The sequence below is a fragment of the Neomonachus schauinslandi genome, chromosome 1 (genome assembly GCF_002201575.2).
Source record: "Neomonachus schauinslandi chromosome 1, ASM220157v2, whole genome shotgun sequence".
NCBI classification, from domain to species: domain Eukaryota; kingdom Metazoa; phylum Chordata; class Mammalia; order Carnivora; family Phocidae; genus Neomonachus; species Neomonachus schauinslandi.
In genome coordinates, this window is record NC_058403.1 from 133,279,950 (window position 1) to 133,352,038 (window position 72,089).

Consider the following 72,089-nt stretch of genomic DNA (forward strand, 5'->3'; position numbering starts at 1 on the left):
AATCCTTTCATATATAATTCAAAATATTTCTCATCACTTATGGTACAACATTATCTTAACTTCTCCAAAGACCTTTTCCCAAAGGGAAAGTGTGGTTCTATTTCTAATTACTTCTTAGTGATCACATGATGTTCTTATCTTTATGATGTCAGTACTTAAGGTCAGCACCCAGAGACAGAGCAGCTGACAAGAGTCTGTGCACAATTTCAGCCCTTCCCTGGATCTTAGCTGTGTTAAACGCCCACTGCTCTTGGCTCGCTTTTCTCCTGCATCTTCTTTTCTGGTCTTTTTTTTTTATCTCCTTCTAAAAGACTGCACCTCTTTGTATAGCTGCTCCTGAGGTTACTGACACAGCTCATTTTATTTCTAATAACTGTGACCGTTCCCCTTTCTCTTAACAATGGAGTCTTCTGACTCTGCCCCGTTTTTTTCCAAAAGTCCCAACTTAATATTTTCCTTTTAAATACAGTTTCAAGTTTTTAATATCACTTGGTCCTTGGAAGTATCTAATGGACAAATGTAAGATGAAGATTTGGAAAAGATTTGGAAGAGACATTAGGATAACTATTTTTAAGAAGTATAAAATGTTATAATAAAGCCAGGATTATCTTGGGAAAGATTCATAAAATACAGGATGTCTAGAAATTCTGGAAACACAAGTATGTCAATAAGCATACCTTCAATCTGTAATAGAAATTAGTATTATCAATGTTCCAAGATTTAATGGACACTGTGTATTTTAAAATATTGGTTAATGTGTTAATATTTTCTTGAATTGATCATCTAGGTTTAACTGCCTATGGGAGAAAAATAAAACCCAATATCTTAAACTAAGGATGTGTTTCTTTCTTATATAAGGTAAACCTGGAGAGAGGCATTATAGGGGATGGGAGGTTGTCTCTACAGAATTTTGGGGGCAGGTTTCCATCTTTTGCATCATAATAATGCATGGCCTTCAAATCACTTCATGATAAAAAAGGCTTCTGAAAGAAGGCAGAAAGGCAGAAAAACAAAAAGCCCCTCACCAGCTGAACCAGCATACCTGGGAGTCCAGTATAGTACTTCTGTCTGCATATGAGTCCGTAGGTTTGGGCTCAGGCAAGAGAAACTGGGAAAGACAGTCTGTTAATACGCTGGTGATGTACCCAGCTAAAAATGGGTTATTCTAAGGAGGAAGAGGAGAATGGATCTTTGGTGGTGGGGGGGGGGGGCAACAAGAACTCTGCATACAGATGAAATCACACATTGTGTAATTGAGTCCTGGTGGTATTAAGTGATTTACTGAGGATCACTTGACAATTAGTGATACGGAAATTGAAATATACCATATGCTAGGTTCCAGGGTCTACGGAAGATTGGCCACGTAGGTCCCTCCTAAAAGGTGGCATTTATCTTGATAAATAGTTCTTAACTCCTAATAGCTGGACGAACATCACCTGAGAACTTGTTAGAAATACAAACTCTCAGGCCCCACCCCAGACCTACTGAATTAGAAACCCAGAGTATGGGCCCCAGCCATCTGTGGCAACAAGCCCTTCAGGCATTCTTATACCCATTAAAGTTTGAAAATCACAGTCCTTGGTGATTTTATTGTAGCCCATGATCTTGACTTTAACCCCACAAGCTCATAAAGTCTATCTCATGTTGGCAGAGTTAATTCAGAGATGCTGACTCATGCTAACAAATCTCAAAGTACTGACCAAAAAGGGTTATTTCATTGACTTATGATCTAAACCAGAAATGGTCAGGCAGATCAAAAACTCATGTCATTGTTACCAGCACATTCTTTCCCTGTGGGCACTTTTATGGGAAACCAAATTATCAAATGAAACTTGGAAAGCATTTCCTACTTTCATGCTTCTGGACTCTAAGTCTAAATGTTATACTGTTGAGGCTACTAAAGTTTCAGTAAATTTGCAATCCTTTAATGCCAAGGAAACTGGGGGAGGGGGTGGATAGTATCCGTATTATCCAGATGAGCATTGTCTAATAGAAATACTGGCATGGGGAGGCATGACAACATTATTTTTATTAGAATAAATTAAAATAGAATAATAGGGTTAAGCAAAATTCAACTAAGTAAACTTGAAGTTCTAAATGACATTAAACAGTTCATGAGTTAGGCAGCATCCCATGAAGAAAGTAGAGGGGAGCTCTGAGGAGTTGTACCACATGGAAGGTTTTTATAGGAAGGAGAGTAGGGCAAGAAAGTTATTAGCAAAAGAAAAAGGATAATTTCAGGCAAGATCACCTTTCCTTATGGGGAAGGGGAGGGGCCTTATGCAGATTAGCTCATCTTCCTTTGGGAAATGGAGCAGGCCCACTGACAGATTACCGCATGGGTGCTTGTCAGAAAATCCCTGACTGCTTACAACGACATTTCTAGAGGAGGTCGAAACTGCAGCCAGGTTAGGTGTTAAGCTCTGGTTTGGTGTCTTGGACTGGCCCAACTGATGCCATTTTGGGCCTGTGGTTTTCTTTTTAACAATAGAATGAAAAATACAAAGATGTGTTTGTCCAGGAGTGCATGTGTGTTGTAGGTCATGTAAAATGTTTCCTACTGTAAATCATATTTAAAAAATTTGAAAGCCTTCTCTCTATATTGATCTAATTGACTGCCTTGACAAGTTATTCCAAAGACATGCTATATTCTACTTATCCGTTTCCTTACTGACAACTATTTACGTTGTTTTCCCTTTTTTTTTTCTTTTTTACAGAATATACTGCAACAAGTATGTCTCCTTGCATACTTGTCCTAAAGATTTTTTTTTTTGAGTAAATACTTAAAAAGTAATTGTTATATTAAATGTCAGAATAGGTGGTTTTCAGTTTTGATTTAATATCACCAAAACAGTCTCCAATGTGTCTGTATTTATACTTAAAACAGCAGTTTATAGAATGTTTTCATATATTTCTACCAGCACTTGATAATTTCAAGGCTCTTAATTTAAAAAATCTTACTGAATCTGATTGCTGGACTAGTATCTTGTTTTAATTGACATTTATTTCATTTCTACTGAGGGAAAAACCAACTTTTTTTTATTCTTTAAGCATTTTTATTAAACTATACATGATAATAGTTATATAAGAAGTGTTACAATATCCTTATGTGTAATCTTTTTTTTTTTTTTTAATGATTTAGAGAGAGAGGATGAGCTAGTGCAAGCAGGGGGAAGAGCAGAGTGGGAGGGAGAGGGAGAGGGAAAGAATCTCAAGCAGACTCCACACTGAACATGGAGCCTGACTTCACGACCCTGAGATCAGGGACCTGAGTGGAAACCAAGAGCCTGATGCTTAACACGCTGAGCCACCCAGATGCCCCATCCTCATGTGTAATCTTAAGGAAATCTGCCACTTTCCTTCCCTCATTTTCCCTTCCCTGACAGTAACCACGCCCTGCTCTTTTGTCTGCTTTAGAATTTACCTTCATATGTCTAAATAACATGTTTGAATTAGCCTCTTAAAATAATGAGGATTTAGCTATCCTCCTCCCCACCTTCACTCCCGTGTCATACTTAACATTCTTCATATTTTTCCATTCTCCAAAATCATAATTTTGAACAGATAAAAATTCAGTGCTTATATTTTTTCCTACTATGTAAGGCTGAATAGTGTAATATTAATACTTTCTTTTCCCTGGACACATTCCTTTGTTGTGCAGGTTAAATATTGGCTTGTTCACCGATTTTATATTTCCTTATTCATCATTAATTCAGCCTAAACTCCAAAAGTTGTCTAGATAGCAAGACTTTTGGATGCATCAGGGTGTTTATCAAATTCATTTCCTGAGAAGTCTTTCTGAAAGTCTTTTGACCTGCTCTGTTATCAGATGTCTTTCCCCTAGGTCAGGTAAATCAGCCCTCCTACTGGGGGATTTCTTTTGCTTTGTTACTCTGTGGAAATTTCCTTTTCCTTGTTCCTTCCTCTTTCTTGCTTAATTCTTTACTTTTCATTGAGCACAATAGTTTGCTAAGAAATGGCCAATGGAAAGAAACATTGTAGAGTACTTGAGGATAGAAAATATCTTGATATTGACATAGGATAATTTGGTTCACTATAGAATTCCTGGTGGGAAAGTATTTTCCTTCAGTAATTGGAAGACATTACCTCATAGTCTTCAAGCTTTCATTCTGTTTATTTCTGTTGAGAATTCCAAGGCTGTTTTGATCCGTGATGGTTTGTTTGTAATTTGTTTTATTTTTAATTTCTTCCCATTTGGTTTTCAATGTTCTCCATTTCTAGAGCTCTTAGTGATTAGATATTTGTCAGTTTGCTTGTTGTTTCTCTTCAGTATTCCATCTCTCTGCTTTTTGCTTTACTTTCTTGACTTTCTCATCTTCATTTTCAAGATTTCTATTGAGTTTTCATTTCTTTGATCACATTTCAATATCCAACAGATCTTTGTCCTCTAGATTTTTTTTTTCCCCCCTAACATCTCGCATCTTGTCCCTGTCTCATGGTTAAAATACCTCTCTCATGCACATGCATGCACACACGGTTAGGTTTCCATTAGGCTGAATAGTCTGACCACTCACTTGTTCGGATCTTTCATGATATAAGCATTTTCTTAGAAATCTTGTGTTCTTTGGTTTCCTACATATATTTGAGAATGTCAGTGAAAAAGGCTACTGTAAAGCCTGAGTTCACTGAGAGGCAGGGGCTTGCCAACTCAGCCTTTTCTGGCTCTTTCGTGGTACATTCCCCCACCAGCAGCATCCTTGGCTCTTTCTTCCTGGGCTTCTCAGACTGTGTAGAGAACAGTTCCTGTGTTTTGCAGAGTATTGTAAGGCCTGGTTTCTAGCATTCTGGTAGCTGTGTAAGGGAAGACTCTAGGAATCTTCTGTCACTTACAAACATGTTTACCTAATGCCCTTATTGTCAGTATACACCATCACCTTAACAGTACACAGTGTCTTCTAGCCCAGACACCTTCTGATTTTATCATCTTCAGAGATACACCTTCCTGTCAGGGTATGGGGCCAGCTATGGCTTGGCTGCTGGAGCAGAGAAGATGTGGGGGACAAAAGATCTCTTAAAGAGCTTGCAACTAGCCTTTATTCTAGCAACCAACCCTTCATCTCCACTTCTAGAGGTCCATGTTACCACTAATTCCTGAGCATTTGGGGGATTCTGAAAAGTAGATTGGTCTATTTTCAGTTTTCACAGTTGAGCTGATAGAGCTGGGTTACATGTATCATTCCAGCTCATCTTTTTCATTCAAGAATACATTTCTAAGAGCGCTTTATGTTCCTGTGTGTTCATCTACGTGGCATCACATAAATGCTTCACTGTCCATCTACCATAATTTTCCCCAGTAGGCTGAAAATAGTGTACAAATCATCATTTACCCTGCAATTTTATTGTATTTAGGAATTTCAAATTTCATGTCGTGAAATTTAACTTTCCTTCCCTTTTTACATTTTATTAAAAAACAAATACCTTGTTTAAGAAAATACTGGCAACATAAAGTAACAATGTATTCACCTCTAATTTTTTTTTTCTAATGCACCTCCAGGTGATCTCTGATCTATCTGGAATTTGTCGTATGAGGCAGAGATTTGAATAGTCCTCACATGCATAATATTGTTCCAGTACCATTTATGGAATAGGCTGTCTTTTCCCCAGTGATTTAGAATGCCACTTATTATACACCAGGTTCCCACAGATGCATCGGTTTTTTTATATGAATGTTTTCTCTTGGCTATTGATCTATTTGCTTATTTATCAAAGCCATGCTATTTTATGTAGAGCTTTCACAGTATCTATTAGGATGATCATGTGCTTTATCTACTTTAGCAGTTAAAAATGATCTTAATATTCTAATTTAAACACTTAAAATTTTTATTACATTATATGTATATATTTTCTTAAGTATTATGTCATTAATGTTAATCATTGCTTAATTCATTTGCTTATAATTTACTTTGGGTTTTTGCTTTTATGTTCAGAAATGACATTAGCTTATTAATTTCCTTTATTGGGTTAGAATTGTCCAGCTAGTGTGTGTGTCTCTTCTGCTTGGACATAATAGCATCTCTTCTAATTTTATGGAGGAGTTTATATACTTTAAAATGTTTTTACTGAAATTTGTTATATATTACCCATAAAGTCATCTGAGCATGATAGCTTTATTTGGTTGTGGGTATTTGAATATCTTTACAAGATTATTTGTCTAACCAACTTTATTACCATGATTTGAGCCAATTTTGGTAATTGTTTTTGCAGTCAATTTCTCGGTTACATAAGTCATCAAAATTATATAGCATTGTGTATAGTATTTGTTAACTTAAAAAATCTTGATACCTGTTATTCATGCTTTCTCTGTGCTTTCTTGTTTAAATCTGACAAAGATTGTTACAGTTCTTAGTTTATTAAACTTTTGATTTTATTCAATTTTTTATATTTCCAATTTTATTTCTTTCTAAAATTTTGTATCTTTTAATCTTTTTTCTTTTAAATTCTTGGTTTGAAACCTTAGTTTATTTTGATTAAAAATAGAAACATTTAAGACTAAATTTTTCTCTGAGAACAGAGGTATATTGCTGTATCATGTAGCCTTTTGCATTTTGTTTTTCCAATATTCATTATTTCTAAATAGTGTAAGATAGTATTTTTTTCCTTCTTTGACCTAAGTTATTTGGAAATGAGGTATATCATTTAAAGGTATTCAGATTTTGTTGGGGTAGGTGGAGGGCTTTTTCTTTATCTTAGAAGAGTTTTATTTACAGGTAAGTTTCAAAGGTAATACAGATGATTCCTATATACCTATATACTCCCATCCAGTTTCCCCTATTACTAACATCTTTCATTAGTGTGATACATTGTCACAACTAAAGAAAAAACAGTGATACGGAAGTATAAACTAGAGTCTGTACTTCATTGGAATTTCTTTAGCCAGGGGCACTGCCAAGCTCCTCCGAATCAAGTTTCTACCCTCAGATTCAGATGCACCTGCCTGGAGGCATCTCCTGCTAGCGGTTGGGCTGACCAAGGTGGGGAATGACAGTGAGGGGTTGAGCACCTGGCTACTCCTGCTTAGATACCTAAATTAATCCCTCCCACTTGCTCCTGGGCCACCTTCAGGCCTGAAACCATCTGGATGCTGCATTCATCTTTTATAGCATTCATCTTCTGAACAGTACTTTCTTCTAAGAGGATTTTTTTCTATTTTTTTTTTTTTTTTCCTTCAGAGCTGCTTCTCTCTAGTTTACTGGGGACTCTCATTTTTCAGTGCAGTTATAGATGTAATAATTTTTCTTTAAATGTTTTCTGCCATTTCTGGACATTTGAACTGGGAATGGAGCAACTAAAAATTCTCTCTTCAGCCTGCCACATATTTTAAATATTTTAATTTGTGTTTGTCTGTAATATGCCAGTTATTTAAAGATTATTTTTAAGAGGTTTCTACCTCTTAGGAAACCCACAATATCACTAAACACAAGCTGTTAAGTACATTTTATGTAAACCATCATAAGTCTGTTTTTATTAGAAAAATGCATTGTATAGAATATGACTATTTTTATTTCATTTTCTTCACTTCTGTTATTCTCCCAAACAGCTGCATGTTACGGTTTGACTGATTTTCCAAAAGTGAAACTTTTAAAAGGATTAAATGTCCGAGATTTTAGATGTCCTAAACCAGTAAAATTTCCAAAACAAATCTAAGGAATCGTGAGCAATTATAAGAAATTGTCTGGCATCAGAGTTATTTTATCAAGTAAGGGCAATTAAACACCAAATACACAAAGGATACAATATTGGAATATAGGACACTTGTCCGAGGGTCCCTGATAGCTTCATCACAGACTGGTCCTCATTCAGGGCAGTTGGGAACTCTTGGGTTAATACACGTGGCAGAGACCTTTTTCAGAGGTAAGTTGCAGCTATACGTGGTTCTCATTTGGAAATCTCCCACTCCTTTTCCCATTCTCTTTACCACAGGCCCTAACCTGGCTTTCCTAGGAGGTAAAAATTCTGCCCTATTCCATTCTGTGCCCGCCCCCCCCCCCAAATTAGCCTTTGCTCATAGTGTGACTAGATCTCATTCAGATTTGCACTTGGGAGGAAGGTGTCTTTGAACTTCAACTTAGGCAAAAGTTCAGGTATCTCGGGCTTCTATTCTCACTGGGGACAAGATGGTCATTGTGGTTCTTGAAGAAGGATTTTCAGATCTTCCATCTCTTCACTTTTCATGTCTCATCTAGAAAGAAATTTGTTTTCTGCCAGTAGGATGACCAGCCCTCCTAATATGCCTGGGACTGAGGTTCCCTGGACCCATTGTTCACCCTACCCAGGTGTCCCACCGTAACCTAACTAATGTGAGTTTGCTCCTTGGTGCGTTACAGATTGAGATTATATCAGGTGGAGTTGCCACACAAAAGAAACTTTATTTGTAGCAAATAAGGAAATCACTGGGGATAATTTCCCCAAAATTGTGAGTTGCCAAATAGAGGTGAGTGGGTTTCTTATATTTAGGGTTAGGATGACTAGTCAGGAAGATGAGCTTTGTCATCACATGTAAAGATGGGCATAAGGTTGCGAGAGTACTTAGGAAACTTGCCCATACCTGCATCTTGTGTTATGTTAATGAAGCTTGTGCTCCTCCTAGGGTGGAGACTAACATTATCATGAAGCAGAGGTAATTGCCGGGGGAGGGGTAAGCTCTGAGAGCGGGTATAAAATGGATGGTGACTAGGGCTCTTTATCATGGGGAAGGAGTCCAGGGCCTTGCTTACCTTTGAAATAGCCCTGGGAGTTTTACCACTGATTTATTGTCTCTGATTAGGCTTTTTCCAGGCCTGGTGGAGATAGTTGTTGTTACATTCGTTTTTTTTTCCCTTTAAAATCCTTAACTACTGAGACTTTTGCATTTCTTTAATCTTGACACCTCCTAAGAAGCTCAGCAAAAAATGTGCTTGAGCAACTAAGGCAAAGATCTCTGAAAATAGCTGGGGGCCTAAGATGACTTCTCTTGTGTCATGAAAGCTGTCTCTTTCTTTTTCTGGGAACCCCTACCTCTTTCGGTTTACACACCAGGTTCTGTAGAGAGGACATAGCTTGCCTCACCACCTCCTCCCCCCATTCCCTGATTTGAGCCTTCATTTTTGTCCCATCTCGGTAATCCCTATGCATAGGGTGGGGAAAGGCAAATAGAAATCGTGGCAAAAGTATTTATGCACTAAGACTGTTGAATCTCAGATCTGTACCTCTGAAACAAATAATGCAATATATGTTAAGAAAAAAAAAAAAAAGAAGAAGAAGAAGGTAGCGGGAGGGGAAGAATGAAGCGGGGGAAATCGGAGGGGTAGACGAACCATGAGAGACGATGGACTCTGAAAAACAAACTGAGGGTTCTAGAGGGGAGGGGGGTGGGAGGATGGGTTAAGCCTGGTGGTGGGTATTGAGGAGGGCACGTTCTGCATGGAGCACTGGGTGTTATGCACAAACAATGAATCATGGAACACTTCATCTAAAACTAATGATGTAATGTATGGGGATTAACATAAGAATAAAAAAAAAAGTATTTATGCACTAAATACTACTTTCATGATTTTTATTAGCTTTTCATTTCTGGAATTCTTAGGGACCACTAAAAATCTAAGGTGCTTCTGAAACAGCTATATTGGGTGAAGACATGAGTTATGTGTCCTGAGCTGAATACAGTCAGCTATGCAGTGAAATCTGGAAGGTCATTGTTGCTGTATTTCTTGGGGCTTATTATACACTGACAAGCCTCTCTCCCCTTCTGCCTCTCTCTCTCTCCTTTCCTTCTAGAACTTCTTTCCTTCATGTCTCTCCTTTCTATTTTCTTCCATGTCTTCCCTTCCTCTTGGTTTCTCTGATGCTGTTTGTCTTTCTCATTCTAAGGGTCCACAGAGAAGAAAAATTCCCTGAGAAGCTGTCATTCTTGTGGGCTTATTAACATCCTTGAAGAATACTGAAGGATCTCTTTCATAGAAAGAGTCCCATAGACCATATCTTTTGAACTAAGTACTTAGTGCTGTCTTCTGCATTTCTGATTCTACAGAGGAAGGCTTTGTGCATTCTTTCCTCAAGGCCCTCTCCAGAACTGAGTGCCAACCTGGCTCACCACAGATGCAGGGTTTGTGTGGCCTGCCCCACCCCATACCCCTTATTCCAGTTTTTCAATGTAGCTGGCTTATTTCTTTTCAGATCCGTTTGGGGGTGTGGGTATGAAAGAGGTGCAACTATTTTCAGAATTGCCTGAATATCGTATTTTATAAGAAACTAATAACTGAGTATTCAATAGAATTCCCAAAATCTGCTCTGAGGAGTAGGCTTCTGAGCCTTTGATCATGGACGAAAACAAAACTAAAAGTAGAACTGAAAGAGACTGTCATCAAAAGTAAAAAAGTCATCTTGGAAGAAGGCAAAGGAGCTAGATCAGGTTTACATCATCAGGTTTTTTAGTTTAGATGTGAGCTAGAATCCTAACCCAATGAAAAGCATTTCTTGGACTGTCCTCCCATTTTGGGCTAAGTGATTTGGAGGATGCTTTATTATCTGAGGTTGATCTCTCTAAGCATGCTGCTTTTGTCTTCATCCCTTTCGGCATTTCAGATTTTCTTCATGATTTTCTAATTATTGACACTCTTAGAGGGAATAGAAAGATGATGTACACCTGTGTGCCCAGCCAAAAGCAGATGGCACATTCACAAAGGGTGATTAATGAAGAGCCTCTTTAATAAGTGGACCGTTGACAAGTTGTGGGCAAGGTGAGGGCAAACCATCTCAATACAATGAAATAATCCAGGGTGGGCAATAGCAGGAGGCTATTACCACCCCAGTGAGTGGCGGCTAAGGAGAGTAATCTTTCCAGGACTAATGAAAGCTATAGCTGTAGGGCAGATTTGTCTGTCAGGAGCCGTGACCTTTGGTAGAACATAGCCACTGCCAACTTGTGGAACTGGCAGGAAGGATTCAGGGGAATAAAAACCACCTTAAAACTTCTTTCTGCTCTGACTTCCCGTGTCTCCAATTGGCCGAATATCGAGCAGAGGTTAGGAGACCTGGAAGCATCACAGATGCCATTAACAGAGATCCACTTTCTAGGGCACAGAGCAAGGTAGAGAAGATTGGAGAGTGGTTCATACTGTTCAGTACACAACCCAGAAAAGTTTACAAAAACATCTTGTTCCTTCATCAGAAGCATTTTGTTAGATTTATAGCTCAGTGTTCACTTACAAAGAAAACATTTTGGTTAGGCCTAGAATTAAATGTGATACATTGAACAATTCTCTGCTTACTTCTAGGAGCATAGGAAAAGGTTCTTCTTCTTTTTTTTTCTTAATTTAATGTGAAAAAGTTTACAATAGAAACCAATACAGAAGGGAGTGAATGCTGGATTAGAGAAATAAAGCAACAACTTCAGGGTTGGGTCAAGATGATACATTAGAGCTGGCTGCTTTCTCTCTCCTCTACAATTAGCCCAGGGGAAGCACTGAAGGAGTGTGCAATGGGCACATGGAACCAGCAATAACCATAAGGAGACTGAAGGCTGCCTTGAACTGGAGAGAGAGAGAGAGAGAGAACTGGGGGGCTGTGAATAGGTGAAGCCTGGAATACAGGATGGCCAGAGCTGGCTGGGAGAACGTAGAGTGGAAGAAAGCTTTATATATTCTGCTCTTGACATTTTCCTTGCATTTCCTTGAACAACTTTGCTTGTCCCTTTACTGATAAAAGTGGTTGCAACAGACAAGGTCGGGAGTAACATTGATCCACAACATCCTGCAGTGGTGAGGACATGAAGAAAACAGATTTGAATTGACAAGCCACCCTCAAGCATTTATTTCTCCATTATTTTTTCCTTTTTAGCTTCAAATGAGATTCCACCTTCTTTCAATGCTGCTACTTATGCATTTAAAAGGTAAAACTTGTAAGATTGCTGGGGGACAGCAAATGTAAGGAATCACCAAGGGTTTTGTGGTATCTGCACTCTCTTCCCATCCCTTTCTCTTCCCTTAAACACACAGGGACTGATGTAGACTGGAGCCTTTCTCCATCTTATAATGCCTATCACCAAACTAAGAACCAGATAACTCCCTATGAGGATGAGCTCACAGGCTGAACTAATTACACCTCTCGGGAGAACAATAACTCTACAAAGAAAGACAACATATGGAATGACATATTTAATCAGAAGCACAATTGTTTGAACAGACTGGCAGAGGATTTAAAATAATTAGAGGTAAGGAAATAATATAAGAATGTCGGAGAAAAAAATAGACACTTTAGGTATTCAAATGTAAAAGGAGAAATGACGCTATAATTAAAATATAGAATGGGTACAGCCAAAGAATAAGTTAATGAATTAGAAGGTAACATTGAGAAATATCCCAGAAAACAGGAAAAAAAAATAAGTCCTAGAAAACATAACAGAAATGCTAAAAATATGGAGGATTTACATAGATACTCAACATCTGTATAATAGAATTCTAGAAGGAATCTTAAAAAATGGAAAGTGGGAAAATTTTCTAAAAGTAAAAATGAAGACCATGGAAGGACTTATAGAATACCCAGTGGGGATATGATTAAAAACATGTACTTAGGCTCAGACTGAAATTCAGGCATACTAAAGATAAAGAGGAAATTCTAAAACTTTCCCAGGGAAGAACATTGTTGACAAAAATCAAGAATTCTCTGGCTATTCAACATTTCAACAATAGCCTTGGATGCAAGAAGATGATTATGTTGCTGAAGTACTGAAGGAAAGAACGTTGATGGAGATTTTATAACAAGTCAAATTTTCACTTAATTCTGAGGATATAATAAAAACATTCTTAAATGTACTATGCCTCAGGATGCTTGCTACTTTAAATCTTACTGAAAGCACTCTAGGAAGAAAAACTTCCCATAAAAAAGGAAAAAAGTCTGAGATAATGCAGGAGATATGGCCAGCAAAGATGATTAAATCACACACACACACACACACACGCACACATGTTATAAGGGCAAGGAGAAAAGGACAGAAATAGACACACAATTAAATCTAGACATGATCAGCATGTACACAGTGATCAAATGTGCATTAGATATTAACATCTATGTTTTATTAGGGAAAAGATCTATATTGATAGGTTTATGTACCCCTACAGAATTCCTAAACTTGTGTGAGCATTAAGTGCAACCCCCATAAGAACAAATAATGTGTAACTTTTTAGTAAGTGACATAACAGATCTCTCCAATATAAGAAGGAGATACAAGAGAAAGTACAGTAAATGGTAAATGTGAGGTAAGATAGCAAAATTATTTTTATGTCCTAATAAAGCAGCAATTCAATAAATGGATTGAATTCCTTGATTCTATGCTAGGAATGTTTTTTATTGGATTAAAAAAAAAACCCACGACCCCAGAATATGTTGTCAATATGAGGTAAATTTAATTTAAAAAATAATAGAAAAGTTGAAAATAAAAGATTACTGGGAAGTAAGGAATGAAAATAACACTAATGATAATTTATTAGTTGAGGTTGGGGAAATAATCCTTTTGGTGGTGAGATGTTTATAATTTGATATTCTAGGTGAGGGCCATCCATGCCCCAGGGCAGAAGATTTTCATGTTTCTCACCATCCACTTCATGATACTCAATTCCTCAAAGGCTTAGATATTTTATTGAAATGCATTTAGGTTAACCTTCTGGTAGTTTGTGTTCTTTATGAAATACTTTCTAAAAATAACATTCCATGAAGCAGATCAACTTAAAGACCTTTTGGATTCTTATATTACCATTACATTTCTTTTTGATTCTTTTAATTGGCATTGTCTCTCACATGTAGGCACTCACACGATGCTATCCTAAAGTCTAATAACCCAGCTACTCAGCCACTGGACAGTTCTATTGATTCATTTCTTTATGGATTAATTCAGACAACATCTGAGTATCTAAAATGTGTCAGGAAATAGGTTAAGAACAGAGATCACAGTTGTCAGTAAAATAATCACTATCTCTGCCTTCGTACTGTTTACAGTTTTAAGAAGGAGAAAATCACAGACAATCGAAAATTATACAGTGTGATAGAACTAGAAGGAAAATGAGGTGTGTGGTGCACGTTCCTGCACAGGGCATTGAATAATGTGTGTGTGTGGTGGTGGGTCGGGAGGTGGTCCTAGAAAGTACTTCTGAGCAATTGGTACTTGAGTTCAGAAGGCTGGGTAGGGTCTGTCCAGGTGAAGAAATGTAGAGAAGAGCATTTCGCACAGATGGGCCAGCATGGGCAAAGGCTCTGAGGTGGGAAAGTTTTTTCAAGAAACAAAGTGTTTGATTATGTCTGGAGCAGAGATAGTGGAACCCAGAAAGTAAGAGTGGTGCTGAGTTGTGGTGGGAAAGCTACGTCAAAGACAATTCAGACATCCATAAAAAGATGGTAAATACTTGCAATTTGATCCTCAATAAAGTAGAAAATTGTGGCATGGCTTTAAAATTGGAGGTAGAGTCAGCTTTGTATTTTAAGGAGAACATTCTGGCTGCAAGAGATTCTGGGAGTTCAAGAATGAAAGCACAAATCTAGCTAAGGAGGTATTTAAGATGTCCAGGTGAGAAGATTGGTGGCTGGGATTGGGAAGGAGCGGTGGAGTTGGACACAGGTTGATGGGTTGAGCTGGATTTTAGAGGTAGATTTACAAATACTGGTAGTAGGTTGAATGTGGGTGATGAGGACTGGGAAGTGTTGGGAATGATTTTTGGGATTCTAACATGAACAACAACTAGAGTGAAATCAGAATCCCTGCACTAAGTACAATTTGGGAAAGGATAAGACTGAAGTTTTAGTTTAGTTTGTGTTCAGTTTGAAATAACATTGCCAAATGGAAATTTCAGTTAGCTAGAATGTAGGAGACTGGAGCTCTGGAAATTAGGCTTGGCTGGAAACCTCACTTTGTAAGTCACTGGAATATACAGGATTCAAAGAAACATAAAGAGTCTTTAGAAGGAGGGATTAGAGTAACAGAAGGCATTTATCCATAGGGAACTCAAACATCTATAAAAACTTGTTAAAGAAGGAAGAGGCAGCATAGAAACCTTGAAGGAAGGGCAAGAGAAAGAGAGAACTTGGAGAATTTAGTTTTCCACAGGTCAAGCAAAGGAAATCTTGGGGCGCCTGGGTGGCTCAATTGGTTAAGCGTCTGCCTTCGGCTCAGGTCATGATCCCAGGGTCCTGGGATCGAGTCCCACATCGGGCTCCCTGCTCAGCGGGAAGCCTGCTTCTCCCTCCCTGACTCCTCCTGCTTGTGTTCCTCCTTTCACTATCTCTTTCTCTCTGTCAAATAAATAAATAAAATATTAAAAAAAGAGAGAGAAGGAAATCTTCCAAAAGGAAGGGAAGGGGTTAGCCCTGTGGGATATTACTGAGAGGTCAAGTGAAGATGGGGACTGAAAAAATGTCCTTAAAATTTAGAGACATGGAGGTCACTGGTGTTTGTTCCAGTCATTGCATAAACCCACCATGTTCTTATGCCCTTGGATTCTTTGGGCTAGGAATTCAGAGGGCACGATGGAGATGCTTGCTTCTGCTCCACCATGTCTGAGGCTCCACTGGGAAGGCTAGGAGTGACTCCGTGGCTGGAGTCCTGAATCTCTGCAGGTTCATAGGCTAGCATCTGTTGCTTGAACAGCTAACCCCAGGATGGCACATGGATTTTCCATGCAGTTTGGCTTGGTTTCCTCACTGTGGTGTGTTCAAGATTAATAAATATTTTACATGGTGGCTCATGGTTCCAAGTTTTCGGAGGGCAAGGCAGAAGCTGCACCTTTTCTGACATAGTCTTGGAAGTCATCACATTCTCTTGGTTACAAGTAAGTCACAAGCCTGTTCGGATTCAAAAGGAGAGGACATAGACCTCACCTCACTACCAGAGGACTCTTCGTATTTGTGGGCACAGTTTAAGACCATCGTCGGAACTTCAGTAACAGTCTCAGGGGAGAGGAGGATGCAGACTAAAGGGGCTTGCAAGTGAACAGAAAGTAAGATGTGCCACTTGAGCACAGATCAGTTTTCCAATTGAAACCTTAAGGGGCGCCTGGGTGGCTCAGTCGTTAAGCGTCTGCCTTCGGCTCAGGTCATGATCCCGGGGTCCTGGGATCGAGTCCCGCATCGGGCTCCCTGCTCAGCGGGAAGCCTGCTTCTCCCTCTCCCGCGCCCCCTGCTTGTGTTCCCTCTCTCGCTGTGTCTCTCTCTGTAAAATAAATAAATAAAATCTTTAAAAAAAAAAAAAAAAGAAACCTTAAAATTTAGTTTGTGATACAAAAAGGATGTGGAGAATAGTAAGGGTTATTAATATTCCTCAAAATTGGGACAGCTGACTTGAGTCTGCATTTGGAAACCATAACTACACACTCAGCTACTCAGCCACTTTGAATCAAACATCTTAAAATGTCTTCCAGGTAGTTCTTTAAAAAAATCAAACTATAATAAAAAACAACTATAAGCCTTTGCTATAGCAAGTGGAAGCAACTATCATACCCGTTGAACAGAAAGGGTGCAGAAAGGGTAACTATTTCTTTGGCTTCTTACTAAGGCTCTGGCAATGTCAGAAATGAAAGCAACACTTGTGATTAGCCTGTGTGGTCCTTCTATGTGAACAGATGTGCACAGGGAAGGCAATCATCCTGCTCTAAGTGAGGGTATTGTTCTAACTTCCTCAACAACTTTGAGTCCCTTTTCCAACTTTGAATTTTGTTTTTGCATATATAAAACATACACAACACATGTACTTATATCACGGAATCTGTATGGATATAGCTATAAATATTCAGCTAATATCGCATCTTGAAAGGATAAGCAGAAATTTGCAACATAATAACTCTATCCACATTTTTAAAAGCTCAGCAATTATTTTTCCTTCCATTGTTTAAAGTTTCCAAAGCTCAGTTAAAATTAGCAAACTCTTTTTATTTGCCATAATATTGATCACAAAGTGGTTTTAAACTACTGGTAAGTGGTGACATTAGCTAAAATTTTGCTCTGGCCATTATTCACTGATTTTTTTTTTTCATTTATTTGTTCATTCACTTAATAGCATGTTTGTTTTGTGTTACCTTTTCCTCCCTACTTTTCAAAAAAAATTCAAATTTGGAATAGTTGGAAAAATTTAGAAGAGTTGATATAATACTCCTATCTCCACCTAGTTCCCTCATTAACATTTTACATTATTAAGATTCATTTGTCACCACTAATGAACAATATTTATGCATTATTAACTAAAGTCCCTATTTGATTGGAATGTTCTTAGTTTTTACCTGAGGTCCATATTATTTTTTTTTGTAAAGCTATCACATTACATTTAATCGGTTATGTCCTCTGAAGCATCTCTAAACTCTGACAGTGTCTCAGACTTCCCTTCTATTTGATGACCTTGACACTTTGAGGAGTCCTGGTCCGGTGTTTTGTAGAATGGCCCTCACTTTGGGCTTATCTGATGTTTTTCACGTGACTAGTCTGGTTTAATGGGCTCCTGGGGGAAGCCGACCACAGAGGTAAAGGGCTGTTTTTTACCAAGGGAGCACACCGTCAGTGTGACTTATCACTGATGAAACTAAACGTGATCACATGGCTGGGGTATTGCTTTTTGGTTTTCTCCTCTGTAAAGGTACTCTAGTGTCCACCTTTCTATACTGACCTCTTGGGATGGAAGTATGTGGCCCACACTTAGGGTGTGGGGAGGAGTTACACTCCACTTCCCTTAGGGGGCAGTATCTGCCTCAGTCTTTGCCCTGCCTGGATGTCCCGCTTTTGGAGTCAACCATTGGTTCCTTAGCACAATTTATATAAAGCACTTAATACGGGTGGCTGTCATATAGTGGGTGCTCAACACAGTTTAGTTTATGCTTCACCCAAGAAGCTTACAAAATAATTCATTTAGAAAAATAGGTATAATGTCAAAGCCCAGAGTTATTTTTCACTTCTGTGAACTGTTTCAAGATACAGATAATTCTAAAAACTTAGTGCCCAGACCCAACAGTAGAGCTTCACATCTTGCTATATATTCTCAAGATCTTTTATTAGAAGTAAATGTTACCATTCTGGAACCTCCAGCATCTCTTTCCCAACTCCTGGCTATCACTGCTCTTTGTATAAATAATCACTATAACAAAGCTGGTGATTTAAATTTCCATACTTCTACATTGTCCTTGTGGATTAAGAGAATTTTACCTCTTCCTTTCCCATTTACAGGACTTTTAATTTTTATTTTGTAAAGAAGTGTTAACTTGATGGGAAAGAGGAGAAAGTTGTTAAGAAACAATACTAAAATCTGGGCTCTAAATATACAAAGCCATAATTCAGTTTTTCACCCTGGAAAAAAGACCACAGATGTGCTTTAAAGTTCATAATTCTTTAGGCTAAGATACAAAAGATAATTGAAATAAGATGGCTACAGAAAGGAGGAGGAGATGCGGCTGGACGTTGATGGATGTCTGATTAGCAGCTGTTTCCTAAAGGCCATGCTGCAGGGATGGGGAAATACACAGGTCAGCTGTCATCCAGGTAAGATCTTGCCCCACTGAGAAGCTGAGTTAGGGCCATCCCACTGGCCTCATAGAATGGGGCTGACATTGTTTTTCCTGAAGAATTTATACTCACAGTTTAGGTGAGTGGGTCTCAAATTGTGGTGTGCTTGAGAATCATGGAGAGAGGCAGGTAGGGACTTGGAAAACTTCAGATTCCTGAGTCTTTCCCCTCAGAGAATCTGGCAGTGTGGTGTGTTGCTCCAAGTCCTATATTCATCTGATTCTAATTCATGGGTTCTGAGGACCACACAAATCCAGGGGCTACTACCTGAGAGTAATGTTTACATTCATCATGGGTAACTAGTTCTTGAACTAAACTTAGTAGACGCAAGACCACATTCTTAGTTTGAAGGCGAAACCAATCTTTGTCCTGCCGTTTTGGGACAATAGCTCTGTTTTTAGTGTTCATTTTCATAGAAAGCCTGTGTCTCTTCAAGGTGTTAGAAATTAGGAGCTGAATAAGGGCAGTGGGGCTAGAAAGAAAGACTAAACAAAAGGACAGATGTGTGGAGGCAAAGTCTATGGGCCATCAAGAGAATGAGAAGACAGGCCACCGACTGAGAGACAATATTTGCAAAAGACATCTGATAAAAGACTGTTATCCAAAATATGAAAAGAACACTTAAAAGTCAAGAAAGCAAACAACCCAATTAAAAAATAGGCTAAAGCCCCAAGAGACACATCACTAAAAAAAAGAACACTGACAACACCAAATATATGTGGAGCCACAGAGACTGTCACTCATTGGTGGTGGGAATGCAAAATAGTATGGCTACTTTGGAAGACAGTTTGGCAGTTTCTTACAAAACGGAACATTTTCATGATCCAGTGAGCGTGCTCCTTGGTATTTTCCCAAAGGAGTTGAAAACTTACATCTACACAAAAACCTGCACATAGATGTTTACAGCCGAGTTATAAATAGTTGCCAAAACTCGAAAGCAACCGAGATGTCCTTCAGTAGGTGAGTGGATAAATGAACTGTGGTACACCCAGGCAATGGAATATTATTCAGCACTCAAAAGAAATGAGCTATGAAGCCATGAAAAGACATGAAGAAAACTTAAATGCGTATTAATAAATGAAAGAAGCCGATCTGGAAAGGCTTCACACTGCGTGATTCAACTACATGGCAATGTGGGAAAGGTGAAACTATGGAGACTGGAAAAAGGTTTGTGGTTGCCAGAGGTTTGGGGAAGGAGGGAATGAATAGGCAGAGCACAGAGTAATTTTACAGCAGGGAAACTATGATACCATAAGGCTGGTTACAGGTCGTTATACATCTTAAAACCTACAGGTCATGACAAGTTGGCAGCTGACTGTCAAGATAGACTTCAGAGATGTGACTGCATTTGCTGGCCTTGCACCTGGGAGGGTGGTAACCCACCAAAAGTAAAAAAAACAGCTAACCAGACAAACAAAAAACGCTGTATATTTTGTAAATTTTAAAATGCTCTGCAGTTGGAAGGTCTTATATATAGCTGTAAGACCTGGAACTGTAAAACCCACTGCTCTTGCCATGAGATGAAATTTCCCAGAAGAGCAGTTGCTTGTCCCATAATTTGTTTTGAAGGGTTTTCTGAGTCTCTTAGGGTGAAAACAATATTTGATAGAGGTGAAATAGAGGAGATGAACTGAATTATAACTTAATATGCATGATTTTAAGTTCACATTTTTTCTTTTTTTAAGATTTTATTTATTTGAGAGAGTGCACAAGCGGGGTGGGGGAGAGGGAGAAGCAGACTCCCTGCCGAGCAGGGAGCCCCGATGCGGGGCTCGATCCCAGGATCCTGGGATCGTGACCTGAGCTGAAGGCAGACACTTAACCGACTGAGCCACCCAGGTACCCCCCTTAAATTCACATCTTGAAACATGACCCATATCCTTTTATTTAACCAAGTGACAAAAGCAGACTTAGCATTTTCTTATGCTACTGTGTGTGTGTATATATATATATATATATGTATATATATATATACACTTTTTTTTTTTTTTCAAATAGTGGATTTAGAACTTAAGGAGGAAGAGAGAGACAGCTAAAATAGCAAAATACACTCTGGTTTCCATTGTTAATATTCACTCCTTGTGTTTTTCCTCCTGGATTTCTTGATTAAGAGAAAAGCTATTTAGAATGTTGAAGAACCTTAGAAACTCAGTTCTACCAGTAACACAAGATGGTGGTTAAGGTGACATGCAGCACAGACAAGAATGGCTAATTATGTCAAATTATAGCTTTTAAAATGCCAGATGGGATCTCGTTTCAGTGTAAGTCCTGTTCAGGCCTCAGCTGGATTTCTAGTAGAAAACCCACTCTTTTGTATTAGGTTTGAACTCTTAACTGGGAAGGGAAGGAAATCGACCGTGCTGCCGAAGGACATGGATTCATGTTAGCTGTACGGCAGAAGGCGTCCAGGCCCCATCCCCTATTTAAACACTGGTCAACACCAAGAGATAAGTGCAGAATTATTAGGTAAGAAGGGTGCGTTTTGTTCCTGTACCCCAGGGGTCTAGTTTTTCTCAAAAATCTGCCTACGGTGGGGTTGAGTGTTTTATAAATAGTTAATGTTTCAGTTAGTGTTGCCGTGAAATGAAATAACCCCAAAACTCAGTGCCTTAAAATCCCAACTATTTCTCAAAGTCTGTGGTACAACCGGGCCATTGCGATCTAGCCTGGGCCTGGCTGGAATGAACAGACCTCTGTCCTGTGCCTGTAGTTCCTTGGCTGGGAGCTGGCTAGCCTGTGATGGGGCCTTGGCTGGGCTGACTCGGTTTTGTTCGGTGCCATCCTGCAGCAGCTTAAGCTTTTTCTGATGCCAGCAGAAGGATTCCAAGAGAGGCGGTGAAAATGCATGAGGTCTCTTGAGGCCTGAATTGGCATACGATCTCTACTGCTTCTGTTGGCCAAAGCAAGTCACAGAGCCAGCCCGATTGAAGGCGTAGGGCAAAAGGACTCCACGTCTTTCTTGATGGGAAGAGCTTTTAAGGGATGTGCAGACAGGGAGGGGTAGAGAATCGGGGTAACTTCCACCCTCCCCCAATTTTCCAAAAATGCTTTCCTTCCAAAATCAAACTGCACAATATCAGGTAAGGCCTTTGCCTGCCTGCCTTATTATTTTTTTATAGGCTGTTGGTTTTCCCAGCAAGAAGCATATCTATTCTCTTCACAATTTCTTCCACAAATTATATTTTTCACAAATAACTTCAAGTGCTCGCATTCTTTCTCAGAAATCTTTTTTTTTAACTATGATTATCAACATAAGCCCTCCACTTTCCATTGCCATCATTTTCATATTGCACAAATGCTCTCTAGAATATGATGAATCTTCGTTTGACATTCCTAAGCAGGCTTACGTTAATTTTAGTTCCCCATTGAATTTCAAACAGGAGCCTCCACACTGACATTAAAAAATATTAACATTTGCCGTGGCAGGGCAATGTGCTGAGGCGTGGATTGTGGCTCTGACTTGCCACATCTTTCCCCTTATTCTTTTTTTAGAAAGAGCAAAGCAGAGGGATTTGGCAGGGCAATTCAAGCTGCCACTCAGAGCAGCTCCAGAGACGGAAGGCTAGCCCAGACCGTATTGCGTCCTAACTGGCAGCAAATCCTTCAGTCAAGGTCTTCTGCAGAAAGGCGGCGTGAGCTAGGCCCCTCACCCTTCGTGATGTCTGTCCTGGGTGTTAGGGATAACTTCCCCGCCAGAAAACCACTGCTACTTTCAATTTTTCTGGATGTGTCTAAAAATGCTGCTTTTTAATCCGTTCTTTTGCCCCAAATAATAGTTCTTCCCTTTGTTGTTTTCAATAATGCAGTCAGTGAAAAGAAGCCAACCTTCTGATAGAGGTGTGGTGGGATAAGTTTGTTCATAACCAGCTGCTGCTTCTGCTGCTTTTTTAAATTGAAGCTTTTGTGCACTTTATGGACAAGGCAACGTGCAATAGGGAGAATTTCCTTCTGCAGCTCTTTCCACCCCTTCAGCCTTGCTTATTTTTATCATGTCCCATCACCATTATTACCCATTATATTTATATCTGCATTTAGCAGGCAGACTTGCTTCATGTCTATAAAGGTGTAATGAGCAATTTGGGTTAATGATTTTCTGCAGCTGCTCAAACAGTTGGTACTAACGTCATCGTTTACGCCTTCCAAAGACATCTGAATGAGGCATCAGATGTAGACCAAATTGGTTTTGCCTGTTGGAGGAAGTGGAAGCATGGATGGGGGTGGGGGGTGTATGTGTGTGTGTGTGTGTGTGTGTGTGTGTGGAATAACTGTTCATGCATCTTTCATTCCCCAATTCTATGGATACTAGCAGTGGAGTCTCTCTCATAAGACAGTCTTTGGCATTGGGAGAAAAAAAAAAATGATCCACGACAAACAAACACACTTGTGTTGCCATCTTGATTAAAGGATATTGCCTTAACAGAATTCAGAATTTTTACACAGTTGTGCAATTTATAGGTGAACTTTGAAAATACATAAAATCAATGACTTTTCATCCCTCTTTAGGGAGTAAAGAAGCTGGCACAGAGAAAAGAACATTGGATTGGAACTAGAATAACTAGGTTCAGTGTTTCTACTTGGCAGAATTTCAGCTGTGACCTTGAGCGATTCGTTTCACTTCTCTGGAACTCATTTCCCTTCTCTGTGAAACTGGGGATACTGAATTCCTCACAGAATGGTCTCGGGCAAAAGGGAGAGCAAGCACATGAATGTAGTATATGGCCTATAGCACAGATACTGGGTGTTACTAGGGTACACTTTTAGAGGGCTTTTTGTTCAATTAATGTGCCCAAATATATATCAGGGAGTTTCTCCCCCTACACAGAAGGGTGTTTGACCTCTCTCGGCTTTCTCGGCACATTACCTATCTGAAGGTGTCTCCTGCCAATGTCAGTTCACACTTCTAGTCTTCCGCTTTCTCAATTCCTGGCTCTTCTCAGTAGTATGGAAATGGTGTAATGGAGTGACTATTTTACATTGTGTTATTTTCATGCTTTAGGAATTCAGAACTTGACAGGAAAGTAATTTAAATTTGGCAGCCTGTGGGCTCATGTAGGGACAAAATTTTGAAAGAGAAACTTGTTTTGAATTTCCTCCCAGCCCTGTCTGCCTCTCTCAAATATACCTGTGACGAGTGTGGATTCCTTAATACTCGTTCTATATCAGCTCCCCTCCCTTTTATGATATTCCGTCTTCCTTGCACCATAACTCGATCTGTGTTCTCCCCAGTGGTGGAAACCATGCTCCATCTCTAACTGACATCTGTAGCCCAGAGCCAGGCGTATATTGAGCTTGTTAAATGAATAGACGTGACCATGAGGAGATAGCCAATCTGGTCAGATAATTGGAGCTAAAGGGTTAATTGGCGTAAATGATTTCATGGATTGTGTCTCCCAGACTTCAAATTTGCCTTCTGGCTGGCACCTTACAAAGTCATAATCTGTGGAAGTGGCAGGTGGTGAGAGAGCTTTATAATCCTGGGGCAGGCCTTGAGGGCAGGGAAGGTGGGCAGATGTTTCTGGACATGTAAACTTGATACGATGTTCTCACAGTTTTGTTAGGGCTGGAGGCATACTCTTTTTTGGTTGAGATGGAAAATTTTGCCCCCTCCCCCCACCATCACCCCAAAAGTTGCTTGGAACACCTTGGTTCAGTTTTATGAGTGCTCTGAAACAGAACAACTCATATTGATTAAGCCCTAATTTTCTCAGACACTGGTAAAAGGCTTTGGCATATACTAATAATTTTCTTAAATCCTAATAAATGATTCTACCTCTAGGTACTATTTTAAATTTCACCTTTATGGATGGGGAAACCAATCTACAAAGAGATTAATAAATTATTTATTTTTAAGTAGGCTTCATGCCCAATGTGGGGCTTGAACTCATGACCCTGAGATTAAGAGTCTCATGCTCTGCCAGCTGAGCCAGCCAGGTGCCCCAAGAAATTACGAAATTATATAAAGTTACAGGCAGTAAATGGAAGAACCAGGAATCGAACTCTGGATGTTTTGGCTCCACATTCTTTGTTGTTAACACCACAGGATAATGGATAAGAGCACAGAAAAGTCTGTATGTTTTTCACACAATGCTGAGATAGACATTTCCTGGAGACTTGGAGGGAGCAATGACGTGATGATAAACAAATTGCTGTGGATCTTTCTTGACACTGTGAGAAATATAGTTAGGCTGTGAGAATGGGGAGTGCTCAGGGATACTTCAGTGGAGAAAGGAGCTCAGAATTCCTAAGAGCAGGTCCCTAGGGGCAATGCCTCTGTGTTCTGTATGACAAGAATGCTAGGATGTACCTAAAACTGTCTTTGGAGTGCAATACAGCTATTACAGATACGCAATTGAGAGGAGTTTTGCTATCAGGCAAACTGGTGATACCCTCATGAAAAAGAACAAGGCAAGGATGTCTACTTGCATTAAAGACCCACTCTAGACCCCATGGAAGTAGGCTGAGGGAATGTTCTCAGGATCAAGAGTCCTTGCAAGAAGTAATTCTTGTTCTAACCTGGCTCACACATGAATGATCAACAGGGCTGCCAGGTTCCTTTCCATTGGCTATTGACTGTCTTCATTTACCTCCAAGACTTCTAGTTACTGTGGCTGCTATCAATCATCCCCAAACTCATTGGCTTAAAACAACTAATCATGAATTATCTCTTACATTGTCTTTGGGTTAGGAATTCTGGAGCAGCTCAGACGTTGTAGTATGGAGTTTCTAATGAGGTTGCATTCTGACCATGGCCAGGATTGAGGTCATTTCACTTCTTCACTCAGGTCTGGCGTTGGGGTTGGGAAGAACAACAACGGGACGTGAGGCAGGGGCCTGTTAGGAGCAATTGTTACACGCTCAGGATTTTGGTGAGCCAGCTTTTAAACTTTTGGTCGCTTGAAATAGATCATAGTGGAAATCACCGTGGAAATCAATAAATACTATACAACGGGGCTTTTTCAGAATGCTGTTTTACCTGCTCACCACTGTGAACACTGGGGGCTCCTTGGCATCTCTCTCTCTTGATGTGGTGGCTTCAGGGTCGCTGGACCTCTTTTCCATCAACTCTGGGCTCCCAAGGTGCAAGTCCTGAGAGAGGGAGGCAGGCGCAAGGGTGCAGCTTGTTATGACCCAGCCTTGGAAGTCTTGCAGCGCTGATTCCACTGTAGTGCCAGGACCTCCCAGATTCAGGAAGAGGGAACATAGACCCCATCTCGTGATGGAGGAGTGTTAATAGCACAGTGTAAGAACAGTGTGTAGATGGGAGGCCTTTGTGTAGTTATCCTTGGAAAAGACAACTCTCACAAAGACTTTTCTTTCTTCCTCTTTCTCTTCTCTCTCTCTCTCTCTTTCTTTCCAAGTACATGAGTGGGGGGGAAGGGCAGAGGGAGAGAATCTTTTTTTTTTTTTTTTAAAGATTTTATTTATTTATTTGACAGAGAGAGAGACAGCTAGAGAGGGAACACAAGCAGGGGGAGTGGGAGAGAGAGAAGCAGACTTCCCGCGGAGCAGGGAGCCCGATGCGGGGCTCGATCCCAGCACCCTGGGATCATGATCCGAGCCGAAGGCAGACGCCCAACGACTGAGCCACCCAGGCGCCCCAGAGAAAGAGAATCTTAAGCAGGCTCCCCATGGAGCTTAGGGTCCGATGCAGGGCTCGATTTCACAACATTGAAATCATGACCTGAGCTGAAATCAAGAGTTGGCTGTTTCACCAACTGAGCCACCTAGGTGTCCCAAGATTTTTCTTTTTTAAAAAACTTTTTATGATCATAAAACTAATGTTCATTGTAATAAATTATATAAGAAAAAAGTAAAAAATCACCTGATATTCCTTCCACCTTCAGATAAGCAGAATTGTTGTTTTGGTAACAGTCCATTTATCAGTTTCTTAAATCTTTTTATTTTTTTAGAGAGAGCAGGCGTGCACACATGTGCAGGGGTGGAGAGCAGAGAGAGAGAGAAACTTAAGCAGACTCTGTGCTGAGCACAGAGCCTGAGGCCAGGCTTGATCCCAGGACCCTGGGATCATGACCTGAACGGTAGTCAAGAGTCAAAAGCTTAAATGACTGAGCTACCCAGGTGCCCAACAGTCCATTTATAAATCTCTGTATGCATACCTACATATATAATTTTGAAGGAATGGGTTTATATCATATACATCATTTTAGTTTTAAAGTGTTCTCTTTGTTTTACCTTTCTCCTTTTCTCACTTATTTGTATCTTGTTTATCACACTTATAAAAAGTTTCTAATATATCATCTCCAGGTCAAATGATAACACTTCTACTTTCCTGAAGCTCCTGTAACAAATTATCACAAATGTCACAAACAACACAAATTTATTCACTCACAGCTACAGAGGTCAGAAGTTTGAAATCAGTATCACTGGGCTGAAACCAAGGTGTTAGCCGGGCTGCACTCCTTCTAAAGGCTCTCGGGGAGAATCTGTTCCCTGCGTCTTCCCGCTTCTGGTCTCTGGTTGCATTCATTGACTTGTGACTGCATCACCTCAGTCTCTGCCTTCATGGTCACATGGCTGCCTCCTTGTCTATAAATCTCCCTCTGCCTCTCTCTTACAAGGATACACGTGATTGCATTTAGGGCCCATCTGGATAATCCCGGATAATCTCCCCATCTCAAGATCCTTAACTATACCTGTAAAGACTTTTTTCCCCACATAAAGTAAGATGTATAGTTTCTGGCTATTAGGACCTGATATGTGTGGGTAGCTATCATTCATCTTAAAGCTCTAAATTATTCTTTTTATTGATTTAATAATATTCCACACAAATCACAGTTAATTCATCTATTCCCCAACTAAAGGCCATCTATTGTCGAAAAATTCAAAAAAACTTTTTAAATTATAACAACAAATGCTCATAGAAATTTACCCTTCACTTCTATACCCCTTTGAAAGATACAGCTACTTACGTATCCATTTATAATTTCCATGTATATACAAGTATGTGTGTATATTTTTTATGCAAAGCTGTGCATGTGTATGATAGTTTTATAATTTATTTTTACTAAATAATCTTGGAAATCTTTTCATATCTACACGTATAAATCATACAGATCTACCAGAACCTATTAATTAGTTTCCTATTAATGACTATTTAGGTGGTTTTTGTTTTTTTCCAATTCTAAACTTCGATGTAATGGATACTGTTACCCTTATAAATTTCTAGTATGGTGTTTTATGACTGACAAAGTGAACTAAATATTGAAGGTCCCTGCCTTTTACGAGCTTCTAGGTATAAAATATTGACATAAACAGAAAGTTTATGGAAAATAACTGAAGGAACACAAAAGCATCTGTGTTTTGTTTTTTCCTCTTTCATCCTCAGGAGTGAGTCCTGTGCTGGGCGTATTGAGAGACTGCTCATGGTGTGGGCCTCCTCCAGTCATTTTGACGTGCCCTTAGGAAATTGTACTGAAGGTGGAATCACGGTATTCCAGAGGCTAGGAAGGAAAATTTCTCCCAAAAGACCAATGTAAATATACGGATTAGTATACCCTTCTCTTATAGGATATATGTATCTTTGTGTTTATTCCCAATGGAATATTAAAATGATTTTTAAATTCGTATGTATTCTAAACTTCAGGCAAAATAGAAAAGCAATGTCATGAATTAAGTAAATGATAGACCATTATGAGTGTCATAGTCTCAAAAGCAAACGTGTGTGTGGAAACTATTCCATGGTTTGAATATAAAGATCGGTAAAAGCAAAAGGATAGTGATTTTTTTTTTTTAATTTTTATTTTTTGGTGGTATGGGTCAGCTACTCTTGACTCATTTGTATCGTATATCTTCTATGGCTTATGACTTCTTATTTTATTTATTTTTATTATGTTAATCACCATACATTACATCATTAGTTTTTGATGTAGTGTTCCATAATTCATTGTTTGCATATAACACCCAGTGCTCCATTCAATACGTGCCCTCTTTAATACCCATCACCAGGCTAACCCATCCCTCAACCCACCTCCCCTCTAGAACCCTCAGTTTGTTTCTCAGAGTCCGTAGTCTCTCATGGTTTGTCTCCCCCTCCAGTCTCTCCCATTATGACTTCTTTTTTTTTTTCCCCGTTTTTTTTTTTTATTCTTATGTTAATCCCCATACATTACATCATTAGTTTTAGATGAAGTGTTCCATGATTCATTGTTTGTGCATAACACCCAGTGCTCCATGCAGAATGTGCCCTCCTCAATACCCACCACCAGGCTAACCCATCCTCCCACCCCCCTCCCCTCTAGAACCCTGTTTGTTTTTCAGAGTCCATCGTCTCTCATGGTTCGTCTACCCCTCCCCGCTTCATTCTTCCCCTCCCGCTACCTTCTTCTTCTTCCCCTTCATTTGCCCCATTTGCCCCGCTTCATTCTTCCCCTCCCGCTACCTTCTTCTTCTTCTTTTTTTTTTTTCTTAACATATATTGCATTATTTGTTTCAGAGGTACAGATCTGAGATTCAACAGTCTTGCACAATTCACAGCGCTTACCAGAGCACATACCCTCCCCAGTGTCTATCACCCAGTCACCCCATCCCTCCCACCCCACCACCCACTCCAGCAACCCTCAGTTTGTTTCCTGCAATTAAGAATTCCTCATATCAGTGAGATCATATGATACATGTCTTTCTCTGTTTGACTATTTCACTCAACATAATACCCTCCAGTTCCATCCATGCCATTATGACTTCTTTTTAAATAACTTAGAGAAAACATGGGAAAAGTAATGGATTCTAAGCCATAAGTCTTTGAGATTAGTTTGGTTGCTTGATTTTTTTTTTAATTTTTAAAGGATTTAAATGAATACAGATGTTCCAAAGACATGCTATAGTCTACACCTCTAAAACCAAAAACCTTTGCCAGAAAAATAGCTGTTGAAATATGCAAAAAGCATGTGAATATGCTAATATAAGACAACAAGCCTAAATAATTATTTTTGAAATTATTTTTAAGTTATTTTTCTGCATTGGTCCTTTCTCAGTATTTTTGGAATCTTGACATGTCTATTCTTTAGTCTGGCTTTTGTGTTTGGAATGTTCATCTTGATCTCAGACTTACATCTCCATGTAGAGTTTGGTTAGACATTTTTCCCTAGCTGCTGCTTCAGACTTGAACTGTTTGTGAACACGTCGGGGCCATTTCCTGGTGGAGTGAGGTCTTGGGACCTGTGGGTTGGCCAGGAACCAGGTCCAAAGGATGCTATTTCCTCCTCCTCACTCAAGTTAGAGTGGTTTTTATGTTCGTGTTTTGGCTGCTTGCCTCTAGCTTTGTCCAAGGAGCTTAGATTTCTATTTTTGTTCAATATGTGACCTACATTCTCTAGAGAGTTAAGATCCTCTTTGTTTTTGAAGAATGGTTACAACATCCTTTGGAAAGCACTTCTTCCCTGCCCTATCACCTTCAATATTTGAAGTGTTTCCCATGTTCAGTGTGTGACTCTGGCTAAAGTTAGTAGCAACACAACTGTACATCTGTGATATCTCTGCTCTACTTCCTCTCTCTTCTCTATGTGGGTGGCCACTTGAAACTGTGCTTAGTCATTTGGTTTCCTTCTGTTCAGAATATCCCTTTTTGCTAACAGTCTACAAAAGCTGCAAAATGCATATTGGACATTATTTACAATTAACATGGTGAGTACCCTTACTATTACTTACAACTCAAATTCTGCCCAGAGTGTTAATACAGTCATTCAGTAAAAATTTACTGAGTAAATAGTTTGTGCCAAGCTCGCACTGTAGGAGGTCTTGAAAATGGGAAGAGGAATAAGATAAAGTCCCAGTTTTTGAGGATTTCAGTTTGGTGTGAGATGACAAATAACCAAAGAGACAATAACAGCACAAGATGCCTTGAATAAGACCTTGTCCTTGCCCTTGAGGAGTGCAGCTTAGTGGAGAGAGAAGCAATGGTGCCTGGAACATAATAAACAATCAACATCTTTTTTTTTTTCCTAATGGGAATAATGTGGTGCTATATGCAAGCTGTTATGGTGTGTGTAGTAGACATGGTTCCTTCCTGTCTTTATCATTTTCCCATTTTCTGGAACTCCTCTGGGAAATGGTTGTCCTTTCTCAGTCCATTGGGTCTGTGTGGGGTGGTGCCTACCGCAGCTTCAGTACTAAACTTATCAGTGTATTCCATACCCCTGGCTATGCCATGAGCATATGCCTCCAGCCAGGCCAATGAGAGTAAGTCCTAAGACTTTTTTTGAGATTTTAGAGAAATACTTACTTTTCTGTTAAAGCATCTGGGAGGAGGAATCAGACCTAAAGTTTCCTGAATCTGTCTTTGCACATAGAAAAAGCTCCTAAGAATGGACCAACACCGTGGACAGGAGAAAGGGGAGACGGAAATATCATGCTTGCCTCCCAACCACCTCATTTGAGCCCTTGACTTAAGCTAGTTCTCTTCTTGTACCTAATAGTCCTAGGAGTCTCCCAGTTCACCGTTTTCCTTGAGCCAGGTTGTATATGTGTTCTGTTTCTTGCTAGTAAAACAACACAAAACCAAACCAAAAAAAGAGACCTGCTTGACTTCTATAGGAACCCAAAGTTGAACTTGTCTAATTCTGCTTGGGAGAAGCCTTCACAGAAGGAGATCTTCAGCTAGCAGTCAGAGGATGAATAGAAGTAGGCCAGCTAGATAGAGGAAGGAAGGGGGTTTCCCAGCAGAGGAATCTGTATGAGCAGAGAACAGAAGTGAGAAAAATAATGCCGTGTTGTTTCTGATCTGTGAAGCAGAAGAGGTTGTTACTTTTCCAGTACCTTATGTCTGAGGTCTTTCTTCCATTAACAAAACTTTTTTTTTTTTAATAAAAGAATGGAGATATGCTACATTTTATGACAACAAGCAAGTAGATCTTTTTTTTTTTTAAAAAAAGATTTTATTTATTTATTTGAGAGAGAGACCGAGATAGCAACAGAGATAGCGAGAGAGAGCAGGAGCGGGGAGGAGAGGGAGAAGCAGGCTCCCCACTGAGCAGTGAACCGAACGCAGGACTCGATCCCAGGACTCTGGGATCATGACCCGAGCCAAAGGCAGATGCTTAACCAACTGAGCCACCCAGGTGCCCCAGGCAAGTAGATCTTGAGAGGGCACGAGTAGGTTTGGCATGTGGGTGTGTGAGTTAAGATACTTAAACTATGAATAACTGAAAACCTGACAAATATTAGCTTAAAACAAGAGAACATTTAGTGTACTCTTAACAACCCATTGGAATGCAGTGGTTTCAGGACTGGAAATAATGTCCAATAATGTCATCTAGGGCTCATTCTCTTTTCATCCTCCCCCTCTGCCATTCTCACCATGTTAGCTTTGGAACTCAAGTGTTTTGCCTCATGGTTAACAGATGGCTGCTATGGTTCCAAACATCTCATTATGCCCATATTACCAAAATAGGGACCATGGAAGGAAGCAAAAGAGCTGTCTTCATTTGTATCTCTCTCTTTTTTTTTTAATTAAAGATTCTTATTTATTTGTCAGAGAAAGAGAGAGAGAGCATAAGCAGGGGGAGCAGCAGAGGGAGAGGGAGAAGCAGGCTCCTCACTGAGCAAGGAGCCTGATGTGGGACTTGATCCCAGGACTCTGGGATCATGACCTGAGCCAAAGGCAGACGCTTAACGACTGAGCCACCCAGGCGTCCCAATCTCTCTCTCTCTCTCTCTTTTTTTTTTTTAAATCATGGAGGATAACAAACACCTCCATCCAGTAGATTTTTCCTTATAGATCATTGGTCAAGAGTTTAAGGGAAATTGGATTGCTGTGATGGCTTAGACCAGTCCATTCACATGGTGGAGCTGAGTGTATTGCCAAAATGAAATTAAGGGTTTGATAGCTAAAGAACAGTTGCTATGAAGATTGACAGGGTCTGTTACAAGGGCTGCCCTCAATGAGGTGTCAATGTAAATATATCCCCTCTGTCGGATATAACCTATTTTTCTCAGGGAACTGCTTCTCACAGTATTTTACAGGACAGTTTTAAAACCATTATTCTTGGGAAAGCCCATTTGAATCTGGCTTAAATTTTGAAAAGTATTCTTTTTACTGGTAACTTGAGCACCTATTTTAGGGGATACACTAGTAGAAAACAGCATCAATAATAAGGCATAGAGTTAATGGTGAGTAATGACATTGTATATCTGTTTATTGGCTTTTTTTTTTATCAAGATGCGTTTTATAAATTTGTCTCATTTCATTTGTACAACCACATCTAAGTAGTAGCTATTTTTCAGTTTGCCAATGAAAAAATCAAAATACAGAAAGTTTAAAATACTTTATAAAGCTACACGTAAGTTAGGGAAAGAGCCTGGTCTAGAAAAATCTGCTTTTTCTAGTGCCGCTTCTGTGATTTCCTAAAGGCTTCAGAAGCCAGATCTGTTCTTTGCTCTGTTTATCCAACAACCTTCTTTCAGTGGGTTTAAGGTAGTGAACATGTATATGGAACTGCAAAAACATTTCTTCACCTCACAGTCAGTGATGATTTTAATATCTTGAGGGTAATGAATAGACATCGTTACGTCATTTTGATGATGCTTTGGCTTTGACGAGGGACTCATTCACCTTCTAGAGCCCCTGCTTATCAGAGACACCTTGTGTGCTCATTTGTGGTAGAATTTTAAGGGATTATAGAAGTTCTTGGGTCTTGTTACAAGAACCTGAAAGAGGCAAGTGTAAACACCATGCCATTACCATTTCTAAAATCCTTTCTTCACTCTCACTGCTTCACATATCCCTGGGTACACAGTACCACATACACTGTAGGTTTTGTTATGTTTTATTTGGGGAGGAGTGTGATAGAAATGTACATGATAAGTGAGGAAAGCACTGAATGTAGAGTCACAAAATTTAGGTGTCCATATAAGGCCATTTGTGGAACTCTTTCAAGAGTGGTCTATTTTTGAGGAAATACTTATCCCCTCTTCCCTAGTTCAGTTCTCCTGATTTGTATAATTCAGGTTTTCTCAACCTTAGCACTATTGACATTTTGGAGCAGATAATAGTTGTGGGGAGCTGTTCTGTGCATTGTAGGATGTTTATCAGTATCTTTAGCCTCTACCTATAAATATTAGCATCAAACTACCCCTCCTTCATCATAGTTGTGATGATCAAAAAAAATCTCCAGACATTAGCAAAACTTCCCCTGGGAGGAGGCTGAGGTAGGGAAGGTTGGGGAGGGGGCTAAGTTGGGGAGGTAGAGAGTAGGAGATTGAGGTAACAATGCCTCCAGGTGAAAAACATGGATTTAATTTTATGGTCTATATTTTATGGTCTATATTTTCCTCTCCCAGACAAGAAGACTTGTATTTGTTTAATTCAACTTCAAAAATGTAAAATATGTGGTATGTTTGAACAGTATTTGGTTCAAAAATGAGACTTTGAAATTATTTCACAATCCACAACATTTTGTGAAATTATGCACATTGTGCTTTGGAAGTACAATATGATTGGGTTTTAAAATAACTAATCAAAATTTTCCAGTCAGATAGGCTGTATCCATTTAAGTCAGAAGTTTTCTTTCTTTTTTTTTTTTTATGGAACACTACGTCAAAAACTAATGATGTAATGTATGGTGATTAACATAAAAAAAATAAAGTGGACAAAAGTTTTCTTTAAAGGAATCTGTACTTCGGTAATCACAATATAGAGACCTAATTTTTTTACATTGCAAAAAGGCAATCCTCCTTATGTAGAATTCACTGATGTGACAGATGACATTAAACCATGACCACTTCTATATGTACTGCAGATGAGATTATGACAGGAAAGACATTTAAATGACATATACATTCAATCTTAAAATTTTTGAAAATTAAAGTTAGTGTGGGTTTGATAAGAAAATGTACTTGAAAATCTAGATGTTCTAAAAAAAAGGACCTATAAAATATTCATGAGAGAAAAAGTTAAACTAAATTAATTTAGTAGTTATCTTGACTCTTGTAGAGCAAAGCAGTTTTAGTACCCGGAGGCTTAAAATCCCCTTGTTGTAGACAGATGATAAATTCATTGTTTGACATGGTAAATAGGCCTACTCACTTGATAATTTTGAGGATTCTGTAGCTCTGACATTTGAGTTGTTACTGGAAAACCTTCTCTCCCGCACCTTTATACAAAGAGGGAAAAAGTCTGTTTGATATCAGGGAGGCCAAAATGGCCAAAAGAAGTGACTACAAAACAATTCACTTTGCATTTGTTTATGTGGCCTCACTAGAAGGAGCGTTTGTGTTCAGAAGCCTTGATGAAATATTTATTAGGGAATATTTTGAATGAGATGGCCAGAGGGACTGTGAATGGGAATGTTTGGGTACAAATATCTTTTTTTTAAATTTTATTTTTAAAACTTTTTAAAGATTTTATTTATTTGAGAGAGAGAAACAAGGGTGGGGAGAGGGTCAGAGGGGGAAGCAGACTCCCGCTGAGCAGGGAGCCCGGTGTGGATCATGACCTGAGTCGAAGGCAGATGCTTAACCAACTGAGCCACCCAGGCGCCCTGGAAACAAGTATCTTGATTTGTTAGCTCCGGTCCCATCTCTACATACCTTGCTCTAAAAAGGGATTGTCCTTTTTTTTTTTTAAAAAGATTTTATTTATTTACTTGACAGAGAGAGACACAGCGAGAGAGGGAACACAAGCAGGGGGAGTGGGAGAGGGAGAAGCAGGCTTCCCACCGAGCAGGGAGCCCAATGCAGGGCTCGATCCTAGGACCCTGGGATCATGACCTGAGCTGAAGGCAGATGCTTAACAACTGAGCCACCCAGGCGCCCCAAAAGGGATTGTCCTATCACCAGCTTGTGCCTATGGCCCTGGTCTGAGTTTAAACAAAGAGAAGTCACTTGTGTTTTTGTTTCTAGAATCTATTATTTTTTCCTTAGATTTGTAGAAATCAGGTGATTGCCTTCTAATAACCCTCTAGATATTACGTAGGTTGGTGTAGTTCAGATGGATAAGGGTAGGAAAAAAGTGTCAAGATCAAGATTTGAATCTGGGAGTGGACCTGGAATGATCGTTGAAGGATTAGGGTCTTTTTACCCACAAATCTTCCATGCTTAAGTTTCTCTGAAGTCTTATCTCTCTCTTATTTCTATGAATGTATACCTCAGCTAGTGGAAAGATTTTGCCATACTTTCTCTAGGTGGTTTCTGTTTCAGGAAATCATCCATAATTTCTTTCTTGTCTTTTTCAAGAGCTGGAGCTCAACATAGAACACAGTGGGTATTTAGTGGACAGCTTAACTTTCTCAAACTTTGAGTCTTTTAGTCAGGACTTTGAGCCCTTAGTTTCCTCTTACCATAAGAAAAAAAAATCAATTATGGATTACTGGTTGTCTGGAGGTGGGGCTGGGGTGGAAACAGTAATTCCAAGAGCACCAGGAAGCCACCTAAGGCTTTTAAAGCAATTCTGTGGCTTACCGTTTTATTAATAAATAAGATTACTCTGGTTGCTCCCTGGAGATGAGAAAGTCAGAATGTGTGTTGGAAAACCTGTTAAAGTATTTCAGTTGTCCAGGTGAGAGATGATGGTGGATAAGGATGACAGTAATGGAATAAAAAAATGAAAATATTTGAGAAGTGTTTTCTAGGTAAAACCACTAGGACATGATAGATTTGATGTAGTGTATAAGAGAGCATGAAATCAAAGATGGCACCTGGGTTTTTGATTTGAGCAACAGGATGGGTCGTGTGCCATTTATTGACATAAGTAATCCTGGGGAAGGAACAAATATAAAAAAAATGAAAACTTGAGTTTTACAGTATTAATTTTGACAAGCTTATAAAGTATGCAGTTGGATATGTGTCTGGAGCTGAGGGGAGAGAATTACTGTATTTTGATGGGTTGATATGTTTAATCCCATATAACTTTTTATTAGTTGTTTTGTGACTACAGGCATTTAATGAGGGAAAGTTCGCTCTTTAATTCAACCTTCTTTTACCTTTCTGCTCATATGAACAGCCTTAAAAACTGAAATCCTTCTCTGATTGGCATTGGTGCTCATGTTCCATTGACGATAGCAATATGTTTGTCGTCATGGTAAATGGGGTGTCAACCTGGTTATCTCGGATCAGAAGACTCCTTCATAGTTTAATCTCAGAGCTAAAAAAAGATTAATGGGAAATGTCATAGTGATACATCCCATGCTTAGAATCCAATAATTTCATTTTAATCAGTTGCACATTACTGGTAACACTGAATCATAACTTTGCTTTTCAAAGATACCATGACCTTGCACAGCTGTGTAGAGTGACTAGAAAAAGCTTGATATACTTAGTACCTTTTATTAACTATTGATATTTACTCTTTTCTTAAAGAGAGTATTAGTGCCTTTAATTTATGCACAAATTGTCACACAGTGCAAAAATAAAACAACTTTAAGAGATTGTCTGAAAATCAGTCAGTTTTGCACAGTCTAGTGAGTATATGTGAATGCTATCTTAAGCTGGAGGGATGTAAAAGAAACCTGACTTTTTTTTTTTTTAAAGATTTTATTTATTTATTTATTAGAGAGTGAGCGAGAGAGAAACAGCATGAGAGAGGAGAGGGTCAGAGGGAGAAGCAGACTCTCCACCGAGCAGGGAGCCCGAAGTGGGGCTCGATCCCAGGACCCTGGGATCATGACCTGAGCCGAAGGCAGTCGCTTAACCCACTGAGCCACCCAGGCGCCCCAGAAACCTGACTTTTACCACTTCATATTTTCTTCTCAAAATCCATTCTATATTTCAGGAGGTGGAATTTCATGTTGACAACTCAGTATGAAATCCTAATTCATTTTGGATAATTTGGAAATGAAACTGAAGAATACCATTTGCTAACAGATAATTTACACTGCAGGATTTATTTTGCATAATATACTTTTATGAGAATTTAGGAATTCAGAAGGGAAGATATCCGGCATCTTCTTCTGCATAATATATCATCTCTCAATATTTTCTTTAGTATGTTTTGAGTTCCTTAGGTTTGGGAGGGTTATTACTGTAAAAGTAATTTCAATATTATTCTCTTTGATAAAATACGAAGGAAAAAAAGAACAATCCATCTGTTGTCAGAACACATAATCATATGGTTCAGGTTAGAGAAACAAAAGGAGCTTGACTTTCAAGCAATTGGAAAGTATCTTAAAACTCAATTAGCCAAGCATTTGCATTTTTCAAACAGTTTTTGTTTGTTTTCAACAAGTGACACAATCTCACTACTATTTTGATATATGCTATTTAAAGTTCTGGCTCCTCTTTAACTGAATATAATTTATTTGGATGAGAATGGTTTCACAATTAGATAGAAACAAGAGGAATAGGAACAGTTTGGTAGAATTTGATTTATTTATTTATTTTAGAGAGAGAGGGAGAGATTGTGTGTGAACAGGAGGAGGGGCAGAGGGAGAGAAACTCAAGCAGACTCCCCACTGAGCACAGAGCCCAACACCAGAGATCTCACAACCCTGAGATCATGACCTGAGCCAAAATCAAGGGTTGGTTGCTTAACTGACTAAGCCACCCAGGTGCCCTTAGCTTGGTAGAATTTGAAAACTTCAACTTCAATTTCAAGACATGAAATTATTGTTTTTCCTTAACTATTTTTACTTGTCAATAACATTTTGATATATATTATTAATAACACCTTGTAATGGGAGAACATGATTCAACTGCTATGCAGAATCCTAGTAGGTAAAAATCTGGAGCTTTCTTGTGGTAGAAATGCCAAAAGTGGGGCGCCTGGGTGACTCAGGTGGTTAAGTGTCTGACTTCGGCTCAGGTAATGATCTCAGGATCCTGGGATAGAGCCCGGTGTTAGGGTATCTGCTCAGCAGGGAGTCTGCTTGTCCCTCTTCCTCTCCCGCTGCTCGCTCTTTCTCTCTCTCAAATAAATAATAAAATCTTAAAAAAAATGTCAAAAGTAAGGTCTCTGCATCTAAAACGTATGGTGGATTTTTGTATTTTGTCTGGCCTTGGAGTTCTGGCTTTTCATTAATGTGAAATTACCAACATTGATTTTTGAGCATATTGGTGGAGACTGAAAGAAGATGATGTCACTTAAACAGAGTCCAGTTTATTCCCTGAAAGGCAGTGCTAAAGTGCTCTAGGTTCAACAACAGGAAGAACTGTGTTTGAAACCTATATTTTCCACATATGAGCTATGATGTTGGCAAGTTATTTAACCCTTTGAGCCTCAGTTTCCTTGTCTGTAAAGCAACACATATTTTATAAAGATGAAATAAAACGGCACCTGAAATAGTGCAAACACCTAAGAAATATTTAATAATAATGAGGGTAATTATTTTTATTAAGTCCCTAGCTTGCCCACCCTTGTTATTGATTTTTCTCTAACCCCAGCTAAATCATTATAAAGAGTTTATATTCAGGAGAAAACTCATATTTTGTTGAGCTGAAGGTAGTATATTTCAGCCAGGCTAACGGACTCATTGCAAGAGTTTTTTTATAAAGTATTTTAAAATTGAATTCATAAGATTATAGACTGATAAGGGCTTGTTGAACATGTGGTCCAAATACTTACATATAACTAAAGAATTTGAGTTGAAGCTTTCTCAAAGTCCCATAGCTACTTAAAAGCAGAGCTATTATTACTACACAGGCTTTCCGATTCCCAGTCAAGTGTTCATTTGTTATTACACACTGCTTCATAAAGTCTGAGATGACTTGAGAAGTAGGTTAACACAGGATTGTGTGAATGCTGAGTTTGACCTGCTTCACAAATTCAGGTTGCAAATAATGTCATCCACAGGAAACCTAGTTCCAGTACTCATTCACCAGATTAACATAAGTCTAATAATTTGCTCTTAGGGCTCCCTCCCACCCCCCTTGATCTATCCAAGAACCCCAGGAGCTTGTGAAGTATGAAAGAGGGGGGATTCTGTTGACTCCCATATCTGAGCAGATGGGAGAGAACCTACAGTTTCACCGGTCAAACTTGTCCTTGCTTCCTGCTGCCGAATAGCGCTTATGGGGACAGTAGAACGTAATATGGTATAAAAGGTGCTGCTTATCCTCTGCTGGTCCAGAATCTCCCAGGGAGGATCATTTTAGACCATGAGTCTTTAAGAGAGTGCTCTCCCATTCTCTTGGTTCTGAGTTAGGTTCCAAGGAATGCTAGTTTATGATCCAAAGAAGTCAGTTCTTCAGGTCAGATGCTGGTTTTCCTCACACGGTCATTCTCCACAATGCCAACTCCTCCCAGTACATAGCTGTGGTTTTTTCTTTTCCTCTCTGGGATCCACACAGCAGAAGTCCAACATTTTCTCTTTTAGTCCCAGAAACAAGAGAGTTTATATTTGTGAGACAACAGCGCTCTCCATTCATGCTTCAGTTGCTAGTTCCTCCATTATCTCCTAGTGGCTCTGCATGATTTCATCTTTGGGGAAGGGACCGATTCCAGAGACACACCCTCCTCTGGAAATGAAGGTGAATTCTGGCACTTCTTCTGAAAGTAGGGAAAAAGTGAATGATGCTGAACTGGGCACATAGAAGTCCTTTTATCAACATTTTTTGAATGATTACATAAAAACAATGTGAAGTCTGTATTAGGGTATCCAAGTGATATGCCTATAAAATCTGAAATTTCATTGTATTCCTTAGATATATTTATAATTTCAAGGAGATTTTTTTTTTTTTTTTTGGTCTCCAGGCTTTGGTTTTTCTCCAGTTAATCTCTGTGTGGGAGACTTGCCAATGAATTAGCAGTATGATCCTTTTCTAAACTGAAATTCTAACTGTATAATCTTTATTCTAAACATAATATGTATGTGTGTTTATATACATACATATATGTATGTGTTTATATATTTTTTCCTATAAATATAGTTACACTATCTGGATTTAGTAATGTTTTAGAGGATTTGGGTTTTTTTTTTTTTTAATTTTTTTTTATTCTTATGTTAATCCCCATACATTACATCATTAGTTTTAGATGAAGTGTTCCATGATTCATTGTTTGTGCATAACACCCAGTGCTCCATGCAGAATGTGCCCTCCTCAATACCCACCACCAGGCTAACCCATTCTCCCACCCCCCTCCCCTCTAGAACCCTGTTTGTTTTTCAGAGTCCATTGTCTCTCATGGTTCGTCTACCCCTCCGATTTCCCCCGCTTCATTCTTCCCCTCCCGCTACCTTCTTCTTCTTCTTTTTTTTTCCTTAACATATATTGCATTATTTGTTTCAGAGGTACAGATCTGAGATTCAACAGTCTTGCACAATTCACAGCGCTTACCAGAGCACATACCCTCCCCAGTGTCTATCACCCAGTCACCGCATCCCTCCCACCCCACCCCCCACTCCAGCAATCCTCAGTTTGTTTCCTGAGATTAAGAATTCCTCATATCAGTATGGTCATATGATACATGTCTTTCTCTGTTTGACTTATTTCACTCAGCATAATACCCTCCAGTTCCATCCACGTCGTTGCAAATGGCAAGATCTCATTCCTTTTGATGGCTGCATAATATTCCATTGTATATATATACCACTTCTTCTTTATCCATTCATCTGTCGATGGACATCTTGGCTCTTTCCACAGTTTGGCTATTGTGGACATTGCTGCTATAAACATCGGGGTGCACGTACCCCTTCGGATCCCTACTTTTGTATCTTTGGGGTAAATACCCAGTAGTGCAATTGCTGGATCATATGGTAGCTCTATTTTCAACTTTTTGAGGAACCTCCATACTGTTTTCCAGAGTGGCTGCACCAGCTTGCATTCCCACCAACAGTGTAGGAGGGTTCCCCTTTCTCTGCATCCCCGCCAACATCTGTCGTTTCCTGACTTGGTAATTTTAGCCATTCTGACTGGTGTGAGGTGATATCTCATTGAGGTTTTGATTTGGATTTCCCTGATGCCGAGCGATATTGAGCACTTTTTCATGTGTCTGTTGGCCATTTGGATGTCGTCTTTGGAAAAATGTCTGTTCATGTCTTCTGCCCATTTCTTGATTGGATTCTTTGTTCTTTGGGTGTTGAGTTTGATGAGTTCTTTATAGATTTTGGATACTAGCCCTTTATCTGATATGTCATTTGCAAATATCTTCTCCCATTCTGTTGGTTGTCTTTTGGTTTTGTTGACTGTTTGCTTTGCTTTGCAAAAGCTTTTTATCTTGATGAAGTCCCAATAGTTCATTTTTGCCCTTGCTTCCCTTGCCTTTGGCGATGTTTCTAGGAAGAAGTTGCTTCGGCTGAGGTTGAAGAGGTTGCTGCCCGTGTTCTCCTTTAGGATTTTGATGGACTCCTGTCTCACATTGAGGTCTTTCAACCATTTTGAGTCTGTTTTTGTGTGTGGTGTAAGGAAATGGTCCAGTTTCATTCTTCTGCATGTGGCTATCCAATTTTCCCAACACCATTTGTTGAAGAGACTGTCTTTTTTCCATTGGACATTCTTTCCTGCTTGTCAAAGATGAGTTGACCATAGAGTTGAGGGTCCATTTCTGGACTCTCTATTCTGTTCCATTGATCTATGTGTCTGTTTTTGTGCCAGTACCATGCTGTCTTGATGATGACAGCTTTGTAATAGAGCTGGAAGTCCGGAATTGTGATGCCGCCAGCTTTGCTTTTCTTTTTCAACATTCCTCTGGCTATGCGGGGTCTTTTCTGGTTCCATACAAATTTTAGGATTATTTGTTCCATTTCTTTGAAAAAAGTGGATGGTATTTTGATGGGGATTGCATTGAATGTGTAGATTGCTCTAGGTAGCATTGACATCTTCACAATATTTGTTCTTCCGATCCATGAGCATGGAACGTTTTTCCATTTCTTTGTGTCTTCCTCAATTTCTTTCATGAGTATTTTATAGTTTTCTGAGTACAGATCCTTTGTCTCTTTGGTTAGATTTATTCCTAGGTATCTTATGGTTTTGGATGCAATTGTAAATGGGATCGCCTCCTTAATTTCTCTTTCTTCTGTCTTGTTGTTGGTGTATAGGAATGCCACTGACTTCTGTGCATTGATTTTATATCCTGCCACTTTACTGAATTCCTGTATGAGTTCTAGCAGTTTTGGGGTGGAGTCTTTTGGGTTTTCCACATAAAGTATCATATCATCTGCAAAGAGTGAGAGTTTGACTTCTTCTTTGCCAATTTGGATGCCTTTGATTTCTTTTTGTTGTCTGATTGCTGTGGCTAGGACTTCCAATACTATGTTGAATAGCAGTGGTGATAGTGGACATCCCTGCCGCGTTCCTGACCTTAGGGGGAAAGCTCTCAGTTTTTCCCCATTGAGAATGATATTTGCTGTAGGTTTTTCATAGATGGCTTTTATGATATTGAGGTATGTACCCTCTATCCCTATACTCTGAAGAGTTTTCATCAAGAAAGAATGCTGTACTTTGTCAAATGCTTTTTCTGCATCTATTGAGAGGATCATATGATTCTTGTTCTTTCTTTTGTTAATGTATTGTATCACATTGATTGATTTGCGGATGTTGAACCAACCTTGCAGCCCAGGGATAAATCCCACTTGGTCGTGGTGAATAATCCTTTTAATGTACTGTTGGATCCTATTGGCTAGTATTTTGGTGAGAATTTTTGCATCCATGTTCATCAGGGATATTGGTCTGTAATTCTCCTTTTTGATGGGGTCTTTGTCTGGTTTTGGGATCAAGGTAATGCTGGCCTCATAAAATGAGTTTGGAAGTTTTCCTTCCATTTCTATTTTTTGGAACAGTTTCAGAAGAATAGGTATTAATTCTTCTTGAAATGTTTGGTAGAATTCCCCTGGGAAGCCATCTGGCCCTGGGCTTTTGTTTTTTGGGAGATTTTTGATGACTGCTTCAATTTCCTTAGTGGTTATAGGTCTGTTCAGGTTTTCTATTTCATCCTGGTTCAGTTTTGGTAGTTGATACATCTCTAGGAATGCATCCATTTCTTCCAGGTTATCTAATTTGCTGGCATAGAGTTGCTCATAATATGTTCTTATAATTGTATTTCTTTGGTGTTGGTTGTGATCTCTCCTCTTTCATTCATGATTTTTTTTAGAGGATTTGAGTTTTTGTAATGTTTTTATTTTGGCCACATTCATAAAAATATAAATACAAACATAAAATAAATCTATGAATCTACCCATTATCCAGCTGCAGCTTTAAAACATGCTGTACTTGATAAGCTTCCAGATTTGTTTTAATGGCAGAGTTTCATATCTGTGTAGCCAATCTGGATCATAAAGCAATTCCTGTTCGAAGTATTTGGCCCATAAAGGGAATACAGTGAATGGTTGTGGGTCACACTTAGTCACATCATTTCATTCTCTTGTCAGACAAGTTTGAGAATTGCCTGGAGGAACTGTTATAGTCTCTCTGGACCTGTGCTTTCCTAGAAAAGAATGTGGCTATTTAAGAGACTTATTCCAAGCAGAAGGCTACATAAATGGAGAATTACTGTTGTTATTACAATTTTTATTTAGTTTGTGTCTGGAGCTGGTATTGGAGGTGAGATGCGGGTGCTAATTTTCTCCTAATAGATGGAGATTAGCCCTGAGTATTCACACGGATCTTTCTTAACCAAAGGTGCCTTGACAGAGTTGACAAGTATTTGCTCGGGGTCAGTTTGAAGCTCAGAAACTCACAAACAAATGTGATTCTCTAAAAGTCAGAAGCAAATTTCTGTAAAACCAGGCCAAAATTCCAAACTTGTAACATCAGCCTTTGGTGTAAGGGTTTGGTCCAGACCTTTGGATTCTCTTTAGTTAAATTTTAAGTGCTCAGGAAAGTTTTCTTGTAAATATATTCCATAATTTGTTTTCAAAATGTATTTTTAACAATACCCTAGACATTTCAGGAGTACCCTAATTTTGAAAAAAAGTTGGGGGTGAAACAGAATAATGTTTTAGAGAGCTACTTAGGATTCTACAAATGTAATTTTGAAGTATTATTTTAAAAAGAAGAAATTAAGAAAACACCAATTTCATCTTCCAAGATCTGGGCTGGGAAATGAAGTGAAGGCCCAGTTGTAGCCCCAGCCATTTATCTTACTCTGGTTCCTTGTGGGCATGTCTTTGTGTGCTGGTTCCAAGATTTACGAATGGGATGTGAGGGAAAATGAGGAAGAGGAAGCTTCTCATGGGTCTCCAGTTCAGCATTTTATCAGAGTTCTGCATTGATTAATTGGGTCCTGTTTACAATCATTACCCAAGTAGTATTTTGGTTCTCATTCTGCTATCATGTTCATAATTCCTTTGGGAGCACTCTTCTGGGAAGGTTGTACTTTGACTTTAGGACAGGATTCAGGGATTTATGAGTCCTTAGACTTTTCTTTAATATTAAATCTCACTCTTAATCATTAATATTAATTTATTTTCTGTTCATCCATCTCTTATCACCTCCATATATGGCTCTCCCTAAGATCCCCCTTTCCCCCCATAACTTTAGTGTACTCTTTCAAATTGGAATTTCTTCTATCTTCAAACATGTGAAAGTTTCCCTACTTTGAAAAAACAACAATAACCCAGTTTCCTTCATTTAAGCTTGATGTCTTTTTCTCTCCACTCTTTTTTGTCCTTTAGCCATATTTCTGAGACAGGAGTTCGCTAATGATGACTCTCCTTACCGCTGGCTTTATCCATATTAAGCCCCATGATCTGGTTATCACTCAATTGAATCCTAACAAACCGATTTGTGATTCAATTTGTCTGATGTAGTACAGGGAGAAGAGTATAAGAAGCAGAAATAGAGGATGTCCTATGAGGCAGCTCAAAGCTGAGCAGCTAATGACGGCAGACTTTACATCCTTGGAACTTCAGTATTCAATATGGTGGCCAGTAGCCTCATGTGGCTCTCCTATCTTATGAAAGACTAATGTAACTAAAGAAATGTATTTTAAATTTTAATTTAAATGCAGCGTTAAAAACTGATACTTAAGTTTCCAATATCTGAATTATGTCTGGGAACAACTTGGGTATGTCAATTTCTATTTTTTCAGCTCTACATTTTATGAAATCTGTATAGATCAAGTATTTCTGATAAATTTAGCATCCAAATTGGGATGTGCTGTAAGCGTAAAATATGTGTCAGGTTTCAAAAACTTAATATTTAAAAAGAAAGTATAAAATATATCATTAATATTTTCCAAAAAACTTTCATTACATGTTGAAATAGTAATATTTTATGATAAATTGGGTTAAGTAAAATATATTATTAAATTAATTTTACCTTTTTTTACTCTTCTAATGCAACTGCTAGAAAATTTAAGATGACATGTGGGACTTGCATTATGTTTCTATTGGACATTGTTTCTTTGGAAACACAGAAGGGACTGACCTCTAAGTTTTGGGCTGGGCTGCAGTTGCAAAGTAGCTACTAATGAATGGGAGAGTCAAGAGTCTGTCTCAGTGATAGGAAGTTTATTTAAAATACCTGGTGGGGCAGGGATTAAACAGGAATGCCAGGTGAGAAGGAAAAGTCTAGGACTATGCTGCAGGCCCAGATCCCACTGAGGAGAAGGAGGGCTATACCGGGGTGGGGGGGGGGGCGGCGGTCAGGGGGGTCAGACGCATGGCACAATGTAGCAGCTGCAATGAGTACATGCTTTGAGCTGTGAAGTAAATGGGTTATCTGGGAATTGTAAGTTTTGTGAACAAAGTACAACGTGAGCAGTTGTGACAAACCACAGGGGATTCCTTCTCTCTTATTATTTTTTTTAACGAAGGCAAAAACCTCAAGAGGCTGAGCCAGAAATAACTAGTATGAACTTAATCTGCCCCCTCACTGGTGGCCTAGGACAATATCTGTTGTAGTCCTAGGTCAAAAGTAATTTTAGGGGCATGTTCTGATGTTTTGGCATCGGAAACTCATTCTCCCTCAAGAGAAGGTCTAAAACTCTTAGTTACTTTTTTTCTGTATATTTAGCTTTGACTTGACAATTCATTAGGAATTTTCACATCTGTATTACCTGCTGTGAACATTTTGTTGTTAGATATTGAAAAATCTGACACAAATAGATGGGGTAAAACTCACCTAGAGGGGGGATACCTGTGAAACTACAGATGCCCTCCACATACTTTATCCTAGAGCGGGTATATAACTGGTTCTATGGAGCAAAACTGGGAGATTCAAATTTCTTTTTTTTTTTATTAATTTATTTTTTAAATTTTATTTTATTATGTTAGTCACCATACAATGCATCATTTGTTTTTGATGTAGAGATTCAAATTTCTGTCCTGCTTTCTATTGTACTCCAAATAACACCTCAGTGGGGATTTACAAAGATCAATTCCAGGATTAAGAGGTGCTGGTTACATGACTAGTCCCATGATCAAGGGTTTTACTTGAGAATCAGAACGATTCCATCCATTTCAAATATCTAGAACCTTCCTGGTTCTTTGCCAGCTACAGCCTTTTTCTTATAAGAAGGGAGTAAACTTTTAATAAACGCATCCTAGCCTCTGGAATCTGAGGCCTGGCTTTGCTCCTAACTAGATCCAGCATGATTTTAAGCACACCATTTAAGTATGTTGCTCTTCAATTTCTTCATGTGTAAAATACAGGTAATATTAGTATCTATGTCATCAGGCTTGCTAAGGATTAATGAAATTAAGTGTGCAAACTTTTTATCGCAGTGCTTGGCATATAGTAAGAGCTCAGGAAATGTAAAACGTTTTGCATTATCTTTTAAACATCCTTTTGGATAATTTGCATTTTATTTCTTTAATCTTTATAACCATTTGGTGAGGAAAGGATTCTGATCCCCCTTATGTGCATGAGAAAACAGAGCTTCCAAAAGAGAAACTCAAATGTCCGAGATTGCCACATTCTTGAAAGTATGCTCAAACAGGCTAAGTAGTTGAGAGCACAGACTGAATTCTGGTGCTCTGTGATGGGAGCAGCGACAGGGCCTCTGTCTGCCTCCATTTCCACATCTGTAAAAATAGAGCATAACTGTAGCTACCTCATAAAATTTTTAAGAAGTTAAACTAACTTCTCATTTATGAACACTTAGAACAGTGCCTAGAACATACTAAATGCTAATATGGTCTGTTATTAAAATATTGTTTTGTTTTTATCTCTGGCTTGAAAATGAGTAAAATTGTCTAGGTTCTTGCTTCAATATTTTCTTCAATTTTTAGGTAAGAAAATGTTAAGTGCTTTGGAAACAAAGCATCCCTCCATCATTCTGCCTTAACTCAAACCTGGTTAAAGCCACTTTTATGCACTCTTTTATAATGATACAGGTGAACAATAGTAACTTTATTTTTTGGTCCTCAAGCAGTGACAGCCTTTTGTAGACCATTGTAAATCTGGGATCATGCCTCTTTCATATTTCTCCCGCAAAACGTCAGCATCCCCCTGTGGCTGGAATTCTTACTCCATATGACTGACATCTAACACATGTTCTGCTGCCAGATGTCCTCTTTTCCTTTGGCTGGGCATCTGGGTTTGGCACCAGTTTTCATTTCACTTGGGAGATGTGGTGTCAATCAAGACTGTATTATTGGGTAAGATAAGGGGGCAGAGAACACATTTTAGAAGCCATTTCACAGAGCTTTTGGGATTGTACCTGAGCTGGGAGATTTAGCAGAGAGATCTCAGGCTTTCCTTTGCTATGTGCTGTGCCTGTGTGATGTGTTGCATGGAGGGTTGGTTTTTTTTTTTTTTTGCCTTTTAAATTATGACCTTTCTGAAGGCCAAAGCCTTGTCTGTATATTCAGCTAGATATGTCATAGAGAGGGCACCAAAATGATCAATATATATATATAAATTCTATACTGTACCTATTTTGAGAGAATTCCTCGCAGACTAAGAGCATCCTAATATTTGATGCTTGTGTTTCTAGCATTCCTTTAATAGAGGGCACTGAAAACAAACAAACAGGATTTATGCTCAAATAATTAGGAGGAAATTGAACTTTCAACACCTGAACTTTTCAACCACTGATTAAAAAAAAAAGATAAAAAAAAAAAGGCAGTTCTCAGACTTTCTGTATTTTCCAATGAACTTACCAAAATTCTGCTTTACGGGACACATTGCTATCTATAGCAGGGAGGGGCTGACACACTACATCCTACGAGCCAAAATTGACCTGCTGCACCACTACCACCCTCCTTTAAATTTGTTTTGCAAATAAGGTTTAATTGGAGCACTGTGATATTTTTTTAGGGATTGTCTGTGGTTCTTTCATATTACACTGGCAGAGTTGAGTTGCCACAGAGACGTATGGCTTACAAAGCCAAAAATATTTATCTGGACCTTTACATCTTGTCAGTTCTGTCCTTGATTACATGTAAACAAGTGAGTATGGCAGTTTTCCAATAAAATTTTATTTACAAGCAGGCCAGATTTGGCCAATCCTTGATAAATTGGAAAAAGAAGGTGCTTTAGAGTCAGATATACCAACGGTGTGACCTGGGAAGCAATACTTCACCTTTCTGAACCTCAGTTTGCACAGCCTGATGCTTGTCTCACATGATTGTTAAAAGGATAAAATAGGAAAATGTATGATTAGAAACTAGCATGTATGAGATCCTCTCTAAATGTTTGTTAGCGCCTTTTCATTTAACACCTCATGCTTACAGGCTATCAGGAATTTACAGTTAAAATGTAGGAAAATATCACCTCTACCAAACACCAGGGGAGGTGTTTGTCTCAGAAAACAGGGACAGAGAAAAGATTTAAATTTTTAAAAAACTTGTTCAGTTTCATTTAAGGACTTTAGTTTGGCTTGTATGAATATATATTAAAAAGGAGAACGATATTTACAAATCTGTATCATATTGATATCCCAAACTTCTAATTTAACACTAAATTTTGAAAAATACACTGTTTTAGATACATTTCATACTCTTAAATACTCAAGAACTTAATGTAGTTTTACAATGTCTTTGATGTTTCTCAATGTTCAGAAATATCTCTGCCATATCATTAAACCAACTATTCCTCGCAGTCACTTTTAAAAATGAAGCATCCAGGACTAAAAGCTAGAAAAGCATCTGTATGCATGTTTCAAATCAGTGAAAAATGAAAGTGTTATAAGCAAATGAAGCCCTTGGGCCCTTGCAGGAATGTTGATCCTGAGCATCATCCATCACCAAACTCTGAATGTGGGATTGTGGGATATTCTTGCTATACCAGGCTTAAGAAAAAAAAAAAAGTCCCTTGCTTCTATTTCTAATCTGTTTTCTCCTCTAAATATAGTACAGTTTGCTTCCTTTACCTCCATAAAATCAAAAGCTTCTGGTATAAAAATAAAACCTACAGTGGAGCGTCACAAAACAGATGGGAACTTCTGAGACAGACTCCTGCTTCTGGGTTGGCTGAGATCCTCATCAAGTTGTGTAAACTCGCACAAGAAACCTAACTTCTCTGGTCTTCTGTTTCCTTCCTGTTTAGTGGGAATAAAATGCACACTAATCACGTGACTGTAAATATTAATGGCATAATGAATATAAATGGCTACATGGTGGTTACTAGATCCTCGGTAAGCTTACTTCTTCCCCAGTGTTCATATTATTTTAGAATGAAAGATACAGAGCTGTGAATCTCCTGAGTACACGATGGTGTGCCAGGGGGCAACTGAAGCCTCCAGTCAGACAATGGACATTCTCAGTGTATCAATTTTACTCAATATTTTAATTAGAAAGTTTGCAAACACAATTTAGGAGAAATTTAAAGCACTTTGCCATGGAAACAAATAGTCTTCACTTGGAAGAACGTGTGATATGAATGGGAACTAGAAAGATCATGTTTAAACTCCAAGGAAATAAAATGGCTTGTTTTGACTGAGGAGCAGATTCCTCTCTATTTTTGGGGTCCATCAGTGGAAATGATATGTGAAACTCCAGGAGAAAGAATATGAGATTTGTAGTTTGAAGAGAAGTTTGAGCTCCAGCTCTACCGGCTGCTTTTTTTTAAGATACTGAATAAAATACTTCATCTCTTTGACTCTCCATTTCTGTATCTATAAAACAGGAATCCTACACATCTAAGAAATGGCTTGAGGATAAATAAGATTATGTGAAATCTCTTATTTGTGAAATTTTTGTTTTACGAAACAGTCTAAAGATGTAAGTTTTTATGCTATTAGCTGGTGAATCCTCCATTTTACTGGTATTCTGCACACAAGAGAAACCTTTTTTCTTTGAGGAGGCTCTCCTCTCCTTAAAGTCATATGTTCTAACCTTATTTTAAACATCTAAAGTTTTTTTTTTTTTTTAGCTGAGTATGGATCAAATTAAACCTCTCTCTCTTTAAAATTAATTTGAAAGAGCGCGCAAGTGCGTGCATGTGCAGGAGCTGAGGGAGGGGCAGAGGAAAAGAATCTCAAGCAGACTCCCTGCTGAGCTGAGAGCCCAACCAGGGCTCATCTCACCATTCTGAGGGCATGACTTGAGCCAATATCAAGAGTTGGACACTTAACCGACTTTGCCACCCAGGTGCTCCAAATTAAACCTCTCTTTATCTTCCTATTTGTAAAATGAAGAAAATAGGAATTCGCTCAATAATGTTCTGAGAATTAAATGCACAAAATGCATATGAGATTATCCTGCAGGGGGCTTAAAGATTGGGCTCTCAAAACTAAATTCTTTCCCTGGCCTCCCTTTTTCGATCCTTGTCACTTGCAAGTTTTTTCAAACTTGAAGAAAAAATTCTGAAGCCTGAATTCTGTTATAATGGATTTTGGCTATAGCCCTAGAAACTTGTTTCTGAGTGACATGGCCTTAAAAGAAATCCTCTTGTTCAGAATTGTATATTCACCAATTACTTTGGAGAATTTTCTCTCATTAGTTCTTTAAAGAGAATGCAGAATAATGGATTGTAGGAAAACACTGAACAATTCAATACAAACCCTTCATCATGCTAAGAAATAAATTATTTTTCTCTGGTCAGCTTACACCATGCCTGTTTATAAAGGCATTAGTTTTGTGGTTTTTTTTTTAAACACGTGTCAAATTTTTAGTAGTCCTCATATCCAGCATTTTCAAATTACCAAATAAATAATAAATAAAAATATCTTCATTTGTTCTTTAATTCACATTACATTATGACTAAAGTTTAAATTTGTAAAGAGCACCTGCTAACTAACTTTTGCCAGACCCAGCTGGATTATAAACTTTAGAGTTTTGTATCAGGTGCACACGTCAACTGAAGATGATTGGCAATAGCTTCCACTACGCATACTTATAGAAATGGCTCTTTTTCTCTTTAGGCTAAAGCGTGTTGAATACTTAGTAGATACTAGATACTAAGTACATTTCTTGTATTTTGTTTATGGGAGTCTTCACAATCATCACTGAATAGATATAGTTGTATTTTCTTTACAGGTTTGCCAAAAGAAATGGAGCTTCTGGACAGATGTTAAGAAAATAAAACTTAAAGGGGCTCCTGGGTGGCTCAGTTGGTTAAGTGTCTGCCTTTGGCTCAGGTCATGATCCCAGGGTCCTGGGATTGAGCCTGGCATTGGGCTCCCTGCTCCACGGGGAGCCTCCTTCAAGCCCGATTCTTATTTTCCCTCTACTCTTCCCCTTGCTTGTGCTCTCGTTCAAATAAATAAATAAAATCTTAAAAAAAAAAAAAAGGTCACTCAGATAATAAGTTATGTCTCTCAGTTAAAGTGGGTGACTGTAATTTGCTCTGTTCTCAGCCCTTCTTTTGATTAAATTCTTTAATAGCTTCCATTACATTCCCCTCTCCTCCATAATTCTTAGAATTGAAAAAACAGAAAATTGGCCTCAATTCCACCCACTTTCCAAAATAGCATGGCATTCCAATGTAAGACATCAGACTGAGTTTTAGGATTTTGTAGGAGAAAGCACATCTCTTTTGTCCATATTAGAGTGAAGGGTGGGAGCTGTGCCACCCATATCTTCTACTGTGTACATTTAAATCCCATCAAAAAGAAGTTGATCACACTCCAGGTGCTAAAATCTGAAAGAAACACTTTCCAACGAGGCCCATGGCCTTCTGGTCTTTAGTGTCTCCAGCTCTGCCACCTTAAAAAAAAAAAAAAAAACACTAAGGCTTTCTCCTATATACTCTGAATTACTACCAATTTTACCTTTCTCTTATAAACTCTGAATTACTACTTCCTATACACTAGGTTTAGTGAGGCATATTACCAGAGTAAAATCCATCTCTTTTGGTGTACAGATCAATGAGTTTTCACAAACATGTACAAGTTACACAGTTATGTAGCAATCACCACAATCAAGATTTAGAATTTTCCCATTAGTACCCAAAGTTTGTTGTGTTCTTTTATAGTCAGTCTCTGTCTCTAGTCCTACCTCATGGAAACTATTGATCCAATTTCTGTCCCTAAGAATTTGGTCTTTTGCAAAATGTTAAATAAACGAAATCAGACGATATGTAGTCTTTTGTGTCTGACTTCTTTCATTTGGCAAAATCCTTTTGAAATTTATTTAAGTGAAATATATCAGGAGTCCTTTTCTTTTTATTGCAGTCGTATTCCATTGTAGCGATGTAAAACTTTTCGTTCATTAGTTGAAGGCCTAGCTGGATTATTAATTTATTATAGAGTGTGGTTAACTCTATAAAATATGTTGAACAGTTTTCTAAAGTGATGGTAACTTTTTGCTTTCCCACAAGAAATAATTGAAAACTCCAGTTGGTTCTTCTCATTAGTACCTGATACTGCCAGTTTTTTGTTTTTGTTTTTGTTTTTAGCCATTCTCATAAGTAGATAGTGATAATGCATTGTGGTTTAAGTTTGTGTTCCCATACTTGGAATACCTTTTCATGTGGTTATTTGCTGCTTTGATGCAATGTGTGTCAAATCTTTTGCCATTTATTTATTTATTTATTATTGAGTTGTGAGAGTTCTTTACATATTCTGGATAAACATTCTTTATCAGAGACATCTCTTGAAAATATTTTCTTCCAGTCTATAGATTTGTTTTTTCTTTTCCTTCACAGTGTCTTTCAAAGAGCAGAAGTTCTTTATTTTGATGATGTTCCCAATACTGGGATTGCACTGAATCTATAGATCAATTGGGGAATATTGATACCTTAACAGTATTTGCTGTTCAGATTCATAAAATTTGTATATCACTTCATTTATTTAGATTTTCCTTTAATTGCCTTTATAAGTGCTTTGTAATTTTCAGTATATAAATCTTGTATGTATTTGTTTGATTTATCCTTAAGCATTTCTTTTTTGATCATATTATAAATTGTTATCGGTTTTAAATTTCAATTTCTGATTGTTCTTTGAAGTATATAGCCATACATTAAATGTTTATATATATCCTGCTAAACTTACTTAATGAGTTTTAATAACTTTTCTTGTAGAGTCTTTGAGATTTTTCTACCTAAACATCATGCTATCTGTAAATAAAGACAGTTTTCATTCTTCTTTTTCATCTAAATGCTTCGTCTTTTTCTTGCCATATTACACTAGCTAGGACCTTGGTATGAGATTGAATAGAAGTAAGATTGGACATCTTTGACTTATTCTTGATCTAATCAGGGAAATGCTCCAATCTTTCACCATTAAGTATAAAGTTAGCTGTAGATTTTGTGTAATGCCTTTTATTAGGAAGAGTAAGTTCCTTTCTGATCCTACCTTACTGAGCATTTCTGTCACGATGGATATTGAATTTTGCTGACTAATTTTCTCCAACTATTGAGATGGTCAAATGATTGGTTTTTTTTATATTATGTTGGGGTGAATGACACTAATTTTCCAATGTTGAGCCCTACTCAGTCATGATGTATTATGCTTTTTATAAATTGTGCTATTTGATTTATTAATCTTTTATGGATTTTATGTATCTTTGTCTTTGAAGGATATTGGTTTGTGGTTACCCTTCCTTGTGAGATCTTGGTTTATTTTTAGGGTTGGAGTAATGTTAGCCTTACAAATTGAGTTTAGGAGGTGTTTTATACTTAATACTAGAAAAATTAAGATAGAATTCACCCAATGGCTTGAGTTTCCTTTCCTCATTTTGTTTGGTTGATTATTATTTTTACTACCTTTCTGTCATGATCTAAATTATAAGCCAAAAGGGGAAATAGAAGATAAGAACGAAGAGGTCTTTGCAAGATAATCCATAATTTGGCAAAATAAATATCTTCAAACTAGTGTTGTAGTACCAGAAGAAAAAAGAAATAGAGTTTAATCCTCAGCATTAAAGAAGTGAAGATGCTTTTTAAATTTGTTTGGTTCTCAGTTATAATTGTCACAGTTCAGGAAGGCTCAATCTTAGAAGTAATTTGGGGGCTTGTCTATGACCTAATATCAGAAAATCCTTTGAAATATTATGACAATATTGCCTTAAAATTTTAGGGAAAAATTTAATCTAGCCCTTGAGAAATGAATTCTTTTTCAGGGACTTCTAAGTTAGTAGCATTTCATTGTCCCCAGTGGGGAAGGAAGAATTTCTGTAATCCTATGAGGAAGACTTGGCATGCCACAATGGCCATTCATGTGTAAGGATAACTTGGAAATTGTTGCCGGGTACTCACAAGTGATATGAAAACAAAACCAAGTTCGTGTCCCAGAATGTTGTGGAGAATGGTACGATGCTATATAGGGTAGCTGGGGAAGGCCTCTCTGATAAAGTGATGCTTGTACAGAGATTTAGAATTGGGAAGGGGGAAGCATTTGGATATTTGGAAGAAAGGCATTCCAGGCAGAGAGATTAGCAAGTGCAAAGACTCTAAGGCAGTAGTAGCATTCTTGGTTTGTTCGAGGAGCATGATAGACAGCAGGGCTGGAGCGAAAGAAGTGAGGAGGAGGTCAGAGAGATACTGGGGCCAGATCATGTAAGGCCTTGTAGGCCAGAGTAAGGACTTGGAATTTTACTCTGAGATTAGAAGACTTTGAAGACCTTTAAGCAAAAGAGTACATGACATGACTTATGTTCTTAAAGGGATCGACGTGTCTGCTGTTGAAAGATAGATTAGCAGGCAAAGGCGGAAACAGGGAGATAAGTTAGCAGGCTATTCCAGTAGTCCAGACTAGATACAGTGGTGGGGTAGGCCTGGAAAGAAGTGACAAAAAACGTTTGGCCTCTGGGCTTATTCACAAAGAAGAGCCAACACGATTCACAGGTGATTTGCCATGGGGTGAGAGAGGAGGAGGAGTCAAAGATGACTAAGGTTTTGGACTGATAAACTAGAAAAGAATTACCAATTACTGAAATGGGAATGACTGAGGCAGAAACAGGTTTCTGGTTGTTGGGGGGGGGGCATCATGAGTTTGGCTTGGATATGTTAAGATTGAGATGCTTATTGGACATGTTGGGCTGTTCACGGGTATGAAAAGTGAGGGTCAAGTTGGACTGAATGTATGATTTTGGAGTCAACATCCTTTAGAAGGAACAGAGGAGGGAGGGAAGAAATTAGGCATAAATCTTAGTAAGAGTCCAAATTGTCCTTCATTCATTCCTTGGGCTATGAAATTCCAGTTGTGGCTGAAAATGCCTGGTGAACATGAATGAGGTGAGGCTGACATAACCCCGATGATAGTCTTCGTTTCTCCTCCCAGAGCTTAGTTTCCTGTGTGGATTAGCAAAGTCATTTCATGACTTTGGGCTTATTTTCAGCCTGCAATACAGACGCGTCTGGGAGTTGTTGTGAATCTCAGTTTATTAATATTTGCAAAAGTGCTTTCAGGTCCTTTGTTGAAAGGCATTATAGAGAAGCAGAGGGTTATTATTAAGGATGACATTTGCTCATTGTGATTAAAAATGACAAAATGAAATTTCAAGTGCAGAAGTCAACACTGCAATTTCATGTATAAAGGTGTCTTTGCACATCAACATGCAGCCAAATGAGGTCCATCTGTATTACAGAGATTTTTCTAGTTTGCTTTCAAATGAGGATTGGTTTTCAAGTGGGGAATTGAATGTAAGCAGACATCAGCAGAGGCCAAAAATATACCGTTTCAGCTAATTGCATCCGTTTGCACAATGGTTTTTTTTCCTCTTTAATTTATCACGGACTGCAAATGGAGCCCAGAGAACTGTGCACTGAGGCCACATCCACATGGTTTTATTTACCCTTGCACACAGAATTTTATTGGGCTATAAAATAAATGGATTTCAGCTGAAGCAATTAGAACTGTACCTTCTAAGGCCACCGTGCAAATTAGCACATACCCATGGGCCCTTCCCTGGAAGAAGCCTGCAACATGCAGAGAGGAAATGGGGTAGGAGCTTGAAGGGAATGGTGGGAAAAGTTCTTACTCCTATTTCTGTTACTTTCTCAGAACAGGCTGTTTGTGAACCCCAAGCTAATCCAGTTGTAGGCTACGTTGTAATCAAGGACAGGCTGACACACTTGGATTGAGAAATCTATTTGGCTGACAGTGTTTGATGAAAGACTGAACTTGCTTTTGGGTGGAGATTGGGGAGAGAAACAGAAGACTTTATAGCAAATTCATTTGCTGAATTTTGGGTCTCTTTCTCTTAATCAAGTGAGGCAAATTTTCCAATGTGTTTTGGTCCATGGTTTAGCATAAGCAATAAGGCCAGAAGGCACTATGGTGGGATTTCTGAAGTCTCAACTACCCCTTCTAGCATCACCATTTAATACCCAGATAACCTTGAAAACTTTTCTCCACTGTATTGGTCTTGGCTCAGTCCAGTGGTGTGAACAGTGGCCTTAGAGTGTGGCCTTCCTCTCTGTTTCAGATGTGGCCCCAATTCTATGCATATTTAGAGAGTGGCATGAGTTAGAGACCAGAATCCCCCCTTCCTTACTCTACACATAGGCGAGAGGAAATGACTCTGAATCTGCTTAAGAACTTTTGAACCTCTCAACCAGATCAAGGATTAAAAACAAAGTTTTCAGAGATCTGAGAGGAGGACATTGGGAAAGAGTTTTCTTTAAGAGAGCTGTTGGTGAGTCTCTAATTCACCCTGAGCCTTGGGGACAGCACGGTCCTGTTACCTTAGAACCATCTGCCTAGTGAAGGGCCCTCAAGGACTGACTGAGAGAGCATGCACAGCTGCATGTCCAGCAGTTGCTAGATTTACCTCTGACAAGACAGATGGTGAGATGGGATCTGACTGTAACCTGAATCTCCAGCGGACACGTAGGCTTTGGTGGAGGATCCAAAAGACTTTGTTGTGTTGTAACTGTCCTTCCCAAAGTGTGTTTGGGCTAGAGAGGTTACGTGTTTCTGGGGACCATGGAGACTGTGTGGGGGAGAGAGAGAACTACGAAGAACATTTTTTTTTTTTTTTAGCGCATATATTTTTTTTTTATTCTTATGTTAATCCCCATACATTACATCATTAGTTTTAGATGAAGTGTTCCATGATTCATTGTTTGTGCATAACACCCAGTGCTCCATGCAGAATGTGCCCTCCTCAATACCCACCACCAGGCTAACCCATCCTCCCACCCCCCCCCCCAAGAACCCTGTTTGTTTTTCAGAGTCCATCGTCTCTCATGGTTCGTCTCCCCCTCCGATTTCCCCCGCTTCATTCTTCCCCTCCTGCTGCCTTCTTCTTCTTCTTTTTTTTTTTTTCTTAACATATATTGCATTATTTGTTTCAGAGGTACAGATCTGAGATTCAACAGTCTTGCACAATTCACAGCGCTTACCAGAGCACATACCCTCCCCAGTGTCTATCACCCAGTCACCCCATCCTTCCCACCCCACCCCCCACTCCAGCAACCCTCAGTTTGTTTCCTGAGATTAAGAATTCCTCATATCAGTGAGGTCATATGATACATGTCTTTCTCTGTTTGACTTATTTCACTCAACATAATACCCTCCAGTTCCATCCACGTCGTTGCAAATGGCAAGATCTCATTCCTTTTGATGGCTGCATAATATTCCATTGTATATATATACCACATCTTCTTTATCCATTCATCTGTTGATGGACATCTTGGCTCTTTCCACAGTTTGGCTATTGTGGACATTGCTGCTATAAACATCGGGGTGCACGTACCCCTTCGGATCCCTACTTTTGTATCTTTGGGGTAAATACCCAGTAGTGCAATTGCTGGATCATATGGTAGCTCTATTTTCAACTTTTTGAGGAACTTCCATACAGTTTTCCAGAGTGGCTGCACCAGCTTGCATTCCCACCAACAGTGTAGGAGGGTTCCCCTTTCTCTGCATCCCCGCCAACATCTGTTGTTTCCTGACTTGGTAATTTTAGCCATTCTGACTGGTGTGAGGTGGTATCTCATTGAGGTTTTGATTTGGATTTCCCTGATGCCGAGCGATATTGAGCACTTTTTCATGTGTCTGTTGGCCATTTGGATGTCTTCTTTGGAAAAATGTCTGTTCATGTCTTCTGCCCATTTCTTGATTGGATTCTTTGTTCTTTGGGTGTTGAGTTTGATGAGTTCTTTATAGATTTTGGATACTAGCCCTTTACCTGATATGTCATTTGCAAATATCTTCTCCCATTCTGTCGGTTGTCTTTTGGTTTTGTTGACTGTTTCCTTTGCTTTGCAAAAGCTTTTTATCTTGATGAAGTCCCAATAGTTCATTTTTGCCCTTGCCTCCCTTGCCTTTGGCGATGTTTCTAGGAAGAAGTTGCTTCGGCTGAGGTCAAAGAGGTTGCTGCCTGTGTTCTCCTTTAGGATTTTGATGGACTCCTGTCTCACATTGAGGTCTTTCAACGATTTTGAGTCTATTTTTGTGTGTGGTGTAAGGAAATGGTCCAGTTTCATTCTTCTGCATGTGGCTGTCCAATTTTCCCAACACCATTTGTTGAAGAGACTTTTTTCCATTGGACATTCTTTCCTGCTTTGTCAAAGATGAGTTGACCATAGAGTTGAGGGTCCATTTCTGGGCTCCCTATTCTGTTCCATTGATCTATGTGTCTGTTTTTGTGCCAGTACCATGCTGTCTTGATGATGACAGCTTTGTAATAGAGCTGGAAGTCCGGAATTGTGATGCCGCCGGCTTTGCTTTTCTTTTTCAACATTCCTCTGGCTATGCGGGGTCTTTTCTGGTTCCATACAAATTTTAGGATTATTTGTTCCATTTCTTTGAAAAAAGTGGATGGTATTTTGATGGGGATTGCATTGAATGTGTAGATTGCTCTAGGTAGCATTGACATCTTCACAATATTTGTTTACGAAGAACATTTTTAAGTTCTGTCAAATAGTGTAGCTTTGTAGGGCTAAGGAAACCTCAGCAGAGAGAGGATGGAGATATACCACTGGATGCCCACTAAGGGAGAAGAAGAGAAGTAAAGAGATAAAGAAAAAGAAAAAAAAAAAGACCTTATCTAGAAAATCTCTTTTGAGTTCCATTGTTGGGCATCTCTCTCCTGCATTTTCCTCTAGGCAAAGGACTACTCAAAATAGTGATGCCCAGGTCATGTTCCTACTGGAGTTTTGCTGTCTAGAGGCAAGGAAGATTACCCCTACTGAATTTTTCAGAAATGGTGAGAGATATAAGTTGGTTTTTGCCACATTCCATCTCTCTTGACACCAATGTTTTCTGCATGAAAGGGGGTTGAATTCAGTGCAATTCGGTTGAACATGTATTGAATGCCTTTAATGTACAAAATCCTGGGAGATATAAAGAGGAGTAAGGTCACTTTCTTTCTCAAAGATGTAATCTAACCTGCCTGCTCAAAGTATGGGAAGTTGCTGGGAGATGAAATGACCCACAGATGCTGCTTTTTCTGTTCTGTGTGGTCTTCGCTGCCTCTGTACTTCTACAGAACAGATTACTTGGAGACTTACTACCTATTACCCCTGTAAAGTTATCTTTCTGCATAGATGTCTTCTTTCCCATAGTCAGTCTTAGGTCTGCTTTCTACAGCTCTACAGCCTGTCCTTCTCTTGCTCTCTTCTGTGTTATAGGAGAGTCCTGCAAGTCGCATTCCCCAGGGTTCCCATTAGGTTTGGGCAATGGAAATTGCTCTTAGAATATTATGGGAGATGGGGGAATGTGGGGAGAGAGAAAGAGAAACAACTAGAGCTTTTTATATAAAGCTTGCCTTCTCATTCACTGGAAATTTATAATCTCTTTGAGAATGAAGACTGGCTTATTTATGTATTCATGGCTGACTCCATAGTTTTTGGGATCCAATGCAAAATAAAAATGTGGAGGTTGTTTTTCAAAAAGCAGGAAAAAAAACTTTTTCCTGTCCTCCACAATCTCACTCTTGACCTGTCAAGGTGTTTTTAATTTGCTCTTTAATACTGCAGTCCCTTTGGTACACAGATGCTTAAGGAACAAGTAAAGAATCTCACAGGCAACTGTGGACCTCAGCAATGACTTGGTATGCACAGATGGGCACATGTGGGACCAACAGGCTAGATTCCCTTTCCTGCCAGTTGCTAGACCAATGCCTCTGGAAGTTGGCCCAGGTCCCCCAAAGGGTGGAGAGTGGCAGTGGAATAAGAAGGGAGCACTCAGGATCCTGGAGGATATAGAGCAGGTGGTCAAGAACCCCTCCTGGAAATGTGGCTGGAAGTTGGACCGTACATGAGCTAAATCTCTGAGTTCCTAGTGATGCTTCATTGTCCTATTGGACTTCCCTTATAAAACACAAATTTAGGGGCACCTGGGTGGCTCAGATGGTTAAGTGTCTGCCTTTGGCTCAGGTCATGATCCCAGGATCCTGCTGCTGCTTCTCCCTCTACTGCTACTGTTGCTTGTGCGCACGCGTTCTCTCTCTCTCTCGCTGTGTCAAATAAATAAATAAAAAATCTTTAAAAAACCCCACAAACTTAAAGATTATTAAAAATTTCAAGACAGTGACTGCAGAGCATTAAATCCCAACTGCAGGACTCTGTGTGACTGCATCTGGTCACATGCCTATAATGTGGGCCCTGTAAGTATATATTCTCCAATGTACATCACTCATTAGTTTATAAATACTAAATTATCATTTGATGACTGTTGGGCAAATAGTCCAGTAAATGGCCATAGGAATGAATGAATAAATAATTGAATAAATGACGTAACCATTTAATCAGGTTTACCCAATAATCTACCGCTTCAGTCGAACACCAGAAATAATGTACCAGCGATTAGCCAGCATTTACTCAGTATCTTCCATGTTCAAGATACTTTTTAATCACCAGTGGGAGATATTTTGGGGTGAAAAAATAATTTGTAATGTTTCTCCAGGGTTTAGCCCGGCGTTCCATAGCACAGGTGAAGGGGAGAGAGAAAGTAAAGTGGATGGCATGGGTTCTTTTTGGTTTAGGACCAGAAGATATAACTTTCTCAGCTCAGCTGTAGTCCGGAGAGTTCTGTTCTATTTCAGCTACAGAGAAATTGGGGACCTGTGCAGGAGGCAAAAAGAACTAATGTTACTGCTATCTTTCTATATGCCAGACACCATCTTGGGTATTTCTCATATATTATCTTAATTGGATCCTTATATTAACTAAGCCTGTGAAATAGCTGTCAATATACCCATAAAATCAATGAGGAAATGGAGCCTTAGAGAAGTCAAGCAAATTGACTGAAGTCTCTTTTAAATGGAATACCAGAGATTCCAAGCCTGTTATATTTTATTCCAAAGTTTTAAAAGTCTAGGCTCTTTTTTTTTTTTAAAGATTTTATTTATTTATCTGACAGAGAGAGACACAGCAAGAGAGGGAACACAAGCAGGGGGAGTGGGAGAGGGAGAAGCAGGCTTCCCGTGGAGCAGGGAGCCCAATGCGGGGCTTGATCCCAGGACCCTGGGATCACGACTGAGCCGAAGGCAGATGCTTAATGACTGAGCCACCCAGGCGCCCCATAGGCTCTTTTTACAAATAATGAATGAGTAATTAAATGCTTTAAAAATTTTTTATTTGGTTGTATTTGTTTTGTTTCTTTTGACACAGGAACACAAAAGGTCTTTGAGGTGTTGGGTAACTCCTTTTTTAAAAAAATTAGGTCACAGAAAAAATAAATGATGCAGTAATTAAAACAGCAAAAATCTAAAGTGGATTTTGAAAACCATCATTAGTAGCACTATTTAACATGAACTGAACACTGAACTCATTTAAACAAAGAATTTGAAAAAATCAATAACCTCAATATATGGCCCTCCCTCACTTCCTGTTGCAACAGAATTAGAATTTCTTCCTTTTACTAATTATTTTGTCTTTTATCTTCTAAAATATGGGTGATTGGCACCTCCAGGGTGTTATAAACAAATTAGATATACAAATAGTAATGAGTGATTTTCCCTGTCGTATTTTCTGGGTTGTAAATTTTGCCTGAGATTTTATTGGGTGGATTAAATTTCACCAAAATAGAATTCCTTTTGCTTTTGTAAAAGAAGGACAATTGTTGCTCACTTATCAGTCGTGATCCCAGTTTTGGATTAGATGTTATGAATGGTTAAATGCTGCCATGTTTGGCCTTTAATGGAAAAATGATGTGATACCTCTATATTGTTTTCTAAACAGACCATAGCGTTTATCAAGCCATAGAGCTATTAGAATAAAACTATTAGAAAAATGTCAATCATAACATTCTTTCCTTATTTCCCAGAATAATGATTTGGCACTGTGTCTGCATAGGGCTTTTGATGGGTACGGAAAATGGAGTGTGGGGTTCCTATTACAATGAGAATCATCTCCTTGAGGAATCTATGGATTAGTACATGGGATAAGCAGCTGTGAATAGAGCTGTCATGTGATAATACCCTTAGTTCATTGGGGCTGTTCTAACAAAATACCATAACCTATGTGGCTTAAAAACAATAGAAGTTTATTTCTCACAATTCTGGAGGCTAGAAATCCAAGAGCAAGGTGCCCGTGTGGTCGGGTTCTGGTGAGGGCCCTCTACCTGGTTGCAGATTGTTGACTTCTTGCTGCATCCTCACATGGTGGAAGGGATGAGGTGATCTCTGGGGTCTCTTTTATAAAGGCACTAATCTCATTCATGAGGGTTCCATCTTTATGACCTAATCATCTCCCACAGGCCCCATCTTCTAATACCATCTTATTGGGGGTGAGGATTTCAACATAGGAATTTTTGGGGGATACAAACATTCAGTCTGTAGCAAAATGCCTTTCCAAGGGCATGTACAGAAATAGCCCCAGGATAATTTAGATGCAAGAAAGATTGTTGCCAGCTGGGAGATTGAGAGACTTTAAATAAGAGGTTATGAAAAGGAGACAAAGCAAAAAATGCCAGGATTCAGTCATTTCTTTGAGTCAAGGAAAATATCCCCGAAGACTCAGAAGTTCATTGTTGGAGGCAGAATGTTATTTGTGTTTGTTTTGGTCATTGAATTTATGGAAGCAACAGAGATTGGTGAACAAAGGGCCTATGAGTTCCAAAGTAAGTATTCCCAGTATTAATTTGCTGACGCATGAGACATTGGGAAATTGCTTTATTTATAGGCTAGCAGGGGCCTTTGTGATAGGAGAGTAATTGATTCATTGTTCATTTGCTCACTTACTCATTCTTTCACTCATGTAGTCCCTAAAATATATTAACTGAGCACCTATTAGGTAAAAGGGACTGAACCAGGTACTAGGAATAGTGTGGGCAATGTGGCTGACCTGGTTGCGGTTCTCATAACATTAACCTAGATCTTTGCTCCTCTAAGTGTGTCTAGCGGCCCAGAAGCATCGGCCTCATCTGAGTGTTTGGAGAAGTGCAGAATCTCTGACTGCTCTAGCTCCATGAAATCAGAATTTGCATTCTAACTAGATCCCCAGATGATTTGTACACATATTAAAAACTGGGAAGTTGGATTTGTAGCCCTAAATAGAGTCAAGCAAATAGTCTGCAAGCTGGGGTATCTTGGTCAAATCCTCAAGAGAACAAGGAAAGCAGGCTTTTCTTTATTGAGAAGGGGCTGTGGGTTTCAAAAGAAACTTCACATAAAATGACTAACTGGAGGGAGAAGCTAAATCCCAATTGTAGAAAATTTGAACAATACAGAGACTGACAAACTGATGAGCTCAGATTTCTTACCCTAAATGAGACCAGAGAGAAATTTGCATGCCTCCCAGTAGCGTAATAACTTGCGTCCCTTTAACCAAATATGATCAGCTTTTCTCTTTTTTTTGCCTAGAACCTGTCTTTTGTCAATCTCAACTTGTGCAAATATTATCTATACTTTAGGAACCAGCCTAAATGAGTCCTCCTTAGAATCTTTCTCAATACCTCAGCTAGAACCAATCTCCCTTCCTTTGCCTGTCCCCATTTTGTACCTCTCATATATCTGTACTTCTCGATGACACCTTCGTATTTCTGTCTTTATGGGCATATTTGCAAGTCTGTGAGTTACTTGCTTCCCAATAGTGCCTTTGAGGAAAACAAGCTCATGCCCGATCTCTAAAATATACACTGGGCATATTATCATGCACATAGCAGGTTCTCAACTGTGCTTGGATGAACTGCTGAGACACGTAAATCACCAATGCATTTTCATATATGTTAAAATAGAGGTGCAAACACATTAACTATGCTTAGTCAAAAGCCTTGAAAACTACCAAATAGCATCATTCAATCCAAAGTGTCTTTATTATAGTTAAGATTTATATCCAAAGCTGTGGCATGTGCAGTGAAGTTAAAATGACATCTATAAAGTGTTTCGAATTTTTGTTAGGGAAGTGAGACACTTATCCCAAAAATCAGTTAATAGCTACAGAATGAAGAATATAATAACAGTTACAAATTTAGCATAATTAAATGCCAAAATGCAAAATAAAAACTATGAGGATTCTAGGGTGACCAGGGATAATCAGCATTGGTGAGTTTCCTAAGAATTGGGTAGAATAGGTGAGGCTTGAGTTGGGCTTTTAAGGATAGTATTGAGCTGAGGAAGAAAAGTATGTAAAGTGTTTATATAGAGAGACTAGAAGTGTTTGAAAAGTAGGAGAAGTAGGTTATTCTCCTCAGATAATATTCAATGTTAGTTTTGAAAGGAAGATTTTCATGTCAGGCTGAGTATTTCAAAGATGGCCGCAGTAATATACACAATAATTTTCCATGTTCTTGTGTAATGTGATCTTGGCACTCCCTCTGGAAAGGAGGGTCTATGTCTCTTTCTCTTGCATCTGGACAGGCTTATGATTGCTTTGGCCAATGGAATAGAGTGGAGGTGATGCTGTGTGACTTCCAAGGCTGGGTCCTAAGATGCCAGGTAGTTTCTGCATACATCTCATGGAATGCTCACTCTCTGATACTTTCAGGTGGGATGATCCTTCTTGGAACCTGACTGCCACGCTGTGATAATCCCAAGCCACACAGAGAGGTCTTATGTTGGTGATCCACTCAACAGCCCATCTGAGCCCCGATCTTCAGGTCATTCTGGAACAGAGATAAGCCATCCCTGCTTAGTCCTATCCAAATTCCTGACCCATATAATACATAAGCACAATATGGTGGTTTTATGTATGCCATTATTTTTTTTAATGAAGCATTAAACTCCTGAAACTACCTTGGTTTCCCATCCATCTCTGGTGTAATGATGGAAAGGGCACGTATTTTGGAGTTAGACTACCCTGGGTTTGAATCCCATCAATTTCACTTACTTAGCTGTGGGTGCTTAGACAAGTTAAACAGTTTCAGGGCCTCATCTCTATTTCCTCATCTCTAAAATGGAGATGGTCATACCAATATTACAGAGTCATTAGCAAAATTAAGTAAGTTGGAGTATGTAGGAGGCCAGTTACAAAATAGGTACCCGATATGTTATAGGTGTCCTTACTAGCATTTAAAATCAGAAATGGTCCCGCCATAGGGATTAGCACCATTTACATGGGCCTGGCATGGATACTGGAGGAGAATGCAGGGAGATAGTTCTGGGGGGCGGGGCAGGGTATGAGGGCCATTTCCTTTGTAGGATTTTGCTCAGGAACTCTCAATTTATGTATATAATAACATTAGCAATACCTAAATTTAAATTCTGCTTTAAGGTTTCTGCAGTGCTTTTGTAGATGTGACTTTGAGTTTGGGCAACCTTGTGAGGAAGATGATAAGATTTATACCATTTTGTAGATTTTTATAAGTAGCAGCTGTAGGTTAAGATGTTCAGCACTTTGTCATGAAGCCAGATTTCCTGAATTCAAACTCAGCAGTCATGTGACCTTGAATGTTAAGCTCTTTTTTTCCTCAATTGTATCATCTCTAAAATGACAATACTATACCTATTTTTTGCAAGATTGTTTTGAGAATTAAATTTTTTTTGAAGATTTTATTTATTTATTTGACACAGAGAGAGAGAGAGAGAGCACACAAGCAGGGGGGAGTGACAGGAAGAGGGAGAGGGAAAAGCAGGCTCTCCACTAAGCAGGGAGCGCGACATGGGGCTCGATCCCAGAACCCTGGGATCATGACCTGAGCAGATGCTTAACCAACTGAGCCACCCAGGCACTCCTGTTTTGAGAATTAAATAAGATCATACATGTAGATCACTTAGAGCTGTGCCTGGCATGGAGCAGGGTGTTTAGTAAAGTGCTGTCGTCATAGGTTTGGCTCAGAGAATTAGATTTTTTAGGGTTGCACAGGTATAAATCTCATCAAACCCAGGCCTCTTGCTCTAGATCTTATACCACAGTTATTACATATGTTCCTTTTAATTTTTGTTTAGGTGAGGGATAGCTACTGTGCGTATTAGGGCTTGGCCAGTATTTAAACACACTCCTTGTCTTTATATTCCAATGGTTCTCATGAAAATCACTTGTGCAAAACCAGACTCTGTACCAGCTCTGAATTTTGCCCCAGGATGATGTCGGTAGATAGCTCTCATAGTTTATGTGTCACTGGCAGGAATGGTTTCCTAGAAAAACTGTCTTGAACACAAATGTATGATGCACGACTTTATGACTTATCATAAAAATCCCTTTATGGCTGCCTCGTCTTAGTAAAAAGCCGAAAGACCTTGTTTCTTCTCAGGTGTTGGGACCATCCTCCCCACTCCTGCTACAGTCAGGATGCTTTTTTTTTTTTTTTTTTTAAAGTTTTTTTTTTTTTATCTGAGACAGAGAGAATGAGAGAGACAGAGAGCACATGGGGGGGGGTCAGAGGGAGAAGCAGGCTCCCTGCCGAGCAGGGAGCCCGATGCAGGACTTGATCCAGGGACTCCAGGATCATGACCTGAGCCTAAGGCAGTCGCTTAACCAACTGAGCCACCCAGGCACCCCCAGGATGCTTTTTAAGTCATCTAAGGGAAAAAGTTATTCCTTGAAACAAGCTTTTTGTCAATTCTGATGGCTTTTTGTTTAGATTCCACGCATGTCAGAAGTCTTTCCAGTCACTGGTTTGTCCTTTGACACTCATCCTAATGCATGGAACATACTAGTAAAACTTCATTGGACTGCATCGTCATCGCAAGCTCTTGTATAAGCATCTCCTCTCAAGCAAGTATCTTACCACTTTCCTTCCTCAGCTTCCTTCATTTTCTCTTTTATTTCTTTTTGACTGACCATTTAATTCTCTCTTAAACTCTTACATTAATAACCTCCAATTGGTATGTCAATATCTTTTAATATTCCCTATCTTGGAATGTTTTTTAAAATACATATGACTTCTTTATTCTTTTGCCTTGTTATTTGTGGGCTGTCATGCTACCTGTCAGTGGAATGGTGTGCAAATATTTAGTTGAAGGTGACTTAGCTCAGACCTTGCTTCTCCCACAGGGGGGCGAAAAAAAATCAGTCTTTAATGAACTCGGTGCTAAAGTAGATTAGCCGTTTTCTTCTGCTAAGATGGATGATGCTATCAACATTATTAAGTCACTAGGTCTGAATTTCTCTCTGCAAATCCAATGTAATAAGTGCTTTTAAGATCCCTGTTAATCCATTCTCACTGACATATTTTAGTGTTTTGGCCAAAACCTGAAATAATACTAGTCCTGATTAAACAGTTTACTTTGTTATCTATTCAGTTTTCTTCCAAGTGGCTTGACCTTACCTACTGTCATTTGGCAGTGGGCTTTATTTCTCAATGAGTTCATAATATATACTAGATAACATACAATTTGTCCAATTACTTAAAACGATTGAAAAATCACTAGATTGAGAAACCTCTCTTATAACCTCATTTTAAGGAGTGTGCTTTGAGTTTTTGCTTTTATACATCTATGAAGCATCCTTTATCAGTTTGGTAACCCTCCTGAGGGAACAGCTCATGGTAGAAAAATTGTAAAGAATGTTCTTGGTTGTGATGGCAGGAATGGATGGGTTAGCCATGGCTCTCTGGGAGAGACTGGGAGAATATTTCTCACAACCATAGGACCTGTTACTGCAAATCTCCAGAGCAGAATGAATAATCTAGTATATTTTATCTTTGCAAGATGTGTGAGTGGAAAGAGAGTTAAGGTAGTTTTCGAGGAATATAATAGTATCTTCTACTGTAGGCTAATGTTTCCTTTACTCACTTAAAACAGCATTTTCCGGCTCAGGCAATCCATTTCATTCATCTTCTTAAAAAACAACAACAGAAAAAGATAAAAAAAAAAAAGTGAAAATTCTGAGGAAAAGTTTTTAGAGTTTTGCTGGCCTGGGCAGTATTTCATCTCTCTGCATATAGAGGTATTTTAGTAATAGTGTAATGTTTTCCTTTCAGTATTATGCAGACTCCTTAAGGTTAAATTTGTTCCTGTGTGGCTCTGTGTAATTTTAAATAGATTTTACCTTCAGATTTTTAATTTTTTTAGTTTGAATCCACTTTAATAATTGGTGAGAGCCACTTGTGGTGGTGAGTACTTACCCTTATTTGCTAACATTGGTAAATTGGGATGGCCCTTGAGTAATTGAAATTAGAATTTGCCTCTTCTGACTTCTAACAAGAGGTAGAAGTTGAATATTTGCAACATAATGTCATTTCATTCACTAAAGAAATGTGCTTATGTTAATATTCTGTAGTGCTGAATTCTCTTGCTATTATTAGAAATAGGCTGGGTGGAGAATTAGGAACAACAAAAAAAGGAAAGGTAGAGAATTGTTCACTGACTCGTTCCTAAATTTACTTGCAAGGAAAAAAAATTAATGGAAATCCGTATTCTTTTATTGTGCTTCCATCCCTCAAAGAAATGATGAGCTGTGCAAAGAAAGAAAAAGTGCTCACCTGTATTTTATCTGTCATTTATATACAAATAGTGTTCTGATTAAAATACGTTTTAGTGGCTCTGACCGGGAAGAATTTATCTGTGAAGAAACGTGAAAAGGATAACGATTTATTGTTTGGTATTATCAGGGCTACAACTCAAATTCTTTGAGTTCAGTCCCATACAGGCTCTGTGAAATTGCTAATGCTTCCTTATGTGGTTCACATCTGTACAGGGAAGCTTAATCTGAAGTTCTGCATGCTCTTTTCATCTGGGTGTGTGTGTGTGTGTGTGTGTGTGTGTGTTAATTCCTTCCAACATTTTCTCTTTTCTTCCCGTAGCACTGTTTTCCTTTTCTACGGAATTTTAATCTCTTGAGGTCTTAAAGCTTTTTGATGCCTTCTGCAATGCTTTAGGGAAACTCAGGGTACAGTTTTTCTCATGGAGGGAATAGTGGGAAAGCTGTTCTTTTCCAACTGTTAGTGGGGAACTTGAAGGACAGTTAGTTCGGTATGCGTATGTCCATCTGTTTTGATGGGCAGGTGGTGCCATGGATTCGAAGCAGTCACCACCCTTAGTGCCATTTTCTTGATGTGTATTGAAACAGCATAGGAGATGAGAGATGTTCAGTGCTTTTGCTGCAGAAGTTTTTAGACTAAGTATATAGGCATGGTAGGTATGTCGTCTAGAGCTTTGTAACTCAAAAAGTGATCTGTGGACATTGACATCACCCAAAAGTGTGTTAGAAATTCAGAATCCCCAGTTCTACCCTAGAACCACTGAATCAGAATGTGCATTTCAATAAAATCACCAGGTAATTCATATATGTGTTAGTTTGAGAAGTATTGGTCAAAAGATACTTCTTTTTTCCTTCAACATGTTCTCCAGTATTAATAGTTGTAAAACAGCACTAATGATAGTAGTCTCTAGTAGAATGCAAGTTTGGCAAGGTAAAATCTATAATTTAGCCATTCTAATAATGTCTTGATCAAGAATTTCATCCTATCTTCAGAACAGTTTTAGTGCTCTAATAATTCTCTCTCATCAGGGAAACTCTAAACAACTTTTAGATACCATATAAAATGTATATAACTACACCAAGTTATTTTTATTTACTGCATTGATCTGTATGTACCACAAAATTTTATGGGTCTTACAGCAAATAGAATTATTTACTTTGCAGTAATACTTCTTATCTTCCTTAATAAAGAGAAATGATTACACCCAAATTCAATTGCTTAAGACGTGGATAGAGCTACATTAATGGAATCCCTAATGTCTTAATAAAATTCAAGATCTTTTAAAGTACTCATTTATTTGACAAATATATATTCATATCTGCTATGTGCCTGGCACTGTTTTAGGCACATGGGGTATTAGGTAAACAAAATACACAAGAATCCCTGAGCTCATAGAAACTATTTTGTTGTAAAAGTCTATAGAAAATAAAAAAAAAATAAATAAACACAGCTAAGGATCTAACATGTTAAAATCAATAAGTAATACAGAAAAAAATTAAAAAGGGAGCAAGGAAATAAGAAGAAGGAATCCTGGTAGGTATAAGAGACAGGATTATGTAGGCTGGTCGGGTAGACTTCATCAAGAAGCGAAGTGTTGATTAAAGAATTGAAGAGGAACATAACCAGGCAAATATGTGGGAGAGAGCATTCAAAGTCAAGGCAATAACTTCATCAAAGGCCTAAATGGGAGCAACAAACAACAAAGATGTCAATGTGGTTTACACAAAAAGAGGAGAAGAAGAGAGGGAAGAAGTAGTAGGAGACCGATTAGAACAGGTAGCTAAATCATGTAGACCCTTGAAGGCCCTTAGAAGTAGTTTGGCTTTCATTCTGAGTGAAATGAAGTATTGTGGGTGGTTTTGAGCTGAAAAACAACAGAATCTGACTTGTATTTAGAAAGATCCCTCTGGATAATGTATTGGAAATAAACTATAGAAAGGCAAGAGAAAAAATCAGTTAAGCAATTATTGAAATAAGTTTTGAATGAGGTAATGGTGACTTGGATCAGAAAACTAGCAGTGGAGGTGGGGAAAAGTATTCAGATGATGGGTATATTTGAAGATAGAGCCAAGAATTTTTGATGGATTGGATGTGAGGCATGAGAGAGCGCATCAAGGTTGACTCCCAAGGTTTTGGCCTGAATGTTTTCAGTGATGGAGTTAACAATTGAGATAAGGAAACCTTAGTGTGAGGTATTATTACAGGAAAGGGAGAAAGATGAAGAGTGCAGTTTTGAACATGTTGAATTTGAAATATCTAATATATGTTCAAGTGTGGGTGTTAGTAGTCAATTGGGTGTACAAGCCTGGGATTTGAAATTTAAAAAAAAAAGGGCTAAAATTATAAATTTGTGGTTTGTTGGCATATAGAGGGAATGTTATGTCCATGAGACTAGATGAGATCACCTAGGGAGTGAGTATAAAGAGAAAATCAAGAACAAGGGACCCAAGCCCACAAACACTCCAACATTAAAAAATTGAAAAGGGAAGGAACCTGCAGAAGACCCTGAGAAGGAGCAATCACTAAGTGAAAAAGAAAATTAAGATCGTGTGGTGTCCTAGAAGTCAAGGATGGAGAGTATATCAAAGAGGAGAGAGGACTTCCACCTCTGGCTGTAATGAAGAAAGTTGCAAAAGACTCTTCCATCTTTTTTTTTTTAAAG